General features: G+C 48.5%; 1 long non-coding RNA gene across 1 annotated transcript; it reads left to right on the top strand.

The window, feature by feature from the left end:
• The first annotated feature begins 36,541 nt into the window (after nt 1-36,541).
• On the top strand, nt 36,542-51,740 carry LOC130544487 (uncharacterized). The gene is made up of 3 exons (XR_008960799.1): nt 36,542-36,676; nt 50,325-50,489; nt 51,587-51,740. It is a non-coding gene; the product is annotated as an uncharacterized LOC130544487 (long non-coding RNA).
• Nucleotides 51,741-71,164: the final 19,424 nt, after the last annotated feature.

Raw genomic sequence — 71,164 nt, 5'->3', positions numbered from 1 at the left:
CTTGCCTGACCCTGGGTGCATCTCGCAGAGGTTTTGTTTCCTCTTATGAAATTGCCAGCAGATAATGTTCTGCTTAAAGGGGAACCCTCCCATCCTGTTGGTGGGAATGCAGAGTGGTGCAGACAGTCTGGGAAACAGTGTGGGGGTTCCTCAAAAAGTTAAACATTGAACAACCACATGATCCAGCAATTGCTCTCCTAGGTGCTTACCCAAAAGATACAAAAATGCACATTCGAAGGGGGTACATGCACCATGATGTTTATAGCAACAATGTCCACAGTAGCCAAACTATGGAGAGAATCCCAAAGTCCATGCACTGATGAATGGATAAAGCAGATGTGGGATACGTGTATATGTGTGTGTGTGTGTGTGTGTGTGTGTGTGTGTGTGTATATATATATATATGTGTGTATATATATATATATATGTATATATATATCTATATGTATAGGAATATGACCCAGCTTCAAAAAGAATGAAATCTTACCATTTGCAAGGATGTGGATGGATCTAGAGTGTATTAAGCTAAGCAAAATTAGTGAGGAAAGACAAATATCCTATGCTCTCACGCTTGTGGAATTTCAGAAAGAAAACAGATGAACAGAGTTGAGGGGTGATGAGAAAGGCAAACAAGGAAATAGACTCAACCTTGGAGAACAAACTGAGTGTTGCTGCAGGACAGGGGCGTGGGGGGAAGAGTTAAATGGGTGAGGGGTATTAAGGAGGGCGCTTGTGATGAGCACTGGGTACTGTATGCAGGTGAGGAACCACTAAATCCTACCCCTGAAGCGAATATTCCATGGCATGTGAACTAACTGGAATTTAAGTAAAAGAAGAAAGGAAAAAGTGTTCTGCTTCATGAAGAGTGAGGTAAAATTGTAGTGATTTGGGCTGTACTGGTCTATAGATGATAGTTGTAAAACACCCTGTTGTAAGATACACTAGTTTCTTATCACATAAGGAGTCCTCAGAAAGCTGCAATGAAAGATTCAGATCTCAGAGCATGTTCATGTTCCACTGATATGTTACAGTTTGCACAGGTAGGACAGAAGGAGAGAAAGGCAACAGAAGGGGAAAGTAGGTGTGAACCTTTCATTAGTTAGCATTATAGCTTTCTCATGAAAGCCTTGCGCCAGTGTGATTTTGCAAGAAGAGGGGGAATCCGGGAGCTTTGCAGGAGACGGGGGAGTTCCAGGTCTGGGTAAAGCTGACAGGGGTCCCAGAGGAGAGCTGAATGCATTCTGCAGCAGGGTGTGGGCAGGGTGGGCTCCAGGGGTGGCTGTGGGTCTCCTGTGTGAGAGTTGTGACAGGTGAGGGCTGTGTGCAAGTTCCTGGCTGAGGACAAGTGAGGCACAGGTGGAGAGCTGGCAGAAAACCTTTTTCTGGGCCACCAGCCTCACCCAACACACACAGCCTCACCTTCTGTCCCTGTCACTCCAATTCAGACTTCTCAGAAGGCGAGTGAGAACACATCAAGAGCATTCGAAACAGAAGGGAAAGCATGTGCAAAGGCTCTGGGGCAGGAGAATTCCAGATATGTCCAGGAGCAGCAAGAAGGCCCTGTGGCCACAGGGGACAGCTTAGGACATGACCTCAGGGAGGTGACAGAGGGCGACAGAAAGCCATTCCAGGGCTATAACCCCATGAGACCCTGTTTCACTAGGCCATCGTGGCTACAGCGTTGAGAACAGATGACAGAGGGTTGAAGATGGCAAGGCAGGTCAATGACGAAGCTTTTCCAGGAACTCAGGCACTGTGGACCAGACAGGGGGCCTTGGATGGAGTGGTTAGACCTATTCTGGGTCCATTTTGAAGATGGAGCTCACAGGATTTGCTGATGAGTTAGATATTAGGAGCAGGAGAACGGAGGAATTGGGGTAACTCCCAGCTGTTGTGGGTTGTCCTGATCGAGGGGAAGGAGAGGGTTTCTGGGGTAAGGAGGTAGTCCGTGTTCCGCATGCTGAGGAAGGTGCCTTTCCCGGTGGATCTGCTGAGGTTTGTGTCTGGGAGAACCTTTCACATCTCCTCCCTCAGCAATGCTCAAGTACAAGTATCCCCCAGCTTTTAAACGTTCACAGTAAGACGCTTGGCTTTCTTGAAAGAACTACGTTATTACCCAGCTTCAGTGAGAGGAAGAGACCTAAAGAGGATTTCCCTCTTATGAAAAAAGGTGAACAGTGAGAATCGCGTTCAGCATCTGTTTTGGGGCGAAGCACGACAGAGGCGGCGTGCACCCCAACCAGCTCCTTCCGCTGGGAACCGCTCTCCGCATCCAGCCACCAGCACTTTGAATTGTGTCTGTGAGCCTCTGCTGTGCTTTATCTTCATTTATGCTGGGCCTCCGTTAGAAACTTGTGTCCTGAGGCCTAAGAAAAGCCAAAGAGAAGGAATCTTGGAGTCTGAGCACACTGTCCAATTTTTCCGTGTAAATGAATGGTCATTCCTTCTTTACACCATTTCTGCTGTGCAAGGTTTCTCAGAAGCCCTGTACTTTCAAAGAGCAGGGAAACCTATACCCCATGCTGCGGGGTTAGTTTTAGTCTCCATGCTGGACAGAACATTTCATGACTGTCGGATTTTCTCACTCAAACATTGAGACTTGGACCACCGTCACCCGTTTCTACCACCCCATCCCCGAATCTGGCACCTACCAATCTGCTCTCAGTATCTATGCGTTCAGTATTTGTTTATTCCACGTGGAATGTACATGAGAGCATCTGGTATTTGTCTTTCTGTGTCTGAGTTACTTGGCATAAGGCCCCCAAGGTCTGTGTTTCCATGTCTGGTTATTGAATAATGCTGCAGTGAACGTGGGAGTGCATCTGTCTTTTTGAGGCAGTATTTTTGTGTTCTCCAAATCAATACTCAGTAGAGCCATTGCTGGGTCATGTGGTAGTTGTATTTATTTTTTCAGGAACCTCCATACCGTTTGTCACAGTGGCTGCACCAATTTCCATTCCCACCAACAGCGCACAGTGTCTCCTCGTCTGCACACCCTTGACCCCACCTGGTGTCTGTCTCTGGGACAATTGCTGTTCCAACAGTTGTGAGGGGATAGCCGATTGTGGGTTTGACTGATGTTTCCCTGATGATGATTAGTGATGTCGAACAACTTTTTCTGTCTGTTGGCACCTGTGTGCCATCTTTGGACAGTATCTATTCACATATTCACCCCATTTTTTATACAGTTTGTTTTGTTTTGATTTGTATGAGTGTTGTGTGCATTTTGGATATTAGCCTCTTCTCACACATATGATTCGCAGATATTTTTTTCTTATTGGGTCAGTGGCCTTTTAAGTTTTTGATGGTTTCTTTTGCCGTGTGGAAGATTTCAGTTTGATGTTGTTCCACTTGTTTATTTTTGCTTTTGTTGCCTTTGCATTTGGTGTCCGATCTGAAGACTCCTTGCCAAAACCAATGTCGAGAGACTTAGTACCTGTGTCTTCTTGGAGGTTTATGGATTCGGGTCTTATGTTCAAATCATTCATCCGTTAAAAATTTTGTGTGTGGTGTAAGAAAGTGACCCAGTTATATTCTTCTGCATTTAGTGTCCAGTTGGCCTGTTACCGCTCACTGAAGACACAGTCCTTCCCTCATGGCATATCTTCTGCTGCTGTGTCGTAAGTTAGGGTCATCTACGTGTGGGTAAGTTTCTGAGCTTTCTGTTCTGTTCCACTGACCTGGTGTCTGTGTTTCTGCCAGCACCATCCTGTTTTGATGACAACAGCTTTGTAATCTAGCTTGAAATCCAGGAGTGTGTTGACTGCACCTTTCTTTCTCCAGGTTGCTTTGGGTATTTGGGGTCTTTTGTGATTCCATACAAGTTTGAGGACTGTTTTCTATTTCCTCGAATAATGCCACTGGAATTCAGATGGGGATTTCATCACATCTGTCGATTGCTTTGGGTACGATGGACATGTTCACATAATTAACTCTTCCAGTTAAGGAGCATGGCGTATGCTTCCATTTGTTTGTGTTGCCTTCCAAATCTTTGACCCATACATTCTGCCCCCCTCGACACACATGTTTTTCATTTCTTTTCTGCCATGTGTTGAGTGTACTATGTCTTTCTCATTGTTGGTTACTTTTATTCCTAGATTTTTTTTTTTGATGCAATTGTAAATGGCATTGCTTTTTTAATTTCTCTTTGCGAAAGTGTGTCATCAGTATACAGAAATGCAAGAAGTTGGGTCATCTGGGTGGCTCCATAGGTGAAGCGTCTGCCTTCAGCTCAGGTCAGGGTTCTGGGATCGAGGCCCGTGTTGGGCTCCCCGCTTAGCGAGGGTCTGCTTCTCCGTCTTTCTGACACTCCCCCGGCTCGTGCTTTTTCTCTTCCTGTCAAATAAATAAATAAAATCTGAAAAAAAATAAAGACAACAGGTCTCTGTATATTGACTTTATATCCTGCAGCTTTCTTGAATTTGTTTATTCTAACAGGTTTTTTTTTTTTTTTTTGGTGGAATCCTTTGGGATTTCATGTCATTTGCAAATAGTGACCGTTTTCCTGTGTGGATTTCATATCTTTCTCTTTTTTTAAAATTATGTTAGTCACCCTACAGTACTTCATTTGTTTTTGATGTAGTGTTCCAGGATTCATTGTTTGCATATAACACCTAGTGCTCATTATGACACGTGCCCTCCTTAATACCCATCACCAGGATAACCCATTCCCCTACCCCTCCCTTTCTGCAACCTTCAGTTTGTTTCCCAGTGTCAATAGTCTCTCATGGTTCATCTCCCCCTCTCATTCCCCACCTTCACTTTTCCCTTCCTTCTCCTAATGTCCTCCATGCTATTCCTTCCATTCCACATAGGAGTGAAACGATATGATAATTGTCTTTCTCTGCTTGACTTAATTTCACTTAGCATAATCCCCTCCTGGTCCATCCACGTTGGTGTAAATGGTGGGTATTCATCCTTTCTGATGACTGAGTAATATTCCATTGTATAGATGAACCACATCTTCTTTGTCCATTCATCTGCTGAAGGACATCTTGGCTCCTTCCACAGTTTGGCTATTAGGGACATTGCTGCTATGAACATTGGGATACAGGTGCCCCTTCTTTTCATTACTCTGTGTCTATGGGGTAAATACCCAGTAGTGCAGTTGGTGGGTCGTAGGATAGCTCTGTGTTCAACGTCTTGAGGAATCTCCATATTGTTTTCAAAAGTGGCTGTACCAGCTTGAATTCTCACGAGTAGTGTTAGAGGGCTCCCCTTTCTCCACATCCTCTCTGACTTTTTTTTATTTCCTGTCTTGTTAATTTCTTCTCAAGATTTTATTTATTTATTCCACAGAGATAGAGACAGCCAGCGAGAGAGGGAACACAAGCAGGGGGAGTGGGAGAGGAAGAAGCAGGCTCATAGCGGAGGAGCCTGATGTGGGGCTCCATCCCATAATGCCGGGATCACGCCCTGAGCCGAAGGCAGACGCTTAACCGCTGTGCCACCCAGGTGCCCCCTGCCTTGTTAATTTTAACCATTCTAACTGGTGTAAGGTGGTATCTCATTGTCGTTTTGATTTGTATTTGCCTGATGGCAAGTGATGTGGAGCATTTTTTCATGTGTCTGTTGGCCATTTGTATGTCTTCTCTGGACAAGTATCTCTTTGTGTCTTCTGCCCATTTTTTGGGTGTCGAGTTTGAGGGGTTCTTTATAGATCTTGGATACCAGCCCTTTATCTGTAATATCATTTGCAGATATCTTCTTCGATTCCATAGGTTGCCTTTTTGTTTTGTTGATCGTTTGCTTTGCCGTGCAGAAACTTTTTATCTTGATGAAGTGCCAATAGTTCATTTTTGCTTTTATTTCCTTTGCCTTTAGAGACGTGGCTTGCAAGAAGTTGTTGTGTCCAAGGTGGAAGAGTTCTTTTGATTTTGATATGAGACAGGAATCCATTATCTTTCTTTCCTGATTGCATTCGAGTCCTCTGTCTTTCTTGGTGAGTCTAGCTAAGTTTGTCAGTTTTGTTTATCTTTCCAAAAAAGGCAGCTCTCATTTTCATTGTGTGTTTTTTTTTTTTCTCTTTTTAGTCTCTGTTGGATTTATTTATGAATTCCTTTTTGTTATTTCCTTATTTCTACTAATTTGGGGCTTTGTTTGCTGTTTTTTTTTTCTACTTCTTTACCACAGAAATCAGGCTGTTTATTGGAGAGCATTCTCATGGATTGATGAAGACTTGAATTTCTATGAACGTCCCCCCCGTAGAGCTACTTTTGCTGCATCCCATAAGTTTTTGTAGGTTGTCTTTTTCATCAGTGTCAAGGTATTTCTAAAAATTTTTTTGATTTCTTCTTTGACTGTTGGTTGTTCAGTAGCATGTTGTTAAATCTCCACATATTTTTTTAAGATTATTTAAGTATCTGGCAGAGAGTGAGACAGCGAGAGAGGGAACGCAAGCAGGGGGGTGGGAGCGGGAGAAGCGGGCTTCCCACTGAGCAAGGAGCCTGATTCAGGGCTAGATCCCAGGCTCCTGGGATCACGACCTGAGCTGAAGGCAGATCCTTAATGACTGAGCCACCCAGGCCCCCCAATCTCCACCTGTTTTTGACTGTCCCGTTTTTTTCTTGAGACTGATTTCTAGTTTCATATCATTGTGGTTGCACAAGATTTGTAGCAGAAGGTGAAGAGAGCATTCAGATGAAAGGTTTGTTTCCTGGAGGGTTTTCTGAGGGCAGACCATGAGTTCCGTGGGGACGGAGGAAGGTTTTGTGAGACGGGGTGTGGGGTTAACCCTTGTTAGAATTACTGACTACTACCATGCAGGCTGTGTGCTACCGTTCACACCGTAGTCCTGATGGGCTTGTACTTCATTAGAAATATTTTCTAGGAGGTGTAGGCATAGGCTTCTCTAAAAGAAAGGTGCCATGTGGGTTCATGGCATGACCCCAGGTCAGCAACCAGGATGTATGGTATTGTGGGGGATCAGAACCAGGCTTTCTGTGGGAAGTGACGGAAATAGGGTATGGTGAGCTCCATGACCTCATAGGTGAGGTCCCGAGTGACCCACTGGGTGTTGGGTTCCGTGGATCTGTTTCATCAGGTGCTGTGGAATTCAGGGACACCCTCCTGTCTGTGGATTTGTGTGGAGACAGGTAGACATCAGTGTCTGGCCAGGCACGAGGGTCGCACTGGACCACCACCAGAGGTGCAGCATGCGGGGGAGCCACTGCTTGGTTTCCACGAAAGCCGACCAGGGTCTGTGACCGTGATTCCTAGCAGCTGCAAGGGGAGAGGAGGCCGGGGGTGGTGCACACTTCCTAGACTTGTGGTCAGGACTAGTCTGGAGCCCACTGAAGTCAGCCACTCCTGGCACAGAAGGCCCCCAGTCAGTGTAGCTGTGGGCACTGCTCCCATGGCACTTTTGGGCCGGCTCCATGCTGCCACCTCCTGCTTTTCATCATCATCTTCAAGGTCGTGTGCCTCTGCTCTTGCCCCATGACCTCCGGGGTATTGTCCGTCCTCCATCTGGCCCTCGTCCCTGGTGCCCTGTGCAGTCCGATGCCAGGGTAGCCTTCTCGAGACAAATATCTGGCCCTGATGGAACACTTCTATGGATCTCGTGTGATGCGAGGATGATGTCCTGCCCTGGAAGGGGGCTGCAGGTCCCCAATCAGGAGAGCCATGTCTCCCTTTTCAGCATGGCCTGCCCTCCCCTCAGTCTTCTTCAGGGAAGCTCTCCCCACTTCCTGAGATGACAGCTCTGAACTTAAAAGTGGATGTTATTTTACATATCTCTATGCCTTAGTTCATCCATGGCATGTCTTTCAACGCCGTTAGTGGGTTTTTTTTTTTTTTTTTTTTTTTTTTTTTTAGCAGTTCTGAAGGGCTGTCTGCTCAAGGAGGGGATGACCTGGGTGGGGCAGCTTTCCCTCTCATCTCCCTCAGCCTGTCTCTGAGCCCTGGGGCCAGCTGTCCCACTGAGGATTGAGGGACCTGAGCCAGCCCATCCTGAGCCCAGGCTGTGTGTCAGCTGTGTAGACGGATGCGTGTCGGAGCGGTGGGCAGCTGGCATAGGCCAGGGGCAGGCAGTGTGTCCCCATTCCTTCCCTCCCTTCCTCCCAGAGGTAGCTCAGAGCAGCCTTCAACCCCTGCATCTCCAGATCCCTTGACCTATGCCTCCTGTGTTCAGCTGGTGACCTTGGAGTTTCGCATGGATTCTACCTCCCATACCCTCTCCTGTAGCAGTTCCTGGATCAGGGGAGGGGTCGGACCCTTGTCTGATTTTGGTCTTCTTCCTGTCCCGCACCAAGCCCACTCACTTTTGCATCTTCCATGTATGTGCTTGGAAGCAAGTCCATCCACAGGGAACCTATTAGCCAAATGGATCCAGGTAATGAACATTGAAGTAGAGATCCAGGATCCATAATAAACCTGCTCTGAAACCTGTCCCAAAGTCTGTGACTCTCTCACACTGAAACAAAAACAATAATAGCTTTCTGGACTGTGAAGTGACATGTGTCTCTACTTCCAATCTTGAAGGCATAGGTGCTGAGCCTGGACAGAAAAGGACCGTGGCTCCCGTGGGCTGGGATCCACAGTAAGAACTCAGTGAAATCTGAATTCGAGGCATAGAGTGAATAATTATTGTAGAGTGAATCCTCCCAAGTAGGGCTTATGCACATTGCAGAGGAAAAGCTTTTTCAAAGAGGTTCCTGAAAGAAAAATCTTTTTAAAAAATTTATTGTAATTCCAGTAGAGCTAACATACAGTGTTACATTCGTTTCAGGTGTACAAGAGAGTGATTCAGTAATTCTATATATTACTCAGTGGTCATCCAGAAAAGTGTCCTCTTAATCCGCTTCATCTATTTCACTCATCCCTCTATGCACCTCCTCCTCTCTGGTAACCATCCGTTTGTTCTCTATTGTTAAGAGTTTGTATTTTGCCAGGCCCATACTCAGGCAACCCTGTTTGGGTAGAGTTTCCGTGTCCCCTGCGAGGGGGGATGGGGGTGGGCACGCTGTGAGCCGGTATTTCCAGGCTTTTGTTCCCTGGCGGCTTTCTCTGGCGGTCTGCTGTGCCTCTTCTGAGAGTCAGAGCAGCAGAGGCTGAATTGTCACAGAACAGAGGGATTGCGGCCCATTCTCCACCGATGTTCTGGCCACTTTAACTCCGTTACTGTTGGTGCTGCTCAACCCTGTAGCGTCCCGGGATGTGCGCCCCACACCCGGCGTCCCTGCCCTCACTTCCAGGGCAGGCGCGTCTCTGTCCTTTGTGTTTCTAATGCCGCCAGCCGCCAGCCGCCCCCCGCGCGCTCCCGGATCTCCCGGTCTCAGTCTGGATCCCGTGAGCACACCAGGATTCCGGAGTTCCGTGAGAAGCCTGGTGGCGCGCGCACCCGGTTCAGGGTCTCAGTCTGCTGTTTCGTGGGTGCCGACCGTGAGTCCGCCCGCTCCCCCGTGCAGGTGGCCCGCCAACCGCCAGCCGCCCTGCGTGCGCTCCAGAAGCTCCTGGTCTCAGTCTGGATCCCGTGAGCACACCGGGATTCAGGAATTCCGTGAGAAGCCTGGTGGCGCGCGCACCCGGTTCAGGGTCTCAGTCTGCTGTTTCGCGGGTGCCGACCGTGAGTCCGCCCGCTCCCCCGTGCAGGTGGCCTGCCAGCTGCCAGCTGCCCCGCATGCGCTCCGGGAGCTCCCAGTCTCAGTCTGGATCCCTTGAGCACACGGGATTCCCGGGTTCCGCGAGATGCCTGGTGGCGCGCGCTCCCAGCTCACCGGTCTCAGTCCGCTCTCTCGCGGGTGCCCTCTGTGAGTCCGCCCGCTCCCCCCCCCCCTGCAGGTGGCTGCCGCTTCCCGGCGCCCGAACGCAGCGGCTCCCTCCCCCTTCCGTTTATCTTCCGATATCTGTGCCCGGTTTCACGGCTCCCCGCTTCGTACCTCAATACTCAGCGCTGGAGATGTTCATTTGTAGAGATCCAGATGTATCTTCCTGCATCTCAGGCTGATTCCCTGGTTGTTTAGGCTGGTCTGGTACCTATCCAGCTCGACTCAGGGGACCTGTGAAAAAGGGGTCCCCTACTCCTCCGCCATCTTAACTCCTCTCTTGTACCTGAAATAGTATTTAAAAACACTCAGCTCAGCCTCTTCTACAAAGTGAGCCAATGCTTATAAACACGGCTAAAATATTCCCTTACCGACGATGACTTCCCAGCCATCGTAGTGTTTAACTGGTATGACTGTGACTTACATTAGTCAACATTTGCAGAGAAAGAACTTAGTGCATCCAGGGGGCACTTCATGTTGAAATTAGTTTGTGACAATGAGCTACTGTGTTTTATACTGTAGTCCAAGGGAATGGTGCCAGACATCTCTAAGGTGTCTAGCAGTTCTACAATTCTGATTTTAAGTGGTCTGTGTGCTTCAGAGATTTGGGCAGGAGAAGGGCAGGAGTCCAGAGACTGTGAACACTTCTGTTACCTGTGCTGACCATGGAGCAGGTAGCCTTCTGTGGGCATCATTTTGATTTCTTGGTACTCTTGTGAAAGGTGCTTTTGTCTCAAATTCCTCCATTTAGGAGCAATTATAATGATAAAAGTAATGTTTATCTTATATCATCTGTGGGCCCTGATCCTGGGCTCCCAGGGAAGTTATCCTTTAACGTTTTACCCGGCTCAAAATGACTGGGCAAAACCTCAAAGCATGGGCCCTATTTCTGCCCCAAGCACATGTTGTACATCTGTTTCGAGAAGAAAACAATAACCAAAAATGCCAACATGAAGATAAGAAAAAATAAAGAACCTCTTTGGCTCCCATAAGATTAAAGTCATACTGACATGTACATACTGAAAATGCATGAAATCGTTGCATGTCCTAAAGCCCAAGCCTTGGAGGGTCTGAGAGCCACTGACCTTGCCCAGAACCAGGCACACCCCAGCAGGGAGGGCTGGTGCAGAAAGGGAAGGGGCAGGACGCGGAGGGTGGTCTGCAGCTAGAGGGGTCCCTGGAAGGGGCCAGGTGTGCGTGGGGAGCCCGGCCCACGACCCCACCCATGCCTGTGCTGGGTGTTGAGTAGAGGAGGCGCCTCTTGGACCCCCTGCACTTTCAGGGTTCCAGGGGCTTGAGGGCGGGTTGCCCGGCATCCAAGGGGCTAGGGCACCACCCTCCCCGACCAATCACCGCTTGGGGGTGGAGCTACGTCTCTGTGGGCGGTCCCAGAGTTGCAGCGGGTTGCAGACCTGGGGCAGAAGAAGGGGCACTGGGAGAGAGAGAGTTGCCCTGCGGAGGTCCGGGCTGGTGAGTGAGCAGCATGCCCCGGGGTGGGGGTCGGGGGGTAGGGTGCGCCCCAGGTGGGAGGCAGGGTTCTGGAAGGGCACGTGGAGAGGGTTCATTGTGGGGACTCAGGTGAGTTTTCTTTTTCCCTTTAAAGTCTCTTCCGCCCCATGTCCTCAACTGGCCTTATTCCCCATACCCGTGAACTCCAGGGCGCCCACTCACCTGAGCTTTTGTGGGATGGGTTGCAGAATTTCAGGGTTTCCCCTGTTCCCCGGGAAGAGTGCGGGTAAGGACCTCACAGAATCCCCACCTTCAGTGGGGTGTCCCCCGGTTCTCTGACACAGTGCAGGTGATGCATCTTGAGCAGTACCCCGAGTTCAGCAGGGTGTGCCCTGGTCCCCCAGGCACAGGGGTGGCAGTAGCAAGCCCCAGAGCCATCCCCCAACTTCAGCATTATGCCCCGTGTGCCCCCGAGTTAGTGGTAATTGGCTGTTAGAATCATGCAGGAAAATCCTCCAGGTGGGGGCCTGGAGGCGGGCGTAAACCAGACCCCACTCTAGTTGCATTGGGAATAGACGAATTGAGGGTTTCTTTAGAAGAGTAAGTCTGCTTTCCAGAAAAGGCAAGGTCATTGGTCTATTGAGAATGAAGATAATTACTGCTAAACAACAAGTATGTGTTGCCCCTTCGTCCAGAAACCGAAGCAGGTGTGCAGGCTTTAGGTCAGAGGTGCCTTCTTCTCCCCAGCTGACAGCACTTCTCTGCTCTGGCTCCATGAGACCCGAGGTTTTGAACGTCAGCATCTGAGTCAGGGAGGCAGCTTGTCACAGGACGCCAGTGTTCAGAGAAAACATAGCTATTTTGGCATAATGTCCTATCTATGTCAGGACTGGAGGTAAAACCTCTCATTATCTCAAAACCTCCTGGGCTTTTCTCTTTTCTCTAGTTGAGCCACAAAGTAAAATTGAAGTAGCTGTCAGCATTCTGGGTTTGGTGCAAGAATTACTTAGTTTCCCTGCAGGGAGAACTTTGCAGGGGATCACAATTTCTCTGTCCATTTATTGCTTACAAATGTATTTTGACTATCTGTTTCCTAGGAACCCTCTTTTATTAGAAAGGGAAGGTGAGATTCACTCTGTGCCTGTTTGTAACATCTAATTTGTTCCTTCATCTAACAGTGTTTATTCAATTGGGCCTAAGATATGGTTGAGTGGCCAGCATCTAGAGTTAGATGGCTTTTTTTCATCTGATACAGACTTGGATGATGTCATTTGACAAAGGTGATGTTTCATCATTGATTAGTTTATTCATCAGAAGAGTTAAAATTAGGGTGGAGGGAAAATTCAAAATTATCCAAATGGGCCTGTTCCTGTTTAAAAGTTGAGCTTGACTTTCTAGTTTTACTGTTATCTCGATATTTTGAGGTGCCATATTCTGTCTGTAGTTTCTTTGGTGGTGGAGTCAGAAGGAGAGTCTGGGAATTCTTTTGGATAGTGGCATGCTGGTGGCTTCAAGGGGCTTGGCGTCAGGAGCCTTGGGGTGAATTCTGCAACTGCTTGCCTGACCCTGGGTGCACCTCGCAGAGGTTTTGTTTCCTCTTATGAAATTGCCAGCAGATAATGTTCTGCTTAAAGGGGAACCCTCCCATCCTGTTGGTGGGAATGCAGGGTGGTGCAGACAGTCTGGGAAACAGTGTGGGGGTTCCTCAAAAAGTTAAACATTGAACAACCACATGATCCAGCAATTGCTCTCCTAGGTGCTTACCCAAAAGATACAAAAATGCACATTCGAAGGGGGTACATGCACCATGATGTTTATAGCAACAATGTCCACAGTAGCCAAACTATGGAGAGAATCCCAAAGTCCATGCACTGATGAATGGATAAAGCAGATGTGGGATACGTATATATATGTATATATGTGTGTGTGTGTGTGTGTGTGTATATATATATATATATATATATGGGGATATGACCCAGCTTCAAAAAGAATGAAATCTTATCATTTGCAAGGATGTGGATGGATCTAGAGTGTATTAAGCTAAGCAAAATTAGTGAGGAAAGACAAATATCCTATGCTCTCACGCTTGTGGAATTTCAGAAAGAAAACAGATGAACAGAGTTGAGGGGTGATGAGAAAGGCAAACAAGGAAATAGACTCAACCTTGGAGAACAAACTGAGTGTTGCTGCAGGACAGGGGCGTGGGGGGAAGAGTTAAATGGGTGAGGGGTATTAAGGAGGGCGCTTGTGATGAGCACTGGGTACTGTATGCAGGTGAGGAATCACTAAATCCTACCCCTGAAGCGAATATTCCATGGCATGTGAACTAACTGGAATTTAAGTAAAAGAAGAAAGGAAAAAGTGTTCTGCTTCATGAAGAGTGAGGTAAAATTGTAGTGATTTGGGCTGTACTGGTCTATAGATGATAGTTGTAAAACACCCTGTTGTAAGATACACTAGTTTCTTATCACATAAGGAGTCCTCAGAAAGCTGCAATGAAAGATTCAGATCTCAGAGCATGTTCATGTTCCACTGATATGTTACAGTTTGCACAGGTAGGACAGAAGGAGAGAAAGGCAACAGAAAGGGAAAGTAGGTGTGAACCTTTCATTAGTTAGCATTATAGCTTTCTCATGAAAGCCTTGCGCCAGTGTGATTTTGCAAGAAGAGGGGGTATCCGGGAGCTTTGCAGGAGACGGGGAAGTTCCAGGTCTGGGTAAAGCTGACAGGGGTCCCAGAGGAGAGCTGAATGCATTCTGCAGCAGGGTGTGGGCAGGGTGGGCTCCAGGGGTGGCTGTGGGTCTCCTGTGTGAGAGTTGTGACAGGTGAGGGCTGTGTGCAAGTTCCTGGCTGAGGACAAGTGAGGCACAGGTGGAGAGCTGGCAGAAAACCTTTTTCTGGGCCACCAGCCTCACCCAACACACACAGCCTCACCTTCTGTCCCTGTCACTCCAATTCAGACTTCTCAGAAGGCGAGTGAGAACACATCAAGAGCATTCGAAACAGAAGGGAAAGCATGTGCAAAGGCTCTGGGGCAGGAGAATTCCAGATATGTCCAGGAGCAGCAAGAAGGCCCTGTGGCCACAGGGGACAGCTTAGGACATGACCTCAGGGAGGTGACAGAGGGCGACAGAAAGCCATTCCAGGGCTATAACCCCATGAGACCCTGTTTCACTAGGCCATCGTGGCTACAGCGTTGAGAACAGATGACAGAGGGTTGAAGATGGCAAGGCAGGTCAATGACGAAGCTTTTCCAGGAACTCAGGCACTGTGGACCAGACAGGTGGCTTTGGATGGAGTGGTTAGACCTATTCTGGGTCCATTTTGAAGATGGAGCTCACAGGATTTGCTGATGAGTTAGATATTAGGAGCAGGAGAACGGAGGAATTGGGGTAACTCCCAGCTGTTGTGGGTTGTCCTGATCGAGGGGAAGGAGAGGGTTTCTGGGGTAAGGAGGTAGTCCGTGTTCCGCATGCTGAGGAAGGTGCCTTTCCCGGTGGATCTGCTGAGGTTTGTGTCTGGGAGAACCTTTCACATCTCCTCCCTCAGCAATGCTCAAGTACAAGTATCCCCCAGCTTTTAAACGTTCACAGTAAGACGCTTGGCTTTCTTGAAAGAACTACGTTATTACCCAGCTTCAGTGAGAGGAAGAGACCTAAAGAGGATTTCCCTCTTATGAAAAAAGGTGAACAGTGAGAATCGCGTTCAGCATCTGTTTTGGGGCGAAGCACGACAGAGGCGGCGTGCACCCCAACCAGCTCCTTCCGCTGGGAACCGCTCTCCGCATCCAGCCACCAGCACTTTGAATTGTGTCTGTGAGCCTCTGCTGTGCTTTATCTTCATTTATGCTGGGCCTCCGTTAGAAACTTGTGTCCTGAGGCCTAAGAAAAGCCAAAGAGAAGGAATCTTGGAGTCTGAGCACACTGTCCAATTTTTCCGTGTAAATGAATGGTCATTCCTTCTTTACACCATTTCTGCTGTGCAAGGTTTCTCAGAAGCCCTGTACTTTCAAAGAGCAGGGAAACCTATACCCCATGCTGCGGGGTTAGTTTTAGTCTCCATGCTGGACAGAACATTTCATGACTGTCGGATTTTCTCACTCAAACATTGAGACTTGGACCACCGTCACCCGTTTCTACCACCCCATCCCCGAATCTGGCACCTACCAATCTGCTCTCAGTATCTATGCGTTCAGTATTTGTTTATTCCACGTGGAATGTACATGAGAGCATCTGGTATTTGTCTTTCTGTGTCTGAGTTACTTGGCATAAGGCCCCCAAGGTCTGTGTTTCCATGTCTGGTTATTGAATAATGCTGCAGTGAACGTGGGAGTGCATCTGTCTTTTTGAGGCAGTATTTTTGTGTTCTCCAAATCAATACTCAGTAGAGCCATTGCTGGGTCATGTGGTAGTTGTATTTATTTTTTCAGGAACCTCCATACCGTTTGTCACAGTGGCTGCACCAATTTCCATTCCCACCAACAGCGCACAGTGTCTCCTCGTCTGCACACCCTTGACCCCACCTGGTGTCTGTCTCTGGGACAATTGCTGTTCCAACAGTTGTGAGGGGATAGCCGATTGTGGGTTTGACTGATGTTTCCCTGACGATGATTAGTGATGTCGAACAACTTTTTCTGTCTGTTGGCACCTGTGTGCCATCTTTGGACAGTATCTATTCACATATTCACCCCATTTTTTATACAGTTTGTTTTGTTTTGATTTGTATGAGTGTTGTGTGCATTTTGGATATTAGCCTCTTCTCACACATATGATTCGCAGATATTTTTTTCTTATTGGGTCAGTGGCCTTTTAAGTTTTTGATGGTTTCTTTTGCCGTGTGGAAGATTTCAGTTTGATGTTGTTCCACTTGTTTATTTTTGCTTTTGTTGCCTTTGCATTTGGTGTCCGATCTGAAGACTCCTTGCCAAAACCAATGTCGAGAGACTTAGTACCTGTGTCTTCTTGGAGGTTTATGGATTCGGGTCTTATGTTCAAATCATTCATCCGTTAAAAATTTTGTGTGTGGTGTAAGAAAGTGACCCAGTTATATTCTTCTGCATTTAGTGTCCAGTTGGCCTGTTACCGCTCACTGAAGACACAGTCCTTCCCTCATGGTATATCTTCTGCTGCTGTGTCGTAAGTTAGGGTCATCTACGTGTGGGTAAGTTTCTGAGCTTTCTGTTCTGTTCCACTGACCTGGTGTCTGTGTTTCTGCCAGCACCATCCTGTTTTGATGACAACAGCTTTGTAATCTAGCTTGAAATCCAGGAGTGTGTTGACTGCACCTTTCTTTCTCCAGGTTGCTTTGGGTATTTGGGGTCTTTTGTGATTCCATACAAGTTTGAGGACTGTTTTCTATTTCCTCGAATAATGCCACTGGAATTCAGATGGGGATTTCATCACATCTGTCGATTGCTTTGGGTACGATGGACATGTTCACATAATTAACTCTTCCAGTTAAGGAGCATGGCGTATGCTTCCATTTGTTTGTGTTGCCTTCCAAATCTTTGACCCATACATTCTGCCCCCCCTCGACACACATGTTTTTCATTTCTTTTCTGCCATGTGTTGAGTGTACTATGTCTTTCTCATTGTTGGTTACTTTTATTCCTAGATTTTTTTTTTTGATGCAATTGTAAATGGCATTGCTTTTTTAATTTCTCTTTGCGAAAGTGTGTCATCAGTATACAGAAATGCAAGAAGTTGGGTCATCTGGGTGGCTCCATAGGTGAAGCGTCTGCCTTCAGCTCAGGTCAGGGTTCTGGGATCGAGGCCCGTGTTGGGCTCCCCGCTTAGCGAGGGTCTGCTTCTCCGTCTTTCTGACACTCCCCCGGCTCGTGCTTTTTCTCTTCCTGTCAAATAAATAAATAAAATCTGAAAAAAAATAAAGACAACAGGTCTCTGTATATTGACTTTATATCCTGCAGCTTTCTTGAATTTGTTTATTCTAACAGGTTTTTTTTTTTTTTTTTTGGTGGAATCCTTTGGGATTTCATGTCATTTGCAAATAGTGACCGTTTTCCTGTGTGGATTTCATATCTTTCTCTTTTTTTAAAATTATGTTAGTCACCCTACAGTACTTCATTTGTTTTTGATGTAGTGTTCCAGGATTCATTGTTTGCATATAACACCTAGTGCTCATTATGACACGTGCCCTCCTTAATACCCATCACCAGGATAACCCATTCCCCTACCCCTCCCTTTCTGCAACCTTCAGTTTGTTTCCCAGTGTCAATAGTCTCTCATGGTTCATCTCCCCCTCTCATTCCCCACCTTCACTTTTCCCTTCCTTCTCCTAATGTCCTCCATGCTATTCCTTCCATTCCACATAGGAGTGAAACGATATGATAATTGTCTTTCTCTGCTTGACTTAATTTCACTTAGCATAATCCCCTCCTGGTCCATCCACGTTGGTGCAAATGGTGGGTATTCATCCTTTCTGATGACTGAGTAATATTCCATTGTATAGATGAACCACATCTTCTTTGTCCATTCATCTGCTGAAGGACATCTTGGCTCCTTCCACAGTTTGGCTATTAGGGACATTGCTGCTATGAACATTGGGATACAGGTGCCCCTTCTTTTCATTACTCTGTGTCTATGGGGTAAATACCCAGTAGTGCAGTTGGTGGGTCGTAGGATAGCTCTGTGTTCAACGTCTTGAGGAATCTCCATATTGTTTCCAAAAGTGGCTGTACCAGCTTGAATTCTCACGAGTAGTGTTAGAGGGCTCCCCTTTCTCCACATCCTCTCTGACTTTTTTTTATTTCCTGTCTTGTTAATTTCTTCTCAAGATTTTATTTATTTATTCCACAGAGATAGAGACAGCCAGCGAGAGAGGGAACACAAGCAGGGGGAGTGGGAGAGGAAGAAGCAGGCTCATAGCGGAGGAGCCTGATGTGGGGCTCCATCCCATAATGCCGGGATCACGCCCTGAGCCGAAGGCAGACGCTTAACCGCTGTGCCACCCAGGTGCCCCCTGCCTTGTTAATTTTAACCATTCTAACTGGTGTAAGGTGGTATCTCATTGTCGTTTTGATTTGTATTTGCCTGATGGCAAGTGATGTGGAGCATTTTTTCATGTGTCTGTTGGCCATTTGTATGTCTTCTCTGGACAAGTATCTCTTTGTGTCTTCTGCCCATTTTTTGGGTGTCGAGTTTGAGGGGTTCTTTATAGATCTTGGATACCAGCCCTTTATCTGTAATATCATTTGCAGATATCTTCTTCGATTCCATAGGTTGCCTTTTTGTTTTGTTGATCGTTTGCTTTGCCGTGCAGAAACTTTTTATCTTGATGAAGTGCCAATAGTTCATTTTTGCTTTTATTTCCTTTGCCTTTAGAGACGTGGCTTGCAAGAAGTTGTTGTGTCCAAGGTGGAAGAGTTCTTTTGATTTTGATATGAGACAGGAATCCATTATCTTTCTTTCCTGATTGCATTCGAGTCCTCTGTCTTTCTTGGTGAGTCTAGCTAAGTTTGTCAGTTTTGTTTATCTTTCCAAAAAAGGCAGCTCTCATTTTCATTGTGTGTTTTTTTTTTTTCTCTTTTTAGTCTCTGTTGGATTTATTTATGAATTCCTTTTTGTTATTTCCTTATTTCTACTAATTTGGGGCTTTGTTTGCTGTTTTTTTTTTCTACTTCTTTACCACAGAAATCAGGCTGTTTATTGGAGAGCATTCTCATGGATTGATGAAGACTTGAATTTCTATGAACGTCCCCCCCGTAGAGCTACTTTTGCTGCATCCCATAAGTTTTTGTAGGTTGTCTTTTTCATCAGTGTCAAGGTATTTCTAAAAATTTTTTTGATTTCTTCTTTGACTGTTGGTTGTTCAGTAGCATGTTGTTAAATCTCCACATATTTTTTTAAGATTATTTAAGTATCTGGCAGAGAGTGAGACAGCGAGAGAGGGAACGCAAGCAGGGGGGTGGGAGAGGGAGAAGCGGGCTTCCCACTGAGCAAGGAGCCTGATTCGGGGCTAGATCCCAGGCTCCTGGGATCACGACCTGAGCTGAAGGCAGATCCTTAATGACTGAGCCACCCAGGCCCCCCAATCTCCACCTGTTTTTGACTGTCACATTTTTTTCTTGAGACTGATTTCTAGTTTCATATCATTGTGGTTGGACAAGATTTGTAGCAGAAGGTGAAGAGAGCATTCAGATGAAAGGTTTGTTTCCTGGAGGGTTTTCTGAGGGCAGACCATGAGTTCCGTGGGGACGGAGGAAGGTTTTGTGAGACGGGGTGTGGGGTTAACCCTTGTTAGAATTACTGACTACTACCATGCAGGCTGTGTGCTACCGTTCACACCGTAGTCCTGATGGGCTTGTACTTCATTAGAAATATTTTCTAGGAGGTGTAGGCATAGGCTTCTCTAAAAGAAAGGTGCCATGTGGGTTCATGGCATGACCCCAGGTCAGCAACCAGGATGTATGGTATTGTGGGGGATCAGAACCAGGCTTTCTGTGGGAAGTGACGGAAATAGGGTATGGTGAGCTCCATGACCTCATAGGTGAGGTCCCGAGTGACCCACTGGGTGTTGGGTTCCGTGGATCTGTTTCATCAGGTGCTGTGGAATTCAGGGACACCCTCCTGTCTGTGGATTTGTGTGGAGACAGGTAGACATCAGTGTCTGGCCAGGCACGAGGGTCGCACTGGACCACCACCAGAGGTGCAGCACGCGGGGGAGCCACTGCTTGGTTTCCACGAAAGCTGACCAGGGTCTGTGACCGTGATTCCTAGCAGCTGCAAGGGGAGAGGAGGCCGGGGGTGGTGCACACTTCCTAGACTTGTGGTCAGGACTAGTCTGGAGCCCACTGAAGTCAGCCACTCCTGGCACAGAAGGCCCCCAGTCAGTGTAGCTGTGGGCACTGCTCCCATGGCACTTTCGGGCCGGCTCCATGCTGCCACCTCCTGCTTTTCATCATCATCTTCAAGGTCGTGTGCCTCTGCTCTTGCCCCATGGCCTCCGGGGTATTGTCCGTCCTCCATCTGGCCCTCGTCCCTGGTGCCCTGTGCAGTCCGATGCCAGGGTAGCCTTCTCGAGACAAATATCTGGCCCTGATGGAACACTTCTATGGATCTCGTGTGATGCGAGGATGATGTCCTGCCCTGGAAGGGGGCTGCAGGTCCCCAATCAGGAGAGCCATGTCTCCCTTTTCAGCATGGCCTGCCCTCCCCTCAGTCTTCTTCAGGGAAGCTCTCCCCACTTCCTGAGATGACAGCTCTGAACTTAAAAGTGGATGTTATTTTACATATCTCTATGCCTTAGTTCATCCATGGCATGTCTTTCAACGCCGTTAGTGGGTTTTTTTTTTTTTTTTTTTTTTTTTTTTTTTAGCAGTTCTGAAGGGCTGTCTGCTCAAGGAGGGGATGACCTGGGTGGGGCAGCTTTCCCTCTCATCTCCCTCAGCCTGTCTCTGAGCCCTGGGGCCAGCTGTCCCACTGAGGATTGAGGGACCTGAGCCAGCCCATCCTGAGCCCAGGCTGTGTGTCAGCTGTGTAGACGGATGCGTGTCGGAGCGGTGGGCAGCTGGCATAGGCCAGGGGCAGGCAGTGTGTCCCCATTCCTTCCCTCCCTTCCTCCCAGAGGTAGCTCAGAGCAGCCTTCAACCCCTGCATCTCCAGATCCCTTGACCTATGCCTCCTGTGTTCAGCTGGTGACCTTGGAGTTTCGCATGGATTCTACCTCCCATACCCTCTCCTGTAGCAGTTCCTGGATCAGGGGAGGGGTCGGACCCTTGTCTGATTTTGGTCTTCTTCCTGTCCCGCACCAAGCCCACTCACTTTTGCATCTTCCATGTATGTGCTTGGAAGCAAGTCCATCCACAGGGAACCTATTAGCCAAATGGATCCAGGTAATGAACATTGAAGTAGAGATCCAGGATCCATAATAAACCTGCTCTGAAACCTGTCCCAAAGTCTGTGACTCTCTCACACTGAAACAAAAACAATAATAGCTTTCTGGACTGTGAAGTGACATGTGTCTCTACTTCCAATCTTGAAGGCATAGGTGCTGAGCCTGGACAGAAAAGGACCGTGGCTCCCGTGGGCTGGGATCCACAGTAAGAACTCAGTGAAATCTGAATTCGAGGCATAGAGTGAATAATTATTGTAGAGTGAATCCTCCCAAGTAGGGCTTATGCACATTGCAGAGGAAAAGCTTTTTCAAAGAGGTTCCTGAAAGAAAAATCTTTTTAAAAAATTTATTTTAATTCCAGTAGAGCTAACATACAGTGTTACATTCGTTTCAGGTGTACAAGAGAGTGATTCAGTAATTCTATATATTACTCAGTGGTCATCCAGAAAAGTGTCCTCTTAATCCGCTTCATCTATTTCACTCATCCCTCTATGCACCTCCTCCTCTCTGGTAACCATCCGTTTGTTCTCTATTGTTAAGAGTTTGTATTTTGCCAGGCCCATACTCAGGCAACCCTGTTTGGGTAGAGTTTCCGTGTCCCCTGCGAGGGGGGATGGGGGTGGGCACGCTGTGAGCCGGTATTTCCAGGCTTTTGTTCCCTGGCGGCTTTCTCTGGCGGTCTGCTGTGCCTCTTCTGAGAGTCAGAGCAGCAGAGGCTGAATTGTCACAGAACAGAGGGATTGCGGCCCATTCTCCACCGATGTTCTGGCCACTTTAACTCCGTTACTGTTGGTGCTGCTCAACCCTGTAGCGTCCCGGGATGTGCGCCCCACACCCGGCGTCCCTGCCCTCACTTCCAGGGCAGGCGCGTCTCTGTCCTTTGTGTTTCTAATGCCGCCAGCCGCCAGCCGCCCCCCGCGCGCTCCCGGATCTCCCGGTCTCAGTCTGGATCCCGTGAGCACACCAGGATTCCGGAGTTCCGTGAGAAGCCTGGTGGCGCGCGCACCCGGTTCAGGGTCTCAGTCTGCTGTTTCGTGGGTGCCGACCGTGAGTCCGCCCGCTCCCCCGTGCAGGTGGCCCGCCAACCGCCAGCCGCCTGCGTGCGCTCCAGAAGCTCCTGGTCTCAGTCTGGATCCCGTGAGCACACCGGGATTCAGGAATTCCGTGAGAAGCCTGGTGGCGCGCGCACCCGGTTCAGGGTCTCAGTCTGCTGTTTCGCGGGTGCCGACCGTGAGTCCGCCCGCTCCCCCGTGCAGGTGGCCTGCCAGCTGCCAGCTGCCCCGCATGCGCTCCGGGAGCTCCCAGTCTCAGTCTGGATCCCTTGAGCACACGGGATTCCCGGGTTCCGCGAGATGCCTGGTGGCGCGCGCTCCCGGCTCACCGGTCTCAGTCCGCTCTCTCGCGGGTGCCCTCTGTGAGTCCGCCCGCTCCCCCCCCCCCCTGCAGGTGGCTGCCGCTTCCCGGCGCCCGAATGCAGCGGCTCCCTCCCCCTTCCGTTTATCTTCCGATATCTGTGCCCGGTTTCACGGCTCCCCGCTTCGTACCTCAATACTCAGCGCTGGAGATGTTCATTTGTAGAGATCCAGATGTATCTTCCTGCATCTCAGGCTGATTCCCTGGTTGTTTAGGCTGGTCTGGTACCTATCCAGCTCGACTCAGGGGACCTGTGAAAAAGGGGTCCCCTACTCCTCCGCCATCTTAACTCCTCTCTTGTACCTGAAATAGTATTTAAAAACACTCAGCTCAGCCTCTTCTACAAAGTGAGCCAATGCTTATAAACACGGCTAAAATATTCCCTTACCGACGATGACTTCCCAGCCATCGTAGTGTTTAACTGGTATGACTGTGACTTACATTAGTCAACATTTGCAGAGAAAGAACTTAGTGCATCCAGGGGGCACTTCATGTTGAAATTAGTTTGTGACAATGAGCTACTGTGTTTTATACTGTAGTCCAAGGGAATGGTGCCAGACATCTCTAAGGTGTCTAGCAGTTCTACAATTCTGATTTTAAGTGGTCTGTGTGCTTCAGAGATTTGGGCAGGAGAAGGGCAGGAGTCCAGAGACTGTGAACACTTCTGTTACCTGTGCTGACCATGGAGCAGGTAGCCTTCTGTGGGCATCATTTTGATTTCTTGGTACTCTTGTGAAAGGTGCTTTTGTCTCAAATTCCTCCATTTAGGAGCAATTATAATGATAAAAGTAATGTTTATCTTATATCATCTGTGGGCCCTGATCCTGGGCTCCCAGGGAAGTTATCCTTTAACGTTTTACCCGGCTCAAAATGACTGGGCAAAACCTCAAAGCATGGGCCCTATTTCTGCCCCAAGCACATGTTGTACATCTGTTTCGAGAAGAAAACAATAACCAAAAATGCCAACATGAAGATAAGAAAAAATAAAGAACCTCTTTGGCTCCCATAAGATTAAAGTCATACTGACATGTACATACTGAAAATGCATGAAATCGTTGCATGTCCTAAAGCCCAAGCCTTGGAGGGTCTGAGAGCCACTGACCTTGCCCAGAACCAGGCACACCCCAGCAGGGAGGGCTGGTGCAGAAAGGGAAGGGGCAGGACGCGGAGGGTGGTCTGCAGCTAGAGGGGTCCCTGGAAGGGGCCAGGTGTGCGTGGGGAGCCCGGCCCACGACCCCACCCATGCCTGTGCTGGGTGTTGAGTAGAGGAGGCGCCTCTTGGACCCCCTGCACTTTCAGGGTTCCAGGGGCTTGAGGGCGGGTTGCCCGGCATCCAAGGGGCTAGGGCACCACCCTCCCCGACCAATCACCGCTTGGGGGTGGAGCTACGTCTCTGTGGGCGGTCCCAGAGTTGCAGCGGGTTGCAGACCTGGGGCAGAAGAAGGGGCACTGGGAGAGAGAGAGTTGCCCTGCGGAGGTCCGGGCTGGTGAGTGAGCAGCATGCCCCGGGGTGGGGGTCGGGGGGTAGGGTGCGCCCCAGGTGGGAGGCAGGGTTCTGGAAGGGCACGTGGAGAGGGTTCATTGTGGGGACTCAGGTGAGTTTTCTTTTTCCCTTTAAAGTCTCTTCCGCCCCATGTCCTCAACTGGCCTTATTCCCCATACCCGTGAACTCCAGGGCGCCCACTCACCTGAGCTTTTGTGGGATGGGTTGCAGAATTTCAGGGTTTCCCCTGTTCCCCGGGAAGAGTGCGGGTAAGGACCTCACAGAATCCCCACCTTCAGTGGGGTGTCCCCCGGTTCTCTGACACAGTGCAGGTGATGCATCTTGAGCAGTACCCCGAGTTCAGCAGGGTGTGCCCTGGTCCCCCAGGCACAGGGGTGGCAGTAGCAAGCCCCAGAGCCATCCCCCAACTTCAGCATTATGCCCCGTGTGCCCCCGAGTTAGTGGTAATTGGCTGTTAGAATCATGCAGGAAAATCCTCCAGGTGGGGGCCTGGAGGCGGGCGTAAACCAGACCCCACTCTAGTTGCATTGGGAATAGACGAATTGAGGGTTTCTTTAGAAGAGTAAGTCTGCTTTCCAGAAAAGGCAAGGTCATTGGTCTATTGAGAATGAAGATAATTACTGCTAAACAACAAGTATGTGTTGCCCCTTCGTCCAGAAACCGAAGCAGGTGTGCAGGCTTTAGGTCAGAGGTGCCTTCTTCTCCCCAGCTGACAGCACTTCTCTGCTCTGGCTCCATGAGACCCGAGGTTTTGAACGTCAGCATCTGAGTCAGGGAGGCAGCTTGTCACAGGACGCCAGTGTTCAGAGAAAACACAGCTATTTTGGCATAATGTCCTATCTATGTCAGGACTGGAGGTAAAACCTCTCATTATCTCAAAACCTCCTGGGCTTTTCTCTTTTCTCTAGTTGAGCCACAAAGTAAAATTGAAGTAGCTGTCAGCATTCTGGGTTTGGTGCAAGAATTACTTAGTTTCCCTGCAGGTAGAACTTTGCAGGGGATCACAATTTCTCTGTCCATTTATTGCTTACAAATGTATTTTGACTATCTGTTTCCTAGGAACCCTCTTTTATTAGAAAGGGAAGGTGAGATTCACTCTGTGCCTGTTTGTAACATCTAATTTGTTCCTTCATCTAACAATGTTTATTCAATTGGGCCTAAGATATGGTTGAGTGGCCAGCATCTAGAGTTAGATGGCTTTTTTTCATCTGATACAGACTTGGATGATGTCATTTGACAAAGGTGATGTTTCATCATTGATTAGTTTATTCATCAGAAGAGTTAAAATTAGGGTGGAGGGAAAATTCAAAATTATCCAAATGGGCCTGTTCCTGTTTAAAAGTTGAGCTTGACTTTCTAGTTTTACTGTTATCTCGATATTTTGAGGTGCCATATTCTGTCTGTAGTTTCTTTGGTGGTGGAGTCAGAAGGAGAGTCTGGGAATTCTTTTGGATAGTGGCATGCTGGTGGCTTCAAGGGGCTTGGCGTCAGGAGCCTTGGGGTGAATTCTGCAACTGCTTGCCTGACCCTGGGTGCACCTCGCAGAGGTTTTGTTTCCTCTTATGAAATTGCCAGCAGATAATGTTCTGCTTAAAGGGGAACCCTCCCATCCTGTTGGTGGGAATGCAGGGTGGTGCAGACAGTCTGGGAAACAGTGTGGGGGTTCCTCAAAAAGTTAAACATTGAACAACCACATGATCCAGCAATTGCTCTCCTAGGTGCTTACCCAAAAGATACAAAAATGCACATTCGAAGGGGGTACATGCACCATGATGTTTATAGCAACAATGTCCACAGTAGCCAAACTATGGAGAGAATCCCAAAGTCCATGCACTGATGAATGGATAAAGCAGATGTGGGATACGTATATATATGTATATATGTGTGTGTGTGTGTGTGTGTATATATATATATATATATATATATATATGGGGATATGACCCAGCTTCAAAAAGAATGAAATCTTATCATTTGCAAGGATGTGGATGGATCTAGAGTGTATTAAGCTAAGCAAAATTAGTGAGGAAAGACAAATATCCTATGCTCTCACGCTTGTGGAATTTCAGAAAGAAAACAGATGAACAGAGTTGAGGGGTGATGAGAAAGGCAAACAAGGAAATAGACTCAACCTTGGAGAACAAACTGAGTGTTGCTGCAGGACAGGGGCGTGGGGGGAAGAGTTAAATGGGTGAGGGGTATTAAGGAGGGCGCTTGTGATGAGCACTGGGTACTGTATGCAGGTGAGGAATCACTAAATCCTACCCCTGAAGCGAATATTCCATGGCATGTGAACTAACTGGAATTTAAGTAAAAGAAGAAAGGAAAAAGTGTTCTGCTTCATGAAGAGTGAGGTAAAATTGTAGTGATTTGGGCTGTACTGGTCTATAGATGATAGTTGTAAAACACCCTGTTGTAAGATACACTAGTTTCTTATCACATAAGGAGTCCTCAGAAAGCTGCAATGAAAGATTCAGATCTCAGAGCATGTTCATGTTCCACTGATATGTTACAGTTTGCACAGGTAGGACAGAAGGAGAGAAAGGCAACAGAAGGGGAAAGTAGGTGTGAACCTTTCATTAGTTAGCATTATAGCTTTCTCATGAAAGCCTTGCGCCAGTGTGATTTTGCAAGAAGAGGGGGTATCCGGGAGCTTTGCAGGAGACGGGGAAGTTCCAGGTCTGGGTAAAGCTGACAGGGGTCCCAGAGGAGAGCTGAATGCATTCTGCAGCAGGGTGTGGGCAGGGTGGGCTCCAGGGGTGGCTGTGGGTCTCCTGTGTGAGAGTTGTGACAGGTGAGGGCTGTGTGCAAGTTCCTGGCTGAGGACAAGTGAGGCACAGGTGGAGAGCTGGCAGAAAACCTTTTTCTGGGCCACCAGCCTCACCCAACACACACAGCCTCACCTTCTGTCCCTGTCACTCCAATTCAGACTTCTCAGAAGGCGAGTGAGAACACATCAAGAGCATTCGAAACAGAAGGGAAAGCATGTGCAAAGGCTCTGGGGCAGGAGAATTCCAGATATGTCCAGGAGCAGCAAGAAGGCCCTGTGGCCACAGGGGACAGCTTAGGACATGACCTCAGGGAGGTGACAGAGGGCGACAGAAAGCCATTCCAGGGCTATAACCCCATGAGACCCTGTTTCACTAGGCCATCGTGGCTACAGCGTTGAGAACAGATGACAGAGGGTTGAAGATGGCAAGGCAGGTCAATGACGAAGCTTTTCCAGGAACTCAGGCACTGTGGACCAGACAGGTGGCTTTGGATGGAGTGGTTAGACCTATTCTGGGTCCATTTTGAAGATGGAGCTCACAGGATTTGCTGATGAGTTAGATATTAGGAGCAGGAGAACGGAGGAATTGGGGTAACTCCCAGCTGTTGTGGGTTGTCCTGATCGAGGGGAAGGAGAGGGTTTCTGGGGTAAGGAGGTAGTCCGTGTTCCGCATGCTGAGGAAGGTGCCTTTCCCGGTGGATCTGCTGAGGTTTGTGTCTGGGAGAACCTTTCACATCTCCTCCCTCAGCAATGCTCAAGTACAAGTATCCCCCAGCTTTTAAACGTTCACAGTAAGACGCTTGGCTTTCTTGAAAGAACTACGTTATTACCCAGCTTCAGTGAGAGGAAGAGACCTAAAGAGGATTTCCCTCTTATGAAAAAAGGTGAACAGTGAGAATCGCGTTCAGCATCTGTTTTGGGGCGAAGCACGACAGAGGCGGCGTGCACCCCAACCAGCTCCTTCCGCTGGGAACCGCTCTCCGCATCCAGCCACCAGCACTTTGAATTGTGTCTGTGAGCCTCTGCTGTGCTTTATCTTCATTTATGCTGGGCCTCCGTTAGAAACTTGTGTCCTGAGGCCTAAGAAAAGCCAAAGAGAAGGAATCTTGGAGTCTGAGCACACTGTCCAATTTTTCCGTGTAAATGAATGGTCATTCCTTCTTTACACCATTTCTGCTGTGCAAGGTTTCTCAGAAGCCCTGTACTTTCAAAGAGCAGGGAAACCTATACCCCATGCTGCGGGGTTAGTTTTAGTCTCCATGCTGGACAGAACATTTCATGACTGTCGGATTTTCTCACTCAAACATTGAGACTTGGACCACCGTCACCCGTTTCTACCACCCCATCCCCGAATCTGGCACCTACCAATCTGCTCTCAGTATCTATGCGTTCAGTATTTGTTTATTCCACGTGGAATGTACATGAGAGCATCTGGTATTTGTCTTTCTGTGTCTGAGTTACTTGGCATAAGGCCCCCAAGGTCTGTGTTTCCATGTCTGGTTATTGAATAATGCTGCAGTGAACGTGGGAGTGCATCTGTCTTTTTGAGGCAGTATTTTTGTGTTCTCCAAATCAATACTCAGTAGAGCCATTGCTGGGTCATGTGGTAGTTGTATTTATTTTTTCAGGAACCTCCATACCGTTTGTCACAGTGGCTGCACCAATTTCCATTCCCACCAACAGCGCACAGTGTCTCCTCGTCTGCACACCCTTGACCCCACCTGGTGTCTGTCTCTGGGACAATTGCTGTTCCAACAGTTGTGAGGGGATAGCCGATTGTGGGTTTGACTGATGTTTCCCTGACGATGATTAGTGATGTCGAACAACTTTTTCTGTCTGTTGGCACCTGTGTGCCATCTTTGGACAGTATCTATTCACATATTCACCCCATTTTTTATACAGTTTGTTTTGTTTTGATTTGTATGAGTGTTGTGTGCATTTTGGATATTAGCCTCTTCTCACACATATGATTCGCAGATATTTTTTTCTTATTGGGTCAGTGGCCTTTTAAGTTTTTGATGGTTTCTTTTGCCGTGTGGAAGATTTCAGTTTGATGTTGTTCCACTTGTTTATTTTTGCTTTTGTTGCCTTTGCATTTGGTGTCCGATCTGAAGACTCCTTGCCAAAACCAATGTCGAGAGACTTAGTACCTGTGTCTTCTTGGAGGTTTATGGATTCGGGTCTTATGTTCAAATCATTCATCCGTTAAAAATTTTGTGTGTGGTGTAAGAAAGTGACCCAGTTATATTCTTCTGCATTTAGTGTCCAGTTGGCCTGTTACCGCTCACTGAAGACACAGTCCTTCCCTCATGGCATATCTTCTGCTGCTGTGTCGTAAGTTAGGGTCATCTACGTGTGGGTAAGTTTCTGAGCTTTCTGTTCTGTTCCACTGACCTGGTGTCTGTGTTTCTGCCAGCACCATCCTGTTTTGATGACAACAGCTTTGTAATCTAGCTTGAAATCCAGGAGTGTGTTGACTGCACCTTTCTTTCTCCAGGTTGCTTTGGGTATTTGGGGTCTTTTGTGATTCCATACAAGTTTGAGGACTGTTTTCTATTTCCTCGAATAATGCCACTGGAATTCAGATGGGGATTTCATCACATCTGTCGATTGCTTTGGGTACGATGGACATGTTCACATAATTAACTCTTCCAGTTAAGGAGCATGGCGTATGCTTCCATTTGTTTGTGTTGCCTTCCAAATCTTTGACCCATACATTCTGCCCCCCCTCGACACACATGTTTTTCATTTCTTTTCTGCCATGTGTTGAGTGTACTATGTCTTTCTCATTGTTGGTTACTTTTATTCCTAGATTTTTTTTTTTGATGCAATTGTAAATGGCATTGCTTTTTTAATTTCTCTTTGCGAAAGTGTGTCATCAGTATACAGAAATGCAAGAAGTTGGGTCATCTGGGTGGCTCCATAGGTGAAGCGTCTGCCTTCAGCTCAGGTCAGGGTTCTGGGATCGAGGCCCGTGTTGGGCTCCCCGCTTAGCGAGGGTCTGCTTCTCCGTCTTTCTGACACTCCCCCGGCTCGTGCTTTTTCTCTTCCTGTCAAATAAATAAATAAAATCTGAAAAAAAATAAAGACAACAGGTCTCTGTATATTGACTTTATATCCTGCAGCTTTCTTGAATTTGTTTATTCTAACAGGTTTTTTTTTTTTTTTGGTGGAATCCTTTGGGATTTCATGTCATTTGCAAATAGTGACCGTTTTCCTGTATGGATTTCATATCTTTCTCTTTTTTTAAAATTATGTTAGTCACCCTACAGTACTTCATTTGTTTTTGATGTAGTGTTCCAGGATTCATTGTTTGCATATAACACCTAGTGCTCATTATGACACGTGCCCTCCTTAATACCCATCACCAGGATAACCCATTCCCCTACCCCTCCCTTTCTGCAACCTTCAGTTTGTTTCCCAGTGTCAATAGTCTCTCATGGTTCATCTCCCCCTCTCATTCCCCACCTTCACTTTTCCCTTCCTTCTCCTAATGTCCTCCATGCTATTCCTTCCATTCCACATAGGAGTGAAACGATATGATAATTGTCTTTCTCTGCTTGACTTAATTTCACTTAGCATAATCCCCTCCTGGTCCATCCACGTTGGTGCAAATGGTGGGTATTCATCCTTTCTGATGACTGAGTAATATTCCATTGTATAGATGAACCACATCTTCTTTGTCCATTCATCTGCTGAAGGACATCTTGGCTCCTTCCACAGTTTGGCTATTAGGGACATTGCTGCTATGAACATTGGGATACAGGTGCCCCTTCTTTTCATTACTCTGTGTCTATGGGGTAAATACCCAGTAGTGCAGTTGGTGGGTCGTAGGATAGCTCTGTGTTCAACGTCTTGAGGAATCTCCATATTGTTTTCAAAAGTGGCTGTACCAGCTTGAATTCTCACGAGTAGTGTTAGAGGGCTCCCCTTTCTCCATATCCTCTCTGACTTTTTTTTATTTCCTGTCTTGTTAATTTCTTCTCAAGATTTTATTTATTTATTCCACAGAGATAGAGACAGCCAGCGAGAGAGGGAACACAAGCAGGGGGAGTGGGAGAGGAAGAAGCAGGCTCATAGCGGAGGAGCCTGATGTGGGGCTCCATCCCATAATGCCGGGATCACGCCCTGAGCCGAAGGCAGACGCTTAACCGCTGTGCCACCCAGGTGCCCCCTGCCTTGTTAATTTTAACCATTCTAACTGGTGTAAGGTGGTATCTCATTGTAGTTTTGATTTGTATTTGCCTGATGGCAAGTGATGTGGAGCATTTTTTCATGTGTCTGTTGGCCATTTGTATGTCTTCTCTGGACAAGTATCTCTTTGTGTCTTCTGCCCATTTTTTGGGTGTCGAGTTTGAGGAGTTCTTTATAGATCTTGGATACCAGCCCTTTATCTGTAATATCATTTGCAGATATCTTCTTCGATTCCATAGGTTGCCTTTTTGTTTTGTTGATCGTTTGCTTTGCCGTGCAGAAACTTTTTATCTTGATGAAGTGCCAATAGTTCATTTTTGCTTTTATTTCCTTTGCCTTTAGAGACGTGGCTTGCAAGAAGTTGTTGTGTCCAAGGTGGAAGAGTTCTTTTGATTTTGATATGAGACAGGAATCCATTATCTTTCTTTCCTGACTGCATTCGAGTCCTCTGTCTTTCTTGGTGAGTCTAGCTAAGTTTGTCAGTTTTGTTTATCTTTCCAAAAAAGGCAGCTCTCATTTTCATTGTGTTTTTTTTTTTTTTTTTGTCTTTTTAGTCTCTGTTGGATTTATTTATGCATTCCTTTTTGTTATTTCCTTATTTCTACTAATTTGGGGCTTTGTTTGCTGTTTTTTTTTTTTTTTCTACTTCTTTACCACAGAAATCAGGTTGTTTATTGGAGAGCATTCTCATGGATTGATGAAGACTTGAATTTCTATGAACGTCCCCCCCGTAGAGCTACTTTTGCTGCATCCCATAAGTTTTTGTAGGTTGTCTTTTTCATCAGTGTCAAGGTACTTCTAAATTTTTTTTGATTTCTTCTTTGACTGTTGGTTGTTCAGTAGCATGTTGTTAAATCTCCACATATTTTTTTAAGATTATTTAAGTATCTGGCAGAGAGTGAGACAGCGAGAGAGGGAACGCAAGCAGGGGGGTGGGAGAGGGAGAAGCGGGCTTCCCACTGAGCAAGGAGCCTGATTCGGGGCTAGATCCCAGGCTCCTGGGATCACGACCTGAGCTGAAGGCAGATCCTTAATGACTGAGCCACCCAGGCCCCCCAATCTCCACCTGTTTTTGACTGTCCCATTTTTTTCTTGAGACTGATTTCTAGTTTCATATCATTGTGGTTGGACAAGATTTGTAGCAGAAGGTGAAGAGAGCATTCAGATGAAAGGTTTGTTTCCTGGAGGGTTTTCTGAGGGCAGACCATGAGTTCCGTGGGGACGGAGGAAGGTTTTGTGAGACGGGGTGTGGGGTTAACCCTTGTTAGAATTACTGACTACTACCATGCAGGCTGTGTGCTACCGTTCACACCGTAGTCCTGATGGGCTTGTACTTCATTAGAAATATTTTCTAGGAGGTGTAGGCATAGGCTTCTCTAAAAGAAAGGTGCCATGTGGGTTCATGGCATGACCCCAGGTCAGCAACCAGGATGTATGGTATTGTGGGGGATCAGAACCAGGCTTTCTGTGGGAAGTGACGGAAATAGGGTATGGTGAGCTCCATGACCTCATAGGTGAGGTCCCGAGTGACCCACTGGGTGTTGGGTTCCGTGGATCTGTTTCATCAGGTGCTGTGGAATTCAGGGACACCCTCCTGTCTGTGGATTTGTGTGGAGACAGGTAGACATCAGTGTCTGGCCAGGCACGAGGGTCGCACTGGACCACCACCAGAGGTGCAGCATGCGGGGGAGCCACTGCTTGGTTTCCACGAAAGCCGACCAGGGTCTGTGACCGTGATTCCTAGCAGCTGCAAGGGGAGAGGAGGCCGGGGGTGGTGCACACTTCCTAGACTTGTGGTCAGGACTAGTCTGGAGCCCACTGAAGTCAGCCACTCCTGGCACAGAAGGCCCCCAGTCAGTGTAGCTGTGGGCACTGCTCCCATGGCACTTTTGGGCCGGCTCCATGCTGCCACCTCCTGCTTTTCATCATCATCTTCAAGGTCGTGTGCCTCTGCTCTTGCCCCATGACCTCCGGGGTATTGTCCGTCCTCCATCTGACCCTCGTCCCTGGTGCCCTGTGCAGTCCGATGCCAGGGTAGCCTTCTCGAGACAAACATCTGGCCCTGATGGAACACTTCCATGGATCTCGTGTGATGCGAGGATGATGTCCTGCCCTGGAAGGGGGCTGCAGGTCCCCAATCAGGAGAGCCATGTCTCCCTTTTCAGCATGGCCTGCCCTCCCCTCAGTCTTCTTCAGGGAAGCTCTCCCCACTTCCTGAGATGACAGCTCTGAACTTAAAAGTGGATGTTATTTTACATATCTCTATGCCTTAGTTCATCCATGGCAGGTCTTTCAACGCCGTTAGTGGGTTTTTTTTTTTAGCAGTTCTGAAGGGCTGTCTGCTCAAGGAGGGGATGACCTGGGTGGGGTAGCTTTCCCTCTCATCTCCCTCAGCCTGTCTCTGAGCCCTGGGGCCAGCTGTCCCACTGAGGATTGAGGGACCCGAGCCAGCCCATCCTGAGCCCAGGCTGTGTGTCAGCTGTGTAGACGGATGCGTGTCGGAGCGGTGGGCAGCTGGCATAGGCCAGGGGCAGGCAGTGTGTCCCCATTCCTTCCCTCCCTTCCTCCCAGAGGTAGCTCAGAGCAGCCTTCAACCCCTGCATCTCCAGATCCCTTGACCTATGCCTCCTGTGTTCAGCTGGTGACCTTGGAGTTTCGCATGGATTCTACCTCCCATACCCTCTCCTGTAGCAGTTCCTGGATCAGGGGAGGGGTCGGACCCTTGTCTGATTTTGGTCTTCTTCCTGTCCCGCACCAAGCCCACTCACCTTTGCATCTTCCATGTATGTGCTTGGAAGCAAGTCCATCCACAGGGAACCTATTAGCCAAATGGATCCAGGTAATGAACATTGAAGTAGAGATCCAGGATCCATAATAAACCTGCTCTGAAACCTGTCCCAAAGTCTGTGACTCTCTCACACTGAAACAGAAACAATAATAGCTTTCTGGACTGTGAAGTGACATGTGTCTCTACTTCCAATCTTGAAGGCATAGGTGCTGAGCCTGGACAGAAAAGGACCATGGCTCCCGTGGGCTGGGATCCACAGTAAGAACTCAGTGAAATCTGAATTCGAGCTATAGAATGAATAATTATTGTAGAGTGAATCCTCCCAAGTAGGGCTTATGCACATTGCAGAGGAAAAGCTTTTTCAAAGAGGTTCCTGAAAGAAAAATCTTTTTAAAAAATTTATTGTAATTCCAGTAGAGCTAACATACAGTGTTACATTCGTTTCAGGTGTACAAGAGAGTGATTCAGTAATTCTATATATTACTCAGTCGTCATCCAGAAAAGTGTCCTCTTAATCCGCTTCATCTATTCCACTCATCCCTCTATCCACCTCCTCCTCTCTGGTAACCATCCGTTTGTTCTCTCTTGTTAAGAGTTTGTATTTTGGTGTGTCTCCTTTTTCTCTTTTATTTATTTAGTTTTGTTTGTTTTTTAAGTTCCCTATAAGAGTGACATCATATGGGATTTGTCTTTCCCTGACTGACTGATTTCAGTTAGGATAATACTCTCTAACTCCATCCATGTGGCTGCAAATGGCAAGGTTTCTTTCAAGCCTAGTAATACTCCATTGTGTGTGTGTGTGTGTGTGTGTGTGTGAATACACACATCTATCATCTCATTTGTCAGTTTTTCTACAGACACTTGGGTTGCTTCCATATTGTGATATTGTAAATAATGGTGCAAGAAACATAGGGGTGCACGTATCCTTTTAAGTTGCTGTTTTCATAGTCTTTGGGCAAATACCAGTAGTGTGATTGTTGGATCGTAGGGTAGTTCTATATTTAATTTTTTGAGGAACCTTCATACTGTTTTCCACGGTGGCCACCACAGTTTGCATTCCCACCCACAGTTCGCGAAGATTCCCCTTTATCCACATCCTCCCAACGCATGCTCTTTCTTGTGCTTTTGATGTTAGCCATTCTGACAGGTGTGAGGTAATACCTCATTGTCCTTTGGATTTACATTTTCCTGATGATGGGTGATGGTGAACATCTTTTCACGGGACTGTTGGCCATTTGTATTTCTTCTTTGGAGAAATGTCTGTTCATGTCTTCTGCCTATTTTTTAACTGAATTATTTGTTTTTTGGGGGTCGAGTAGTATCATTTCTATGTTTTGGACACTATCCTTTTATTGCATATGATCTTTGCAAACATCTTCTCCCTTTGAGTAGGATGTCTTATTATTTTTACGTTTTCATTGTTCTTCTGCCATGTGGAAACTTTTTATTTTGCTCTATTCCCAATAGTTTATTTTTGCTTTCATTTCCTTTGCCTCAGGAGACAGTCTAGAAAAACGTTGGTATGGTCCATGTCAAGAAGTTACTGTCTTCCCTCCTGTAGAATTTTTGTGGATTTAGGTCTCATATTGAGGTCTTGAAACTGTTTTGTGTTTGTCTGTATTGTGTAAGAAAGCAGTCTAATTTCATTCTTTTGTGCATAGCTGTCTAGTTTTCCCAACACCATTTGTTGTAGAGACTGTCCTTTTCCCTTTTGATATCGTTGCTTGCTTTGTGGAAGATTCATGGACCACATAATTGTGGGTTTCTGTCTGAACTTGTATCCTGTTCCTTTGGTCGCTGTGTCTATTTTTGTGCCGTACTCTCTTGTTAGGATGACTGCAGCTTTGTCGTATAACCTGAAATCTGAAATTGTGAGTCCTCCAGCTTTGTTTTTCTTTTCCACATTGCACTGGCTCTTCAGTATCTTTAGTGGTTCCATACAAATGTTTAGGATTGTTTATTCGAGGTCTTTTATTCTTTAATTTAAATTCAATTAGCCAACTTACAGTACATCATTAGTTTCAGATGTAGTCTTCAATAAATTACCAGTCGTGTGGAACACCCAGTGCTCATTGTATCGTGTGACCTCCTTAATGCCACTCACCCAGTTACCCCCCCCCCCCAACTTCTCCTCCAGCAATCATCAGTTTGTTGCGATAGTTAAGAGTCTATCATGGGTTTTCTCCCTCTGATGACTTCCCTTTCTATTTTCCCTCCCTATGGTCTTCTTCCCTGTTTCTGATATTCCACATAGGAGTGAAAGCATATGATCATTGTCTTTCTTTCATTGGCTTATTCCACTCAGCATAATACCCTCCAGCTCCACCCAGGTCGGTGTGATGGTAAGTATTCATCCTTTCTGATGGCTGAGTAATATTCCATTATATATATGATCCACATCTTCTTTATCCATTCATCTGTCCATGGTCATCTGCACTCTTTCCACAGCTTGTCTATTATGGATATTGCTGCTATGAACACTGGGGTGCATGTGTCCCGTCTTCACTACCTCTGTCTCTTTGGGGTAAATCCCCAGTAGTGCAATTGCTGGGACATAGGGTAGCTTTATTTATAACGTCTTGAGGAAACTCCGTACCATTTTCCAGAGTGGCTGTACCGGACTGCATTCGCACAGGGGTGTAAGAGGGTTCCCGTTTCTCTACATCCTCTCCAACATGTATAGTTTCATGTCTTCTTATTTTTAGATATTCGGCCTCGTGTGATATGGCATCTATAGGGGTTTAGATTTGCATTTCCCTGAAGCCAAGTGATATGAAGCATTTATGCATGTATCTTTGGTCACCAGTACATCGTCATCAGTGAAATGACTTCCCATTTTAATCCATCTCAAGACCTAAAGCTGGGTAAGGCACTGAAGCTGGATGATGCCATCGGTTGGAATTGTGGAGAATTTCAAAAGATCTCCATGGAGAGCAAGTTTAAAGGTCAGTGTGGAGCTACTAATTGGATCCGGGGAGATCTCTGAAAGTGGGGGTTCCCTGGGATGGGCTGAGGGGGGCCCTCCGATTTTCCTGCTATGAATCCTTTCTGCAGCCCCAAACGGACAGTTTCCTGCAGTGGGGCAGGCTGAGTCCTCTAGTCGTGCAGAGGTGAGCCCAATGCCTGGTACCTTGGAGGCAGGCAAACGGGGAGGGGACCCTCAGCAGAAGACCCAGGGTTAGGTTAGGCCTCAAGAGACAGCAGGTGCGAACTGCCCAGTGCTCAGAGAACTCCCAGGCCGACTGAGATGAGGGCACAAGGGCGGGTGAGTGTGAGCCTTGGGGTTTGATCCGGAAGGGCTCACAAAGGTCGGGGTTCACCAGCAGGGGCTCTGAGGGGGTGTCCCAGTTCTCTTGCCCTGAATGCTCTATTGTGCCCCAAAACGGTACAGTTTCCTGTGGGCTGCAGGCTGAGTCCTACGGTGGGGCTTGGGTGTCCCCAATCCCCCGGAGTTGGGCGCCAGGATCCTGGGGAGGGGCCCCTCTGTGGCCAAACTAGGGTAAGGGTTAGGGTCCAGGGGCCCGGCAGGGCCAATCTAGCAAGCTGTGCGGCGAGCTCCGTGGAGGGCTGAGATGAGGCCATGGGGGAGGGTGAGCATGGGCCTCAGGGTTGGGGCACGGGGGTTGCCAAAGGTGGGGACGGGCTCCGGGGGCCTCCCCAAGTTCTCGTGCCCTGTATGCTCTGTAGCGCCCCAAGGGGCACGGTTTCCTGTGGACTGGCAAGCTGAGTCCTGAGGCGGGGCACAGGTATCCCAATTCCCCGGGGCTGCGGTGTAAGGCTCCTGGGGAGGCCGCCAAACCCGCGGCTGACCTAGGGTTAGGGTTAGGCCCCAGGAGCCCCGCAGGCCCGATCTGCTGGCTGTATGGTGAGCTACACAGGCTGAGGTGAGGGTGTGGGGAGGGTGAGCGTGGGCCTCAGGGTTGGGGTGCGGGAGGCCGCCAAAGTTCGCTGGGGGCTCAGGGGGGCCCTCCTGGTTCTCCCGCCCTGAATGCTCTATGGCCTCCCAAGGGGCACGGTTTCCTGCAAGGTGGCAGACTGAGTCCTGCGGTGGGGCTCAGGTGTCCCGAATCCCCGCGGCTGCGGCTCCAGGCTCCTGGGGAGGGGCCCCTCCACAGATGAACTAGGGTTAGGGTTGGGGCCCAGGAACCCCGCAGGCCAGATCTGCCCGCTATGTGGCGAGCTCTGCCACGGGTTGAGGTGAGGGTACGTGGTGGGGTGAGCATGGGCATCAAGGTTGGGGCTTAGGGATCGCTGAAGTTCTCCGGGGGCTCTGGGGGCCCTCCCGGTTCTCCCACCCTGAATGCTCTACAGCCTCCCAAGGGGCACGGTTTCCTGCGGGGTGGCAGGCTTTGTCCTGCAGTGGGGCTCAGGTGTCCCCAGTCCCCGGGGCTGCGGCACCGGGCCCCGGGGGAGGGGCCCTCCCTAGCCGACCTAGGGTCAGGACTAGGCCCCAGGAACCGGGCAGGACTGATCTGCCGGCTCTGCGACGAGCTTGGTGGCAGGCTGAAGGGAAGGCGCGGGGCGGGATGAGCATGGGCCTCAGAGTTGGGGTGTAGGGGGCCGCCGAGGATCGCTGGGGGCTCAGGGGGGCCCTACTAGTTCTCCTGCATGGGATACTCTGCGGCGCCCCAAGGGGCATGGTTTCCTGAGGGGTGGCAGGCTGAGTCCCATGGTGGGGCTCAGGTGTACCCAATCCCCGGGGTTAGGGTACGGATTAGGGTACGGGTTAGGGTTAGTGTACGGGTTACGGTTAGTGTTCGGGTGAGGGTAGGGGTTAGGGTTAGGGTAAGGTGAGGTTATGGGTTAGGGTTGGCTTTAGGGGTTACAGGTTAGGGGTTATGGGTTACGGTACGGTTTAGGGTACGGGTTAGGGTTTAGGGTTTGGGTTTAGTGTACGGGTTAGGGTTAGGGTACGGGTTAGGGTTAGGGTACAGGTTAGGGTACGCGTTAGGGTACAGTTTAGGGACGGGTTAGGGTACGGTTTAGGGTGCAGGTTAGGGTTAGGATATGGGTTAAGGTTAGGGTATGGGTTAGGGTTACGGTACGGGTTAGGTTACGGTTTAGCATTAGGGTTAGGGTACGGGTTAGGGTTAGGGTATGGATTAGGGTATGGGTTAGGGTTAGGGTATGGGTTATCGTTAGGGTTACATTTTGTGTTAGGGATAGGGTACGGGTTTGGGTTTGGGTGTGGTTTAGGGTATGGGTTAGGATACGGGTTAGGTTTAGGTTAGGGTTAGGGTTAGGGTACGGTTTAGGGAACGGGTTAGGTTTAGGGTACGGTTTAGGGTTAGGGTATGGGTTAGGGTACAGGTTAAGTTACTAGTTAGGGTTAGGGTTCGGGTTAGGGTATGGGTTAGGGTCCGGGTTAGGGATAGGGTAAGGGTTAAGGTACGAGATAGGCTGCGGGTTAGGTTAAGGCAGGGTACTGGTTAGGGTTAGGGTTTAGGGTTAGGGTTAGTATACGGGTAGTATTAGGCTACAGGTTAGTGTACGGGTTAGGGTTAGGGTACGGGTTAGGTTCAGGGTTTAGGGTTAGGGTACGAGTTAGGGGACGGTTTAGGGATAGTGTTAGGGTAAGGGTTTGGGTTAGGGTTAGGGTACGGATTAGGGTACGTGTTAGGGTTAGGGTACAGGATAGGGTATGTGTTAGGGTTAGAATACGGGTTAGGGTACAGGTTAGGGTACGGTTTAGGGTTAGGGTAAGGGTTAGGGTACGGGTTAGGGTTAGGGTACGGGTTATGGGTAGGTTTAGGGGAAGGTGTAGGGTTGAGGGTAGGGTTAGGTTTAGGGGTTAGGGTTAAGGTTAGGGTTTAGGGTTTAGGTTTAGAGTTAGGGTTAGGGTTAGACCCCAGGAGGCCAGCAGGCCTGATCTGCCAGCTCTGCGGTGAGCGGTGGGAAGGGCTGAGGTGAGGGCGCTGGCGATGGGAGCGTGGGTCTCAGCGTTTTGGCGTGGGGGGCCTTCGAAGGTCGTCGGTGGCTCGGAGGGCCCTGCCCGTTCTCCCACCCTGAATGAATGGCGGTACCCCTAGCGGCTCTGGTGCCAGCAGGGCAGCAGGGTGAGTTCGGTGCTGAGGCTCGGGGGTCCCCAATCCCCAGCCTTCAGCGCCAGTCCCCTTGAGAGGGGCCCCTCGGGGGCCGAACTAGGGTTAGGGATTGCCCCCAGGAGGCTGACAGGCCTGATCCGCCAGCTGTGCAGTGAGCGGAGGGGCGGGCCGAGGTGAGGGCGCTGGCGAGTGGGAGCATGGGCCAAAGCATTTTGACTCAGGGGCATTCAGAGTTTGCCAGGGTCTCGGAGGGCCCTGCCTGTTCCTCCGCCCTGAATGGCTGGTGGCGCCCCTAGCGGCCCAGGTGGTAGCAGGGCGGCAGGGTGAGTCTGGTGCTGGGGCCGGGGGTCGCCAATCCCTGGCTTTGTGGTGCAGGCCCTTTGGGAGGGGCCCCTCGGGGGCTGACCTAGGGTTAGGGTTAGCCCCCAGAAGGCCGGCAGGCCCTATCTGCCCACTGTGCGTCGAGCGGAGGGGCGGGCCCTGGTGAGGGCGCTGGTGAGCGGGAGCCTGGGCCCAAGCGTTTTGGCGCGGGGGCCCTTTGAAGGACGGTGGGGGCTCGGATCGCCCTGCACGGTCCTCCACCCTGAATGACCAGTGGCGCCACTGGCGGCCCGGGTGGTTGCGGGGCGGCAGGGTAAGTCCGGCACTGGGGCTTGGGGGTCGCAAATCCCCAGCATTGTGGCGCCAGGCCCCTTGGAAGGGGCCACTTGGGGGCCGACCTAGGGTTAGGGTTAGCCCCCAGAAGGCCGGCAGGCCCAATCCGCTGCTGTGCGGCGAGCGGATGGGCGGGCCGAGGTGAGGGCGCTGGCGAGCGGGAGCGTGGGCCCCAGCGTTTTGGCACAGGCTGCTATCGAAAGTCGCGGAGGGCTCAGAGGGCCCTGCCCATTTTCCCACCCTGAATGAACGACGGCAGCCCTAGCAGCCTGGGTGGCGGCAGGGCGGCAGGGTAATTCCGGTGCTGAGGCTTGGGGGTCCCCAATCCCCGGCGTTGTGGCGGCAGGCCCCTTCAGATGGGCCCCTCTGGGGCCAACGTAGGGTTAGAGTTACCCCCAGGAGGCCGGTAGGCCGGATCCACCAACTCTGCAGTGAGCGGAGGGGCGGGCCGAGTTGAGGGCGCTGGTGAGCGCGAGCTTGGGACCCAGCGTTTTGGTGCGGATGACCTTCGAAAGTCGCCAGAGTCTCGAGGGCCCTGCCTGTTTACCAACCCTGAATGACCGGCGACGCCCCAGCGGGCCCGGTGTGGGCTTGGCGGCAGGGTGATTCCCGTGCTGCAGCTCGGGGGTCCCCAATCCCCTGAGTTCGGTGCCAGGCCCCTTAGGAGGGGCCCCTCGGGGGCCGACCAAGGGTTAGAGTTAGCTCCCAGGAGGCCGTCAGGCCCAATACTCCGGCTAGGCCGCGAACGGAGGGGCGGGCCGAGGTTAAGGCGCTGGCGAGCGAAAGCGTGGGCCCTGGCGTTTTGGCACAACGGGCCTTTGAAGATCACCGGGGCCTCGGAGGGCCCTGCCTGTTCTCCCGCCCTGAATGAAAGGCAGCACCCCTAGCGGCCTGAGTGGCGGCGGGGCTGCAGGGTGAGTCCGACGCTGGGGCTCGGTCGTCCCCAATCCCCGGCGTTGTGGCGCCAGGTCCCTTGGGAGGGACGCCTCGGGGGTCGACCTAGGGTTAGGGTTAGCCCCCAGGAGGTCGGCAGGCCTGATCTGCCGGCTGTGCAGCAAGCGGAGGGGCGGGCCAAGGTGAGGGCGCTGGCGAGAGGGAGTGTGGGCCCAAGCTTTTTGAAGTGGGAGGCCTTCAAACGTCGCTGGGGGCTCGAAGGGCCCTGCCCCTCCTCCCGCCCTGAATGACTGGAGGCGCCCCTAGCGGCCTGAGTGGCGGCGGGGCAGCAGGGTGAATCTGGCGCTGAGGCTCAGGGGTCCCCAATGCCCGGCGTTGCGTCTCCAGGCCCCTTGGGAGGGGCCCTTCCGGGGCCGACCTAAGGTAAAAGTTAGCCCCTGGAGCCTGGCAGGCACGATCTGCCGTCTGTGGCGAGCGGAGGCGCGGTCAAAGATCAGGGAGCTGACGAGCGGGAGAGTGGGCCCCAGCGTTTTGGCGCTGGGGGCCTTCGAAGGTCACCAGGGCAGGGAGGGCCCTGCCTCTTCTCCCACCCTGAATGATCGGTGGTGCCCTAGCGGCCCGGTGTTGGCGGGGTGGAAGGGTGAGTCCAGCGTTGCGACTCGGGGGTCCCCAATCCCTGGCGTTCCGTGGCAGTCCCTTTGGGAGGGGCCCCTCGGGGGCCAACCTAGGGTTAGGGTTAGCCCCCAGGAGGCCGGCAGGCTCAATCCACCGGCTCTGCGGCGAATGGAGGGGTGAGCCAAGATGAGGTCGCTGGCGAGTGGGAGCGTGGGCCCCAACATTTTGGCTTGGGGGGCCTTCGAAGGTCACAGGGGGCTCGGAGGGCCCTGCCCGTTCTCCCGCCATGAAGGACCGGCGACGCCCCCAGCGCCCCGGGTGGCGGCGGGGTGGCAGGGTCAGTCCGGCGCTGGGGCTCGGGGGTCCCCAATCCCCAGCGTTGCAGCGCCAGGCCCTTTGGGAGGGGCCCCTCGGGGACTGTCCTAAGGTTAGGTTAGCCCCCAGGAGGCCGGCAGACCCGATCCGCCGGCTGTGCGGTGAGCGGAGGGATGGACCGTGGTAGGGCGCAGTCGAACCGTAGCGTGGTATCCAGCATTTTGGCGTGGGGGGCCTTCGTATTTCACCAGGGGCTCGGAGGGCCCTACCGGTTATCCCGCCCTGAATGACCGGCGGCGCCCCTAGCGGCCCGCGTGGCGGCGGGGCGGCAGGGTGAGCCCGGCGCTGCGGCTTGCGGGTCCCCAATCCCTGGCGTTGCGGCACCAGGCCTCTTGGGAGAGGCCACTCTGGGGCCCACCTAGGGTTAGGGTTATCCCTGAGGAGCCTGGCAGGCTGGATCCGCCGGCTGTGCAGCTGGGGGGGGGGGGGGCCGAGGTGAGGGCGCTGGAGAGCGGGAGCGTGGGCCTCAGCGTTTTGGTGCGGGGGACCTACGAACGTCGCTGGGGGCTCGGAGGGCCCTGCCCGTTCCCCCACCCTAAATGACCGGCGGCGCCCCAAGTGGCCTGGGTGGTGGCGGAGCGGCAGGTTGAGTACATTGCTGGGGCTCAGGGGTCCCCATCCCAGGCCTTGCGGGGCCACGCCCCTTGGGAGTGGACCCTCAGGGACTGACCTAGGGTATGTGTTAGCACCCAGGAAGCCAGCAGGCCCGATCTGCCGCTGTGCAGCGAGCGGAGGAGTGGGCTGAGGTGAGAGCGCTGGCGAGCGGGAGCATAGTACCCAGCGTTTTGGCACGGGGGGCCTTGGAAGGTCTCCAGGGCCTAGTTGGGCCTTACCCGTTCTCCTGCCCTGAATGACTGGTGGCGCCCCTAGGGGCCCAGGTGGCGGTGGGGCGGCATGGTGAGTCCAGCGCTGTGGCTCCGGAATCCCCAATCCCAGGCGTTGCGGCGCCAGGCCCCTAGGATGGGCCCCTCGGGGGGAAAACCTAGGGTTAGGGTTACCCTCCAGGAGGCGGCAGGCTCAATCCGCCGCCTGTGCGGCGAGTGGAGGGGTGGGCCGAGGTCAGGTCACTGGAGAGCAGGAGCGTGGGCCCCAGCGTTTTGGCTGTGGGGGCCTTCGAAGGTCACTGGGGGCTCGGAGGGCCCTGCCCGTTCTCCTGACCTGAATGACCGACGGCGCCCCTAGCGGCCCGGGTGGCAGCGGGGCAGCAGGGTGAGTCCGGCGTTATGGTTCGGGGATCCCCAATCCCCAGCGTTGCGGTGCCAGGCCCCTTGGAGGGAACCCTCTGGGGCCGACCTAGGGTTAGAGTTAGCCCCCAGGAGGCCGGAAGTCCCGATCCGCCGGCTGTGCGGTGAGCGGAGAGGCGGGCCGAGTTGAGGGCGCTGTCGAGCGTGAGCATCGGCCCCGGCGTTTTGGCGCGGATGGCATTCGAAAGACGCCGGAGTCTTGAGGGCCCTGCCGGATCTCCCACCGTGAATGACCGGCGACGCCCCAGCAGGCCCGGTGTCGGCTTGGCGGCAGGGTGAGTCCGGCGCTGCAGCTCAGGGGTCCCCAATCCCCTGCGTTTGGCGCCAAGCCACTTGGGAAGGGCCCCTTGGGGGCCGACCTAGGGTCAGGCTTAGCCCCCAGGAGGCCGGCAGGCCCGATCCCTCTGCTGTTCCACGAGCGGAGGGGCAAGCCGATGTGAGGGCGCTGGCGAGGGAAGCGTAGGCCCAAGCATTTGGCAGGGGGGGCCTTAGAAGGTCGCCGGGCCTCGGAGGGCCCTGCCAGTTCTCCCGCCATGAATGATCAGCAGCGCCCCTAGCGGCCCGGGTGACGGCGGGGCGGCAAGATGAGTCCGGCGCTGGGGCTCGGGGGTCCCCAATCCCCAGCGTTGCAGCGCCAGGCTCCTTGGGATGGGTCCCTCTGGGGCTGGCCTAGGGTTAGGGTTAGCCTCCAGGAGGCCAGCAGGCCCAATCCGCGGCTGTGCGGCTCCCGGAGTGTTGGGCTGAGGTGAGGGCGCTGGGGAGCCTGAGCAATAGCCCAAGCTTGTTTGTGCGGGTGCCTTCGAAGGTCGGGGGCGGCTCGGAGGGCCCTGCCCTTTCTCCCGCCCTGAATGACCGGCGGCACCCCTAGTGGCTTGGGTGGCGGAGGGGCAGCAGGGTGAGTCCCGCTCTGGGGCTCTGGGGTCCCCAATCCCTGGCATTGTGGTGCCAGGCCCCTTGGGAGGGGCCTCTCGGGGGCCAACCTAGGGTCAGGGTTAGCCCCCAGGAGGCTGGCAGGCCCGAACCGCCGGCTGTGCGCCAAGTGGAGCACAGGCCCAGGTGAACGTGCTGGCAAACCGGAGCGTGGGCCCCAGCGTTTTGGTGCCGGGGGCCTTTGAAAGTCGCCGTGGGCATGGTGAGCATTGCCCGTTCTCCCGCCCTGAATGAACGGCGGTACCCCTAGCGGCTCGTGTGCCAGCGGTGCGGCAGGGTGAGTCTGGTGCTGTGGCTCGGGGGTCCCCAATCCCTGGCGTTGTGGCAGCAGGCCCCTTTGGAGGGGCCCCTCTCTTGGGCCGACCTAGGGTTAGAGTTAGCCCCCAGGAGGCTGGCAGGCCCGATCCGCCAGCTGTGCGGAGAGCGCAGAGCGGAGGGGCGGGCCGAGGTGAGGGTGCTGGCAAGCTCCAGCGTGGGCCCCAGTGTTTTGGCGCAGATGGCCTTCAAAATTCACCGGAGTCTTGAGGGCTCTGCCCGTTCTCCCACCCTGAATGACCAGCGACGCACCAGCGGGCCCGATGTCGGTGGGGAGGCAGGGTGAGTCGTAGACATGAGTTGAAAGATGGCTTTGATACAATTTTTTTTTAAGTTTTTTTTTAATATTATGTTAGTCACCATACAGTACATCCCGGGTTTCCAATGTAAAGTTCGATGATTCATTAGTTGCGTATGACACCCAAGGCACCATGCAATACGTGCCCTCCTTACTACCCATCACCAGTCTATCCCAATCCCCCACCGCAATCCTCTCTGAAGCCCTCAGTTTGTTTCTCAGAGCCCATGGTCTCTCATGCTTCATTCCCCCTTCTGATTACCCCCCTTTCTTTATCCCTTTCTTCCCCTACCGATCTTCCGAGGTCGTATGTTCCATAGATGAGAGAAATCATATGATAATTGTCTTTCTCTGCTTGACTTATTTCACTTAGGGTTATCTCCTCCAGTGCCGTCCATGTTGCAGCAAATGTTGAGAACTCTTTCTTTCTGTTACCTGAGTAATATGCCATTGTATATATGGACCACAACTTCTTACTCCAGTCATCTCTTGAAGGGCATGTCGGTTCCTTCCACGATTTAGCTATTGTGGACATTGCTGCTATGAACATTGGGGTGCATATGGCCCTTCTCTTCACCACGTCTGTATCTTTGAGGTAAATACCCAGTAGTGCAATGGCTGGATCATAGGGTAGCTCACTTTTTAACTTTTTAAGGGACCTCCACACTGTTTTCCAGAGTGGCTATACCAACTTGCATTCCCACCAACAGAGTGGGAGGGATCCCCTTTCTCCACATCCTCTCCAACAATTGTTGTTTCTTGCCTTGTCAATTTTTGCCATTCTAACTGGCATAAGGTATTATCTCAGTGTGGTTTTGATTTGAATTTCCCTGATGGCTAATGATTTTGAACATTTTTTCATGTGTCTGTTAGCCATTTGTACATCTTCATTGGAAAAGTGTCTGTTCACATCTTCTGCCCATATTATAATTTGCTTATTTTTTTCTTGAGTTTGAGGAGTTCTTTGTAGATCTTGAATACCAGTCTTTTATCTATAATGTCATTTACAAATAAATTCTCCCATTCCGTGGGCTGGTGCTTAGTTTTTTTTTACTGTTTCCTTGGCAGTGCAGAAGCTTTTTGTCTTGATGAAGCCCCACAAATTCGTTTTATCTTCTGTCTGTCTTGCCTTTGGATGTGTGTCATGAAAAAGTTTACTTGGGCCGATGTTGTGGAGGTTGCTGCCTATGTTCTCCTCTAGGATTTTGATGGATTCCTGTCTCACTTCGAGGTCTTTCATCCATTTGGAGTTTATTTTTGTGTATGGTGTGAGTGAGTGGTCATGTTTCATTCTTTTGCATGTAGCTGTCCAATTTTCCCAGCGCCATTTATTGAAGAGACTGTCTTTTTCCCACCGGATGTTTTTTCCTGCTTTATCAAAGATTAGTTGCCCAAAGAGCTGAAGGTCCATTTCTGGGTTCTCTATTCTGTTCCATTGGTCTATGTGTCTGTTCTTGTACATGCTGTCTTTGTGATCACAGCTTTGTAGTACAGCTCGAAATCCGGCATTATGATGCCCTCAGCTTTGTTTTTCCTTATCAACAGTTCCTTGGAGATTTGGGGCCTTTTCTGGTTCCATACAAATTTAAGGACTATTTGTTCCAGTTCTTTGAAAAATGTCATCGGTATTTTGATCAGGATAGCATTGAATGTGTAGATTGCTCTGGATAGCATGGACATTTTAACTATGTTAGTTCTTATCCATGAGCATGGAATATTATTCCATCTTTTCTTGTCTTCCTCAATGTCTTTCAAGAGTGATTTGTAGTTTTAGAATACAGATCCTTTAAGTCTCGGTTAACTTAATGCAAAGGTAACATATGGTTTTTGGTGCTCTTGCAAATGGGATGGATTCCCTAATTTCTCTTTCTTCAGTCGCATTATTTGTTTATAGAAATGCAACTGATTTCTGAGCATTGATTTTGTATCCTGCCACATTGTTCTTTCTTAAAGACTGGTTAATGGTCCTTTCCTTATGCTTTTATTCCCACTCGGAAACACGCATCCATCATCGTGACAGACGTTAGGATTCGGAGGACCCTTTCCATACCCTCTTCTTACTGAGAGTTACGTCTATGGCAGTTTAATTAATGTTCAACACACATACTGGGAAACACTGGTGCCTTCACTAATCGATGTTGCTGTCTCTCTGCACAAACTTGGTTCGCTGAATTAAATAATGGCACTTTCTTTTCCTTTTCACAAAACCTTTTCAAACGGCTTTCCTCCTCATGACAGATGTGAGTTGAGAGATGCTTTCTGTGTAGTGTTCTTAAGTAGTTAAACAAAGGGCATTATCTTGATGCTTGCAGACCCCATTTTGCACAATGCTCCCAATCCATGACACCAGATGTGAGGTGCAAGATGCTTTTATATAGAGTGTTCTCTCCTAGCGTAAAGCAGGTGACACCTTACTTATGCATTCATGGACACTTTTGAAAAACTTGCCACCTTCCTAAGAGAAGATTTGACTTGGACAATGGTGTCTATTCGGTGTTCTGACTGAGATTTGTGAAAATTGCCCTTAAGGTTCATCACACTTTTTGGAAAACTTGGGTGTGTTCATTGGTCCTGATGTTGGTTTGATGTTGCCTTCTATCAACACTGAGTTGGTTCTCACAACTACTTAGATAGGACCTCTCCTTCTGCTTTCACTTGCACTTCTGCAAGTACTTCTTCTTCATTACAGAAGATGTGAATTGGAAGATCTTTTCCCAAGGGTGTCCTTACCTGAGCATACAGCATGTTCCTTACATTTTCATACACACTTTTGGAACATACACCCATCCTCATGAACGTAGATATGATTTGGAATGTTGTCTCTAGATGGTGCTCTTTCAAATCTATGGCAGTTCCCTTAAGGTTCAACACATGTAATGGGAAACCCTGCTCTCTTCACTGATCAATGTTGCCGTCTCTCTACCCAAACTTGGTTCTCTGAACTGACTGATGGCACTTTCTTTTCGTGTTCACACAACCTTTTCTAATGGCTTTCCTCCTTTTCTTTGGAAATTTTGTTTGGAAATTTTAATATGCCTTTCTTAATATTTGATAGAGCAGACAAAACTCGGTCACAAATGTGACCTAATTGACGTCTATGGAACATTCGATAATAAGTGCAGAATACATTATTTTCCAGCGGTCATAGACTATTTACCCAAACAGATGATATGTTGGACCATGAATCATGTCTACATTTTAAAATACTGAAAATAACTAGATTCTATTCTTAGGCCTCCAAGGAATAGAGCCCTAGTCCTCATCAAAAGAAGACCAGGCAGTCCCTCTATGTTTAAAAATTCAATGTAACTTTGCTGCATATCTTAAGGGTCAGAGAGGGGATCGCAGTGGATATTTGCCACCTTTTCTACATCAGGGCTCACACACAATGGCCCTTTGTCTCTGAAGAACACTGACTATCCTAACATAGGAGTTAAGCCTCCTATCAGAGTTCTGCATGTGCCAGCCACACCTGACAGCCTTGGCCTGGGCCCACCACCACCTCCCTCCAGCTTTCCTTCTTGGTGGCATTGAGTTAAGGGAGTCAACATAGCCATATGGAGATGGGAGCTCCCCTCTCCTAGTGATGATGGTGCTATTGTCCCCACCAGTCTATCAACATGATTTCTGAGAGAATTACGACACAATAGCAGCTTCTTGACCTTCCTTAAGGTTTAAAAATCATCTTGTGAGTCATCTTTTCAAAAAACGGTTTCACCATGTGTTCTTTTCTCTGGAAAAGAAATAGACCCAATGGTAATTATGGCTCCTGAGCACCTGCTCTTGGGAGATTGCATAGTGGCTCTGTTTAGCATTCTCCCTCTTAAACTTCTCAACTAGGGTGTATATAGAATGAGTCCCATTTCCTAGATGGATAGACAAGGGCTCAGAGATTATATGAATTACAGAGGATTTTAGTGTCAGAAACCTAAGTGGGATCTCCAAACTGACTCCAAAACCCTTGTTCTTCCATACAGGGTACCATTTCGCTCTTACCTCTGGTCTTGTTGATCTGGAAACCTAGGAAGTATTAGGATTTTCTTGTTGTGTGGCCAAATGGAACGAATTCGGCTGCCTTTTCACCTCTGCCCATCATGACCATGAAGATAATTATCTCAGTGGAGGACCTTTGAGTAAGAGACTTAAAGATCCCTTAGAATAGAGATACTATACTATTTTTCTGATATTAAAGTGCCTGAAAGAACTATCCTTTTTTAATTGATGGAAGCTCTTGGTGGAAAGGTTGGAAAGACTATTTGAAAACACTCAGCCTCTTCTACAGAGTGAGACAATGCCTCTAAAGATTGCTAAAATATTCCCTTACCTCTGATTATTTACTTCCCAACTATCGCAGTGTTTCTATGTTAGGATTACGATTTCCATGAGGCAAAAGTTGCGGAGAAAGAACTTAGTGTATCCAGGGGCACTTTCGTATTGTGACAGTGAGCTATTCTGTTGTATTCTGTAGTCCAAGGGAATGGTGCCAGACATCTCTAAGATGTCTAAAATTCTGACTGTAAATGATCTCTATGCTTCAGAGATTTGGGCAGGACAAGGGAGGAGTCCAGAGACCGTAAACGCCTCTGTTACCTGTGTTGACCATGGAGCAGGTAACCTTCTGTAGGGGTCCTTTTGATGTCTCTGAGCTATGGGGAAGGTGCTTTCATCTCAAGCTCCTCCATTTGGTAGTGGTGATAAGGATAAGAGTAATTTTTATCTCATACCATCTGTGGGCCCTGATCTTGACCTCCTAGGGAAACCCTCCTTTATCATTTCACCCAGCTCAAAATGACCGGGCAAACCCTCAAAGCATGGGCCCTATTTCTGCCCCCAGCACATATTGTCCATCTGTTTCAAAAAGAAAAAAGAGAACTAAAAAATGCCCTTGCCAACATCAAGGTGAGAACACAAAAGAACCTCTCTGTCCCCCGTAAGATTAAAGTCATACCGACTTGTACATACTGAAAAGATAAGAAAAGTCTGTCACTTTCTGGAATCTTCTGCCTCATCGTGATGGGTAACTTTACCTAACACAAAACAGAACAAATATATAACCCTGCCCTAAATGTTCCTTCCCTGGAGCACTCCCTTCTTTGTGAAGACTGTGTCTCCCAGGCATCTGACCTGACTTGGGTTTGAATAAAACTCTCTTCATTTCTCTCTAAAATGTTTTAAAATGTTCCTTCCTTTAGTGTTGACAATAACACTATGTTTTCTTTTCAAGTGAAAAATAAATGTTCCTGGTTCACAACCGTGACAGCACAGAAGGCCGGCTGTTCCTCCTGGCCCCTACCCTGCAGAACCAAGCATGTGTATATAGATTCCAGCACAAATGGGCTCATCCTAGAAGGATGCTTTGAAGGTCTGAGAAGCACTATCCACTCCATGGGTGAGACAAGAAGGCAAAGCTATTCCCGCTTGGAGCATTCCTTTTGGGGCTTAAAATTGCCTTGGACATGCATGAAAGCATTGCCATTTCCTAAAGCCCAAAGCTGGAACAGTCTGAGAGCAGCTGACCTAGCCAGAATCCAGGCACACACCTGTAGGAAGGGTTGGTGCAGAAGGGAAGGGGCAGGGCTCTGAGGGTGTTCTGCAGCTAGAGGGGTCCGCGGAAGGGGCAGTGTGTGTGTGTGTGTGTGTGTGTGTGTGTGTGTGTGTGTGTGTGTGTGTGTGTGTGTGTGCGCGCGCGCGCGCGCGCGCGCTTGGGGCCCTGCCCGTGATCACAGTCATGCCTGCGCTGGGCATTGAGCCAAGGAGGCAGGTCTTGGACCCCTTGCACTCCCAGAGTTGTGAGTCATGGGGCCGGTTGCCCCGCATTCAAGGGGATGGAAACCGCACACTCCCAAACCAATCACCCCATGGGGGTGGAGCTACGTCTCGGGGGGCAAACCCAGAGCAGACCTAAGATGCAGACTGGGAACCAGGGAAGGGGAGCTCTGAGAGATTCAAAGTGTGGAGTTCCTGGCTGAGTGAATGCATGCTGTGTGCCTTGTGGGGCATGGTCTGGGAGTAGGGGCACCCCAGGTGAGAGGTGGGGTTCTGGAAGGGCATGTGGAGGGAGTTCATTTGGAGATTCAGTTGAGTTTTCTTTTTCCCTTGATAGTCTCTTCTGCCTACTCTCTGTCAACTGGCCTTACATAGCAAACCCATGGACTCCAGGGCACCTGCTCAGCAGAGCTTTTGTGGTATTGGTCACAGACATTCCAGGGTTTCACTTGTTCCCCAGCAAGAGCGAGAGTAAGGACCGCACGGTCCCCAACTTCAGTGCGGTGCCCCTGTCCCCTGACACAGTGCAGGTAATGGACCTTGAGCAGTTCCCCAAGTTCAGCAGGGTGTTCCCTGTTCCTTCAGGCACATGTGTGGCACTAGGAAACCCCAGAGCCGTTACCCAACTTCAGCATTGTGCTGCCTGTTCCCTGGGAATGGTGGCAATGGGCTGGAAGATAATTACTACTAAAAGACAAGTCTGTGTTTCCCTTCTCCCAGAAACTGCAGCAGGCATGCTGGCTTTAGGTCCGAGGAGCCGCCTTCTCCCCACCTGACAACACTTCTCTTCTCTGGCTCCGTGAGACCCGAGGTTTTGAACATCTGCATCTGAGTCAGTGAGGCAGCTTGACACAGGACACCAGCATTCAGAGAAAGCGGCAGTTCCATTTGGAGAAATGTCATATCCACGTCAGGACTGGAGGTAACACCTCTCATTAACCCACTATCTCCTGGGCTTTTCTCTTTTCTCTAGTTGAGCCATGAAGTAAAACTTTAGTAATAGTGTCAGTGTTCTGAATTTGGTGAAGGAGGTACTTAGTTTCTGAACTTAGAGCACTTTGCAGGGGATCCCATTTTCTCTGTTCATTGACTGCTTATGAATGTATTTTGAACAGCTGTTTCCTAGAAACACTCTTTCATTAGAAAGGGAAGGTTAGATTTACTCTTTGTGTATTTTTAAGATATACATCTAACAGTGTTTATTCAGTTGGGCCTACGATATGGGTGAGTGGCCACCATTTAGGGTTAGATGGCTTTTTGTCGTCAGATACAGATATGGATGATGTCTTGTCATTTGTCAAAGGTGATGTTTCATCACTGATTAGTCTTTTCATCCCAAGAATTACAATGAGGGTCGAGGGAAAATTCAAAATTATTTAAAGCAGCCTTTTCCTGTTTAAAAGTTAAGCTTGACTATCTAGCTTTACTAGATGTATCAACTCAATATTTTGAGGTGCCATATTCTCTCTGTCATTTCTTTGGTGGTGCAGTCAGAAGGAGAGTCTTTGGGAATTCTTTTGGATAGAGTCATGCTGGTGGCTTCAAGGGGCCTGGTGACGGGAGCCCTGGGCTGAGTTCTGGAACTACTTGCTTGACGCCGGTGAGTCAGGTTATCCCACAGAGTTTCTGTTTCCTCCTTATGAGATTGCTGGAAGGTGAAATAAGTCAAGCAGAGAAAGGCAATTTTGATACGGATTCACTCATTCATGGAACAGGAGAAATAGCAGGGAGCTCAGTAGGAGAAGGAAGGGAAGAATGAAGGGTGGGGTAAACAGAAGGGGGAATGAACCACGACAGACTATGGACTCTGGGAAACAAACTGAGGGCTTCAGAGGGGTTTGGTGGGGGATTGGGATAGGCCGGTGATGGGTATTAAGGAGGGCACGTATTGCATGGAGCCCTGGGTGTTGTACGCAAACAATGAATCATGGAACACTACATCAAAAACTAAGGATGTAGTGTATGGTGACTAACATAACATAATAAAAAAAAATTTAAAAAAGAAAATAAAGAAATTGATGGGAGGTCATATCTGTGGAAAGTCTTTTTACACAGAAACTGTTCTGCCTATTGAAGAGCAACTAAAAACGAGGTGATTTGGGCTCTATTATTCTGTAAATAATAATTTTAAAACTCCCTGTCCTAGGGATATGGTATTTTATTGCATAAGGAGGCCTGAGAAGGCTGCAATGAAAGATTGAGATCTCAGAACACGTTCATGTTCCATGCATACATCACTTAACAGTTTGCACAGGTAGGAAGGTAAGTGGAGATAAATATGAAAGAAAGGGAAAGAAGGTGTGAACCATTCATTAGGTAGCCTTCTCCCTTTCTCAGGAAAGCCTTGGGCCAGTGTAATTGTGGAAGAAGAGGGGGAATCCTGGAGCTTTGCAGCAGATGGGGGTTCCAGGTCTGGGTAGAGGTGACGGGTCCCAGAGGAGAGCTGAGTGCATTCTGCAGCAGGGTATGGGCAGGGCGCGCTCCTGGGGTGGCTGTGGTCTCCCATGTGAACGTTGTGACAGGTGAGGGCTGTGAGCTGGTTCCTGGCTGAGGACAGTTGAGGCACAGGTGGAGAGCTGGCCGAGTCCCTTCTTCAGGGCCACCAGCCTCAGCCAGCACACACAGAATCATCGTTTGTCCCTGTCACTCCAATTCAGGCAGTCAGAGTTGCCAGGCCGAGATGTTTGCTGGAGCTTCTTTCCTTGCATGTGTGTGAAGTTTCAAACCTGAAGTGGTGGACATGATGGGTCCTCAGAAAATCCGTAACTCTTTTATTTCCTGCTCTTATATCGACCAGTGAAGTGAATCGGACTGGCTAGTAGAAGGGGCTATCTGTGCGTTTTTATTTCCCAGTTTAATTAAAGAATGGGAAAACAGTCTTGTGAAATATTAAAAGAATCCTTTGTTGGTGTTCATGTCCCCCCGGGGTGGGGGTGCTTACCTGGAGACCCATCCAGGGCTCTGGAAGCTTGACCCGGTGAGTCACTTGCGACTTGAGCTGGGGAATTAATGAAGAAAACAGAATGAATGCTGGAGTTTGCCTGTATCATTTGGACTCAGACACGTCCATGTAGCATCGGAACTCTTCACCCATGAGGCGTGTCGGGATCCCTGAGGTTGTGGGCTTTGCTTTATGGGCTGAGGTTTTGTCTTCATCCTTATCTGGACAAGAGCCATGCCATCGGGCAATGGAGATCCAAATCCTTAGGTGACCATATCATCATCATCATTATCATGATTATTAATTATTATTATTATTTTAAGAAGCAAGAGAGACATTGACTTTGAAATAAAATTATCAAAAGAAAGAACACAAGGTCAAATATATACGTGATGATTGAACTTGTGGTATCTCTCATTGGTGTGGGTCTTGTAGGGCTGCCCGAATGAGAAAGACCAAGGAATTCTATGTGGATAAAAGTGTGCTGTACACAGGGAGTGTTTTATTCCATCATTTGACCTCTCTCTCTGAAGGGAAAATAGAGTGGTGACTGGAGCTTGGTTCTGATTGGAAGGCCTGGGAGGTCAGTGAATCGAAAGAGCAGTGTTCATGCTTACATGGTTCTCAGTGCCCAGTGAGCGAAGTTTGGACGCTTGGACTCGGAAGCATTGGTGTTCAGGGAGGATGTTGTCCGAGTTTGCAGCACATCGAGACACTTGGCTGGTCTGCCTAATTGGGCCAGTTTCTGCCTTTCTAAGGGCAGCTTGAAAGTGGCTTGTAAACCTAGGACATTTGTGGAGTGTTCTGCATGGGACCACTGTGTGGGCCGGTGTAGACACAACCCAGGGAATTCCAGAGCTAATGATGAGCACGTTTGTGAGGCTGGAGTTTGCTTCTCTGTGAGAAGGATTGAGCTGGAGTGGAAAGAAGTCTCTGGGTCTTAGGACTCACTGAGCGGATCCAAGCCTGGCAGGGTGCTGAGATCAGATGTCTGTTTCCCAGGATTTTGGCCAGAGGGATATTTGGGCTCTGGGCAGCATCTCTGCTCAGGTTTCTTGGATGAGCACCTCAGGGAAGAGGAGTGAATGTGTGTGCTCACCTGTCATCGAGGAAGGTTTCTGGTTTCAGGTTTCGTGTACAGGTGAATTCCTCATATGGCTCCCTTACCTGATGGTGTTCAGGGTGCAGGAGGTGGATGGACCCCCTCGTCCCGGGCATCCTGGCTGTGTAAGAGTCCTGGGGCACCTTTTCCCCTGGACTTTGGACCAGGAAATTGGGAGCAGTAGGTGATGAAGCCATCAGTTGATGCCTCAGTTTCTTCCCTGCCAAGATGAACTGGAGATTAAAATAAGTGCTATGGAAATATAAAGGAGGAGACAGGACTGGGGGTGCTGAAGGGAAGGTGGGGATGGTGTTTGGTATTCACATAGGGGTCAGGTGGTACTTCACTAGGAGGGTGATGCTTGAGTCAAGATCTAGGGAAGGTCAGTGATATCACATGAAGAGCATTCTAAACAGAATGGAAAGCATGTGCAAAGGCCCCAGGGAAGGAGCATACCAGGTGCATCCATGAGCTACAAGATGGCCCTGTGACCACAGGCGACAGCTTAGGACTTGCATCATCAAGGTGACAGAGTGACAGAAAGCCATAGCAGGGCTGTGACCCCATGGGACCCTGTTTCACTGGGTCATCCTGGCTGCAGGGTTGAGAGCAGATGACAGAGGGTTGAGGTTGGGCAAGGGAGGTCAATGATGACTCTTTTCCAGGAACTCAGGCAAGAGATGGGCTCCAGTGTGGTCCAGACAGGGGGCCTTGAAAGGAGTGGTGAGTCCTACGGTGGGTACGTCTTGAAGATGGAGCTCACAGGATTTGCCGACAGCTTAGATATTGAGGATGGGAGAAAGGAGGAACTGGGGTAGCTCCCAGCTGTTGTGGGTTGTCCTGAGCGAGGGGAAGGAGAAGGTATCTGGGGGTAGGAGGTAGTCCGCGTTCGGCATGCTGAGGAAGGTGCCTTTCTGGGTGGATCTGCTGAGGTTTGTTTCCAGGAGAAGCTTTCACATCTCCTCCCTCAGCAACGGTGAAGTATAAGTATTCCCCATTTTTTAAAAGTTCATGGGAAGACACTTGGCTTTTTGGAAAGATCTCCGTTATCACCTGGTTTCACTAATGGGAAGAAACCTGAAGAGGATGTTCCTTATGAAAATAGTTGAACGGTGAGCTTTGCATTCAGCATCTGTTTGGGGAGAAGCACGACAGACGCAGTGTGCACCGTAACCAGCTCCTTCCTGTAAACCGCTCTCCGTGTCTAGCCACCAGCGCTTTGAATTCTGTTTGTGAGCATCTGCTGTGCTTTCTCTCCATTTATTTTCGGCATCCATTAGGAATTGTGTCCTGGGTCCTGAGAAATGCCAACAATAAGTAAATTTAGGAGTCTGAGCATGGTCACTAATTTTTCCATATTAATTAATGGTCATTCCTTCTTTACACCCTTTCTGCTCTGAAAGGTTTCCTAGGAGTACTGTACTTTCAAAGAGCTGGGGAACCTGTACCCCATCCTGCGGGGTTCACTTTAGTCTCCATGCTGCACAGAACATTCCATGGCTGTCGGATTTTAACACACAAACCTGTATCTTTGACCACCTTCACCCTTCCCATCCTCCTCTGAATCAGGCACCCACAAATCTATTCTCCATATCTATGTGTTCAGTAATTTCTTTCCCCATGTTGTATGTACATGTGAGCATCTGTAATTGCCTTTCTGTGTCTGAGTTCTTCAGGAGGGAGCCCCATCAGTCATCTGATAGAGCACTTTCATGGATCCCCTGTGAGGCAAGGATGATGCCCGGCCTTGGAGGGGGGCCACAGGTCCGCCCTCAGGATCCATGTCTCCCACTCCAGCCTTTTCAGAATGGACCTCTCACACCAAATCTAGGGTTAGGGGTAAGGCATAGGAGAATGAGAGTTCCAATAGGGTGGATGTGTCCAGAATTTCCACGGTGGGGGCGGGGATTGATGGCATGGATTGGGGTGAGTGTGAAGCAGTGGGTTTGTGCCCATGAGCCAGTGAATGTGGGGGATCGAGGTAATCAAGTACAGAAGTAATTAGGATTTCTCCCCCTCGACCTCCTTTCTGGAGTCCCAAATAAAACGGTTTCGCTTTGGGTGGCATACTGAGGCCTTAGGTATGACTCAGGCTTCTTCATCTCCGTATCTTTGGAGGCAGACCTCTGGGAGTGGACTACTCAGAATCCAACCTATGATTACTGTCATGGAGGGGAGGATGGAAAGCCCGATTGACCGGCTCTAAACAAACTGACCTGGGGGCTGAGGAGAGTGCCAGTGTCACGGATGAGGGCCTAGAGTTCCGCTGAAAGTGGAGATTCGCTGGGCTTAGGTCAGGTGTTCACTTAGGTTTCTTCTGGCAAAACTTTCTGGAGTCCCAAATGGCATATTTTAGTTCTGTGTGGCAGGCTACTGCCTAACATTGCTCAGTGGTACCTGATCCCTGTGCTTTGGAGTCAGGCGTATGGGAATAAACCTAACAGACCCCAAACTAGAATTAAGGCGTGGGTCTAGGGGCATGACCCTAAAGATCAGCCAGCAGATGCGACCTTCCAGGGGCCAAGAGTAGGGCATGATTTGGGTTGCATCTGAAACACAGCAGTTGCAGGCAGGGGGGCTTTGAATGTGGGGTTCGTTGGGTTTGGAACAGCTGGGAATTCATAACTTCTGCTCTGCATTCCTTCTGTGGGTCCAAATGGCACAGTTTCCATCTGCATGGCATGCTGATTTGCAGGTATGACTCAGGTTTCCCCAGTCGCTGTGTGTTTGCCTCCTGGAAAGACCTCTTGGAAGCCAACGGAACATTTGGCTTAGGGCTCAGGAGCCTGGGAGGGACCATCTCCTGGTTTTGAGCTCACCATTGCTGTGTCCTGATTTGAGTAGGTGGGTTGTGGAGAAGGGAAGGCTCAGGGTTTTCGTCCAAGGGGACCCTGAATGCGGGAGCCAGCTAGAATTGATTCAGTGGGATATGCAGATTTTTCAGCCCCCGAATACCTCTGCATCCCAGATGGTACGTTTTCTTTCTGTGTGGCATGCTGAGGCCTCAGATAGGGCTCAGGTTTCCCAAATCCCTATCTTTGTGCCATCTCTCTAGGAGTGGACCCCTGAGTACCCAAGCTATGGTGAGTGTCACGCCCTAGGAGGCTGCAAAGCCCAATCGACTGGCTCTGCCACCCTGTTGAGGCTCAGGAGAGTGGGCTGGAGAGACTGTCGGCACAGTGTTTAGGGGTCAGGAATCCACTGGAAGTGATTTTCTCTTTGCTTTGGTCAGGTGTTCCCTGAGGTTTCTCCTTCTCAGAGTGCTTTCTGGAGTCCCAGATGACAACCTTTCCTTCTGTGTGGCAGGCTTTGTGTCCTGACATTGCTCAGCAGTCCCCATTCCCTGGTCCTTGGAGCTAGATGTCTCGGAATGGACCTCACACTACTCAACGTGTAGTAAGGGCACGGGTCTAGGTGTATGGCTGTTCAGATGAGCCATCCGATGTGAGATTCCAGGGGCCTAAGAGGAGGGTGTGCTTTGGGTTGAATGTCAGACACAGGAGTTGCCCACAGGGGGTCTGTGGAAGTGGTGTCTCGCTGGGATTGGATCAGGTAGGCATTCTTATTTCTCTTCCTCTGCAGGTCCAAATGGTACGGTTTCCCTCTCTGTGGCATGCTGATTCACCAATGTGGCTCAGGTTTCCCCAGTCCCTGTGTGTTTGGTGCTTGGCTCCTGGAATGGTCTCTGGGAACCCAACGGAGCATTTGGCTTAGGGCTCAGGAGCATGGGAAAGACCATATCTTGGTTTTGAACTCAGCATTGCCGTGTCCTGATTTGAGTAGGTGGGTTGTGGAGAAAGGAAGGCTCAGGGTTTTCATCCAAGGGTCTCCTGAATGCGGGAGCTGGACGGGATTGACTGTGTGGGATATGCAGATTTCTCCTGCTCCTAATAGCCTCTAGAGTCCCAGATGGCACTCTTTTCTTTCTGTGTGGCATGCTTTGGCCCCAATCGGGCTCAGGCTTCCCCAATACCTATATCTTTGTGCTGTGTCTCTAGGAGTGAAACCCTGAGAACCCAACCTAATGTTAATGTCAGGCCCTAGGAGGATGGAAATCTCAATCGGCTGGCTCTGCGACCCTATCGGGTCTGAGGAGAGTGGGTTGGGGAGACTGTTGGCACAGTGTTTAGGGGCCAGGAATCTGCTGGAATTGGTTTCGTCTGGGCTTGGGTCAGGTGTTCCCTGAGGTTTCCCCGTCTCAGAGTGCTTTCTGGAGTCCCAAATGGCAGCCATGTATAGTGTTGTGTCTTTCCTTGTATAGTGTTGTGTCTCAGAGATAAGTGTTTTTCATTTTCATCAGGTGTCCGTGACCAATTTGATGAATGCTTCCATATTCATGAATGATGATATTATGGGTAAGTGGGTTCCTGTACAATGTTCTTTCTTACCTATAAGTTTATGGCACTTTGGTTAGGTTGCTGCAATCACTTATGATAGGGAGTCCACATTAACCAAATATATTGTATGTTGTAAGATGGTTCCTGTACACTGTTGTTTCTCAGTTATATGTTCGGAGGACTTACCCAATGGAACCATAACCACCTTGATTCATGCTTCCATCTTCAGAAGGCTGATGTGATTTGAAGGGCATTATCCTCACACCATTGTTTCTTAGCTATAAGTATGGGAAAATTTCCCTAGGCCTACACACACAATGTTGAATAGGCATCAGTATTGATTAGGCTGATGTTAGTTGAAGGTGTTTTCCTGTACACGGTGGTTCATTACCAATAAGGATGGGGAATAGTCCTCAAGATTCAAGAAACTGTTCATTAATGCTTCCATATTCATGAAAGATGCTGTTAATTGTTAATGCTATTCTGTAAAGTGGTGTTGTCAAGGGATAGGTATGTGGTCCTTTTCTTCTGATTCTACCTCCTCCTTGGTTCATGTTTCCATATTCGTGAATGGTGATGTTCATTGTAAAGGGTTCTATCCTCTACACGGTTTTTTCTTAGATATATGTATGCGGTTTGGTGATTCATACACACCCTATTTTCTGAAGGATTGTATAATCATGAGGGTGATTTTAGCTGAGGGCAGTCCCTATACACTGTTGTTTCTTACAGATATGTACTTAGACCTTTCCTAAAGCTTCGACAACCACTTTGAGTCATGCTTCCCTATTTCTAATCAGTGATATTATTGGTAGACATTATCCTGACACTGTTGTTTCCTAGAGAGAAGGGTGTGGTCATTTCCCTAGGACTGCAACACAATTTTGCGAAGGGATCCCTATGCAGGAGGTTGCTTTAATTGGAGGACGGTTCAAAGACACTGCTATCTATTACGTACAAGAATGGGGCACAAATTTCATGTTTCAAGACCACTATGGTAAAATCTTCCTTACTCTTGAAAGATGATGTTCATTGGTCTTTCCTTGTATAGTGTTGCGTCTCAGAGATAAGTTTTTGGCACTCTTGTCAGGCTTCCACAACCATTTTGGTTAATGCTTCCATATTCATGAATTTTGATATTAGGGCTAAGTGGGTTCCCGTACACTGTTGTTTCTTACAGATAAGTTTATGGCCTTTTCATTACATTGCCACAACCATTTACGATAAGGATGCCACATTAACCAAAGATATTGTACGTTGTAAGATGGCTCCTGTACACTGTTGTTTCTCAGCTTTATGTTCGTAGGCCTTACCAGAGGGTACCCTAGTGACCTTGACCGATGCTTTCGTCTTTAGGAAGGCTGATGTGACTTGAAAGGCATTATCCTGACACTGTTGTTGCTTAGCTATAATTATGTGGACCTTTCCCTAGGCGTACACACCCAATCTTGAATAGGGATCAGTGTTGAGGAGGCTGATATTAGTTGAAGGTGTTTTCCTGTATACGGTGGTATATTACCAAAAGGTTGGGGCACGGTCCTCAAGATTTACAAACTTTTCATTAGGGGCGCCTGGGTAGCACAGCGGTTAAGCGTCTGCCTTCGGCTCTGGGCGTGATCCTGGCGTTATGGGATCGAGCCCCACATCAGGCTCCTCTGCTATGAGCCTGCTTCTTCCTCTCCCACTCCCCCTACTTGTGTTCCCTCTCTCGCTGGTTGTCTCTATCTCTGTCAAATAAATAAATAAAATCTTTAAAAAATAAAAATAAAAAATAAAAACTTTTCATTAATGTTTCCATATTCATGAAAGATGATGTTAATTGTTAATGCTATTCTCTAAAGTGGTATTGTCTTGGGATATGTATGTGGTCCTTTCCCTCTAATTCCACCTCCACCTTGGATCATATTTCCATATGCGTGAATGCTGATATCCATTGTAAGGGGTTCTTTCCTATACACTGTTGTTTCTTAGATATATGTATGCGTGCCTTTGGTGATTCATAACCCCCTATTTTCTTTTTTTTAGTGTTTTTTAAATTATTTTATGTTAGTCACCATACAGTATATCCCTTGTTTTTGATGTAAATTTCAATGATTCATTAGTTGCGTATAACACCCAGTGCACCATACAATACGTACCCTCCTTAATGCCCATCACCAGCCTCTCCCATTCCCTCACCCCTCACCCCTCTGAAACAATCAGTTTCTATCTCAGAGTCCATTATCTGCCATGCTTTATTCCCCCTTCTCATTACCCCCCCTTTTTATCCCTTTCTTCTCTTACCGATCTTCCTAGTTCTTATGTTCCATAATTGAGAGAAAAAATATGATAATTGTCTTTCTCTGCTTGACTTATTTCACTTAGCATTACCTCCTCCAGTACCGTCCATGTTGCAGCAAATGTTGAGAAATCATTGGTCTTTCCTTGTATACTGTTGTGTCTCAGAGATAAGTTTTTGGCACTTTCGTAAGGCTCCACGACCACGTTGGTGAATGCTTCCATACTCATTATTAATGATGTCAGGGCTAAGTGGGTTCCCGTACACTGTTTCTTACAGATAAATTTTTGGCATTGTAGTTATGTTGCCAGAACCACTTACAAAAAATTGTACGTTGTAATATATTTCCTGTACACTGTGGTTTCTCAGGTATATTTCAGTAGGCTTTTCCTAATGGTACTATAACCACCTAGATTCCTGCTTCCATCTTCAGGAAGGCTGATGTAACTTGAAGGGCATTATCCTGACACCATTGTTTCTTAGCTATAAGTATGTGGACCTTTACCTAGGCCTACAGAGCCAAAATTGAATCGGGATCAGTGTTGAGGAGGCTGATGTGAGTTGAAGGTGTCTTCCTGTACACAGTGGTTCATTAGCAATAAGGATTGGGCAGAGTCCCCGAGATTCCAGAACCTTTTCATTAATTCTTCCTTACTTGTGAAGGATTATGTTCATTGGTCTTTCCTTGTATAGTGTTGTGTCTCAGAGATAAGTGTTTGGCACTTTAGTCAGGCTTTCACGTCCAATTTGGTTACTGCTTCCATATTCACGAAGGATGATGTTAGGGCTAAGCGGGTTCCTGTACACTGTTGTTTCATATAAAAAAGCTTAAGGATTTTCTTTACGATGCCACAACCACTTACGATAGAGATTCCACATTAACCAAAGATACTGTATGTTGTAAGAGGGTTCCTGTACACTGTTTTTTCTCAGCTTTATGTTCGAAGGCCTTTCCTAACGGTACCATAACCACTTTGATTCCTCCTTCCATCTTCAGGGAAGTCTGATGTGACTTGAAGGGAATTATGCTGACACCGTTGTTTCTTATCTCTAAGTATGTGGACATTTCCCTAGGCCAACACACCCAGTGTTGAGTTGGGATCACTATTGAGGAGGTTGATATGAGTTGAAGGTGTTTTCCTGTACACGGTGGTTTATTACCTAAAGGATGGGGCAAAGTCTTGGTAATTCCAGAACCTTTTCATTCATGCTTCCATAATCATGAAAGATGGTGTTCATTGGTCTTTCCTTGTATAGTGTTGTCTCTCAGAGATACGTGTTTTGCACTTTCGTAGGCTTCCACGACCATTTTCGTTAATGCTTCCATGTTCACGAATGATGGTGTTAGGGCTAATTTGTTCTTGTACACTGTTGTTTCTTACAGATTAGTTTATGGCATGTTCTTTACGTTGCCACAACCACTTACGATAGGAATTCTACACTGAGCAAAGATACTGTACGTTATTTGTTATTTTTTTACTTAAATTTCTGCCAGATTTGGTCTCATTTCTGCCCTTAGAGATTCTATATTATCATCAATATTTTCGTTAATACTTTTTCAAGTCTACACACCATCTTCACCTTTGTTACTCTGAATTCCATTTCTGATAATTTGGTTATGTCCATATCCATTAGTTCTGTGGCAGAAGCCACAGACTCATTTTCTTTTCTTTGCTGGGGTGGATTTCTCCTTCTAGACATTCTAATGAGAAGTTGTGGGTTTGTCCAGAGCCCAAATTATTGACTGGGACCCAGGCCATGAGCCCTTGTTTTATGGGGATCTTAGGGATGTGGGCTTCTTGATTTTTCAGCCTGCCTTCTGGGGGAGGGGCCTGCCAAGCCGATATTAAGGTTAACCCTGTTTGGGTATAGTCTCTGTGTCCCCTGCAAGGGGGGATGGGGATGGGCACAGAGTAATTCGGTATTTCCAGGCTTTTGTTCTCTGGCGGCTTTCCCTGGTGTTTTGCTGTGCCTCTTCTGAGAGCCAGAGCAGCAGTGGCCAAATTTCATCCTCTGTCTCAGAGGGATTGCGGACAGTTCTCCACTGATGTTCTGGCCACTTTAACTCTGTTTCTATTGGTGCTGCTCAACCCTGCACTGTCCGGGATGTGAGCCCCACACCTGGCATCCCAGCTCTCACCTACAGGGCCAGTGTGTCTCTGTCCTTTGTGTTTCTAACACCGCCAGCCACCAGCGGCCCCTGAATGCTCCAGGAGCATTATGTGTCTCTTTCTTACACACTTTTGCACATGCTTCCATTTTCATGACAGAGGACTGTGAGATGCCAGATGGTTTCTCTACGGTGTTCCTTCATTGATTCAGTATATGGCACTTTCCTTATGTTTTCTTAGGCACCTGTACAAATGGTTTCATCTTCACCACCGAAGACGTGACTTCAAAGATGGCTTTGGTACAATGTTCTTTCCTAAGATTGGTTCACGTCCCTTTCCTTATGCTTTTATTCCCAATCAGACACATGCTTCCATCATCATGACAGTTTATGGGACTTGGAAAACCCTTTCCATACCCTCTTCTTCCTGAGATTACGTCTATGGCTGTTTCCTTAAGTTTCAACACACGTATTGGTAAACCCTGGTGTTTTCACTGATCAACGTTGCCTTGTCTCTACAAAAACATGGTTCACTGAATTGACTGATGGCACTTTCCTTTCGTTTTCACACAACCTTTTTGAAGGGCTTTCCTCCTCATGACTGATGTGAGTTGAGAGATGCTTTCTGTGTAGTGTTCTTACGTCGTTAAATGAAGGGCATTATCTTGATGCTTGCAGACACCGTTTGGCACAATGCTCCCACTTCATGACACCAGATGTGAGGTGCAAGATGCTTTCACATAGAGTGTTCTCTCCTTGAGTAAAGTAGGTGACCCTTTCCCTATGCATTCGTAGACACTTTTTTTTTTATAATGATTTTTTATTATATTATGTTAGTCACTATACAGTACATCCCCGCTTTTCGATGTAAGGCTCGATGATTCATTAGTTGTGTATAACACCCAGTGCACCATGCAATATGTGCCCTCCTTACTACCCATCACCGGCCTATCCCATTCCCCCACACCCTCCCCTCTGAAGTCCTCAGTTTGTTTCTCATAGTCCATAGTCTCTCATGTTTCATTCCCCCTTCTGATTACCCCCCCTTTCTTTATCCCTTTCTTCCCCTACTGATCATTCTAGTTCTTATGTTCCATAGATGAGAGAAATCATATGATAGATGTCTTTCTCTGCTTGACTTATTTCACTTAACATTATCTCCTCCAGTGCCGTCCATGTTGTAGCAAATGTTGAGAACTCGTTCTTTCTGATAGCTGAGTAATATTCCATTGTATATATGGACCACAACTTCTTAATCCAGTCATCTGTTGAAGGGCATCTCGGCTCCTTCCACGATTTAGCTATTGTGGACATTGCTGCTATGAACATTGGGGTGCATATGGCCCTTCTCTTCACCACGTCTGTATCTTTGGGGTAAACACCCAGTAGTGCAATGGCTGGATCATAAGGTAGCTCGATTTTTAACTTTTTAAGGGACCTCCACACTGTTTTCCAGAGTGGCTGTACCAACTTGCATTCCCACCAACAATGTAGGAGGGATCCCCTTTCTCCACATCCTCTCCAACAATTGTTGTTTCTTGCCTTGTCTATTTTTGCCATTCTAACTGGCGTAAGGTGGTATCTCAGTGTGGTTTTGATTTGAATTTCCTTGATGGCTAATGATTTTGAACATTTTTTCATGTGTCTGTTAGCCATTTGTATGTCTTCATTGAAAAAGTGTCTGTTCATATCTTCTGCCCATTTTTTGATTTATTTGTTTCTCGTGTATTGAGTTTGAGAAGTTCTTTGTAGATCTTGGATACCAGTCCTTTATCTGTAGTGTCATTTGCAAATATCTTCTCCCATTCCGTGGGCTGCCTCTTAGTTTTTCTGTTTCCTTGGCTGTGCAGAAACTTTTAATCTTGATGAAGTCCCATAAATTCATTGTATCTTTTGTTTCTCTTGCCTTTGGGGATGTATCATGAAAAAGGTTGCTTTGGCCGATGTCGTAGAGGTTGCTGCCTATGTTCTCCTCTAGGATTTTGATGGATTCCTGTCTCACATCGAGGTCTTTCATCCATTTGGAGTTTATTTTTGTGTATGGTGTGAGATAGTGGTCAAGTTTCATTCTTTTGCATGTAGCTGTCCAATTTTCCCAGCACCATTTATTGAAGAGACTGTCTTTTTCCCACCGGATGTTTTTTCCTGCTTTATCAAATATTAGTTGCCCAAAGAGCCGAGGGTCATTTTCTGGGCTCTCTATTCTGTTCCATTGGTCTATGTGTCTGTTTTTGTGCCAGTACCATGCTGTCTTTGTGATCACAGCTTTGTAGTACAGCTCGAAATCCGGCATTGTGATGCCCCCAGCTTTGTTTTTCCTTTTCATCAGTTCCTTGGAGATTCGGGGTCTTTTCTGGTTCCATACAAATTTAAGGACTATTTGTTCCAGTTCTTTGAAAAATGTCCTCAGTATTTTGATCGGGATAGCATTGAAAGTGTAGATGGCTCTGGGTAGCATGGACATTTTAACTATGTTAATTCTTCCGATCCATGAGCATGGAATATCTTTCCATCTTTTTATGTCTTCCTCAATGTCTTTTAAGAATGATTTATAGTTTCTAGAATAAAGGTCCTTTACGTCTCTGGTTAAGTTAATTCCAAGGTAACGTATGGTTTTTGGTGCTATTGTAAATGGGATGGATTCCCTAATTTCTCTTTCTTCGTTCTCGTTATTCGTGTACAGAAATGCAACTGATTTCTGAGCATTGATTTTGTATCCCGCCACGTTACTGAATTGCTCTATAACTTCTAATAGTTTGGGAGTGGCTTCTTTTGGGTTTTCCATATAGAGTATCATGTCATCTGCAAAGAGAGACATTTTGACTTCTTCTTTGCCGATTTGAATACCTTTGATCCCTTTTTGTCATCTGATTGCTGTTGCAAGGACTTCTAGTACTTTGTTGAATAATAGTGGCGAGAGTGGGCATCCTTGTCGTGTTCCTGATCTTAAGGGAAAGGCTTCCAGCTTTTCCCCATTGAGAATAATATTTGCAGTAGGCTTTTCATAGATGGCTTTTATGAGATTGAGAAATGTACCTTCTATTCCTACACTCTGAAGGGTTTTAATCAGGAAAGGATGCTGTATTTTGTCAAATGCTTTTTCGGCATCGATTGAGAGGATCATATGGTTCCTGAGTCTTTTCTTGTTGATATGATGTATCACGCTGATACACCATATCGATCAATCACGCTGATTGATTTGCGAATATTGAACCACGCTTGCATCCCAGGTATGAATCCCACTTGATTGTGGTGGATAATCCTTTTAATGAACTGTTGGATTCTATTAGCAAGTATCTTGTTGAGGATTTTGGCGTCCATATTCATTAGGGAAATCGGTCTGTAATTCTCCTTTTTGAGGGGGTCTTTTCCTGGTTTGGGGATCAAGGTAATATTGGTCTCATAGAATGAGTTTGGTAGCTTTCCTTCTGTTTCTATTTTTTGAAATAGCTTTAGGAGAGTAGGTATTATTTCTTCTTTGAATGTTGGTAGAATTCCCCAGGAAAACCGTCCGGGCCTGGAGTTTTCTTATTTGGAAGGTTGTTTATCACTGACTCAATTTCTTCATCATTAATTGGCCTGTTTAAGAAATCAGTTTCTTCCTGTTTCAATCTTGGTAGTTTATAGGTTTCCAGGAAGGATTCCATCTCTTCCAGATTGCTTAGTTTATTGGCATATAGCTGTTGATAAAAATTTCTAATAATCCTTCCAATTTCAATGGTGTTCATCGTGACCTCTCCTTTTTCATTCATAATTTTAATAATCTGGGTCCTTTGTCTTTTCTTTTGGATAAGTCTTGCCAGTGGTCTGTCAATTTTATTGATTCTCTCAAAGCTTCTAGTCCTGTTGATCTGCTCTACTGTACTTCTGGTTTCTGCTTGATTGATTTCAGCTCTAATTTTGGTCAACTGCTTCCTCGTGCGTGGATTAGGCCTGTCCCTCTGTTGCTGTTCCAGCTTCTTGAGGTGAGAATATAAAAACTGCATTTTAGATTTTTCTATTCTTTTGAGTGAGGCTTGGATGGCTATGTATTTCCCCCTTAGGACTGCCTTTGTAGTATCCCATAGGTTTTGGACTGTTGTATTTTCATTCTCATTGGTCTCCATAAATTGTTTAATTTGATTTTTGATTTCCTGGTTTATCGAGTCATTCCTGAGCAGAATGGTTCTTAGTCTCCAAGTGTTTGAGTTTCTTCCAAATTTTTCCTTGTGGTTGAGTTTCGATTTCAGAGCGTTGTGGTCTGAGAATATGCACGGGATAATTTCAATCTTTTGGTATCGGTTGAGACCTGTTTTGTGTCCCAGAACATGGTCTATTCTTGAGAATGTTCCATGGGCATTAGAATAGAATGAGTATTCTTTGGTTCTGGGGTGTAGTGTTCTCTATATATCTAAGAGGTCCAACTCGTCGAGTATGGCATTCAAAGCCTTTGATTCTTTGCTTAGTTTTTCCCAGGGTGTTCTGTCTATTTCTGAGAGTGGAGTGTTGAGGTCCCCTACTATTAATGTATTTTATTTATATGTCTCTTTATTCTGGTTAAGAGTTGGCTTGTGTATCTTGCTGCTCCCCTGTTGGGGGCATATATATTTATAATTGTCATATCCACTTGTTGAATACTTCCTTTAAGAATAATATAGTGCCCTTCTGCGTCTCTAACTATAGTCTGTAGTTTAAAATCCAGTTTATCTGATATGAGAATTGCTACCCCAGCTTTCTTTTGAGGTCCATTTGCGAGAAAGATGGTACGCCATCCCCTTACTCTCAGTCTGAATGCATCTTTGGGTTCGAAATGAGTCTCTTGTAGACAGCAAATGGATGGGTCATTTCTTTTTAGCCAATCTGCAACCCTGTGGCGCTTTAAGCAATAATTTAAACCATTTATATTAAGACTGAGTACTGAGAGATATGCTTTTAATGCTGCCATGTTGTCAGTAAAGTCTTTGTTTGTATTGGCTGTGACTTTCTGTTTTGTATCACTCTTGGGGCCTTTTTACTTTTATAGAACCCCCCGTAATATCTCCTGTAGGGCTGGTTTCGTGGTTACGAAATTGGTTAGTGACTGTCGATTCTGAAATGTCTTTATTTCTCCATCAATTCTGAATGACAGCCTTGCTGGATAAAGGATCCTTGGCTGCATGTTTTTCTCTGAAAGAGCTTTAAAAATGCTCCCCCAACCCTTTCTCTCATTCCAGGTCTGTGTAGACAGGTCTGACGTAATTCTGATGCCTTTGCCTTGGTACGTGAGAAATTTCTTTGCCCTGGCCGCTTTCAATACTGTATCCTTGGATCTAATATTTGCGAAATGCACTATGACGTGACGTGGCGTAGGTTTGTCGTGGTTGAGCTTGGGAGGGGTCCTCTCTGCCTCTTGGACACGAATGTTTGTTTCCCTTGCTAGATTAGGGAAGTTTTCAGCTACAATTTGTTCAAGTATCTCTTCTAGACCTCTGTTTTTCTCCACCCCCTCGGGGATGCCGATGATTCTAACATTGGATCGTTTCGTTGAGTCAGTAATCTCCCGTAGCCAACATTCGTGGGCGTGGATTTTTTTAAGACCATCTTCTATTTTCATTTTTTCCTCTATTAACCCATCCTCCAATTCACTAACCCTTTCCTCTGCTTTGGTGACCCTGGCCGTCAGAGCCTCTAGTTTTGCCTGCATTTGGCTCATAGAATTTTTAATTTCTGTCAAATTCGCTCTCATTTATGCCCTTAGGGATTCTATATTCTCAGTAACATTTTCCTTAATACTTTTTTCAAGTCTACTCATCTTGACCATTGTTACTCTGAATTCCATTTCTGATAATTTGGTTACATCCATATCCGTTACTTCTGTGGCACAGGCCAGAGACTCACTGTCTTTTCTTTGTTGGGGGGGGCTTCTCCTTCTTGTCATTCTGATGAGGAGAGGTTGCGGGGTTTTCCAGAGCCCAAATTATTGACTGGGTCCCAGGCCGTGCCCCTTGTTTTATAGGGATCTTAGAGATGTGGGCTTCTTCTTTAAAGATTTTATTTATTTACTTATCTGAGAGAGGGAGACAGACAGTCAGCAAGAACGGAACAGAAGCAGGGGAGTGAGAGAGGAAGAAGCAGGCTCCCAGCGGAGGAGCCGGATGAGGGACTCCTTTCTGGAACGCTGGGATCACGCCCTAAGCCGGAGACAGGCGCTCAATGACTGCGCCACCCAGGCGCCTGGGGTTGTGGGCTTCTTGATTTTTCAGCCTGCCTTCTGTGTTCTGGGGGAGGGACCTGCCACGCCCATACTCAGGCAACCCTGTTTGGTTAGAGTCTCCGTGTCCCCCGCGAGGGGGGATGGGGATGGGCACTCTCTGAGCTGGTATTTCCAGGCTTTTGTTCTCTGGCGGCTTTCCCTGGCGGTCAGCTATGCCTCTTCTGAGAGTCAGAGCAGCAGAGGCTGCATTGTCACAGAACAGAGGGATTGCGGCCCGTTCTCCACTGATGTTCTGGCCACTTTATCTCTGTTACTGTTGGTGCTGCTCAACCCTGCAGCGTCCCGGGATGTGCGCACCAACCCGGCGTCCCTGCCCTCACTTCCAGGGCCGGCGCATCTCTGTCCTTTGTGTTTCTAATGCCGCCAGCCACCGGCCACCCCTGGCGCTCCCGGGTCTCCTGGTCTCAGTCTATGCCCGGTGAGCACACCAGGATTCCGGAGTTTCGTGAGAAGCCTGGTGGCGCGCGCACCCGGTTCAGGGTCTCAGTCTGCTGTTTCGCGGGTGCCGACCGCGAGTCCGCCCGCTCCCCCGTGCAGGTGGCCTGCCAGCCGCCAGCCACCCCGCGTGCGCTCCGGGAGCTCCCGGTCTCAGTCTGGATCCCGTGAGCACACCGGGATTCCGGTGTTCCGGGAGATGCCTGGTGGAGCGCGTTCACGGTTCACCGGTCTCAGTCCACTCTCTCGCGGGTGCCCTCCATGAGTCCGCCCGCTCCCCCGTGCAGGTGGCTTCTGCTTTTCGGCGCCCAAACGCGGCGGCTCCCTCCCCCTTCCATTTATCTTCCGATATCTGTGCACGGTTTACAGCTCCCCTCTTGGTACCTCAATACTCAGCGCTGGAGATGTTCATTTGTAGAGATCCAGATGTATCTTCCTGCGTCTCAGGCTGAAAATGTGGTTATTTGGGCTGGTCTGTTACCTATCCAGCTTGACTCAGGGGACCGGCTGAAAAAGGGGTCCCCTACTCCTCCGCCATCTTAACCCCTCCTGCCTGGACCACAACTTCTTAATCCAGTCATCTGTTGAAGGGCATCTTGGCTCCTTCCACGATATAGCTATTGTGAACAGCCCTGCTATGAACATTGGGGTGCATATGGCCCTTCTCCTCACTACGTCTGTATCTTTGGTTTAAATACCCAGTAGTGCAATGGCTGGACACAGGGTAGCTCTATTTTTAATCTTTTAAGGGACCTCCAATCTTTTTCCAAAGAATACCAACTTGCATTCCCACCAACAATGTAGGAGGGATCCCCTTTCTCCACATCCTCTCTAACAATTGTTTCTTGCCTTGTCAATTTTTG

Source organism: Ursus arctos, unplaced genomic scaffold, assembly GCF_023065955.2.
Source record: "Ursus arctos isolate Adak ecotype North America unplaced genomic scaffold, UrsArc2.0 scaffold_21, whole genome shotgun sequence".
NCBI classification, from domain to species: domain Eukaryota; kingdom Metazoa; phylum Chordata; class Mammalia; order Carnivora; family Ursidae; genus Ursus; species Ursus arctos.
This window is presented reverse-complemented; position numbering and strand designations above follow the sequence as displayed.